The sequence below is a fragment of the Saccoglossus kowalevskii genome, chromosome 11 (assembly GCF_978046115.1).
Source record: "Saccoglossus kowalevskii chromosome 11, keSacKowa6.1, whole genome shotgun sequence".
Taxonomy (NCBI): domain Eukaryota; kingdom Metazoa; phylum Hemichordata; class Enteropneusta; family Harrimaniidae; genus Saccoglossus; species Saccoglossus kowalevskii.
In genome coordinates, this window is record NC_140651.1 from 7763945 (window position 1) to 7836033 (window position 72089).

Below are 72089 nucleotides of genomic sequence, written 5' to 3' on the forward strand. Positions count from 1 at the left end.
TGTTATCAAATGCCCCAGATATAAAAACTTTGATACTTCTATTTCTGTAGTGTCTATGCCGTTTCTAAGCTGCCTTACTTATGACAATTGTTTTGTCTTTTTAGCATTCATTTTCATATTATATGCTTTTCCAGCTTGCAGATAACCTGCAGATAGATGGGGTTGTATTTATTGGTTCCCAACAACTCCAAGATCTCACGTATGGCTCCAAGAAGCTTGTAGTGCACACCAGCGGCCATACACAGATTCGACTGTCGGGCTAAACAAAGTGAGGAGCCCACCTGATTATGCTAGTGTGGTTGGGGACATCACCTGGAACAGTGAATGAGGCAAATGAACCTATTCTATGGCTTTAATGGTGTGTCAGCTAGATAATGTGACTCATCAGGGGCCAGTCACCCTGGAAATGACAGAGAACCTACCAAGTACAGGTTCCATTGTTGATGATGAGAATAATTAGTGATGGTATAGAAGACGTATCTGGTATCTCTGCAGAGATGTCTTCTCATAACAACAGAGAAGGCATCTGTGATCAAGCACTATAACGATGAAATTAACATAAGAACCATTTGATACTTATGTACTACAAGTATATACACCAACCTAAAGTCACAACGATGAAGACCACGAGGATGAAAACATCAAAAAAGTGATGGGTTACACTACATCTGGGGAGATTACAATAATAATGGTGATTTGAATGCAAAAGTAGGAGTCAAATATGAATACCCAATAAAAGGAAAATATGGATTTGGGAAAGAAATGAATACGGTGAAATTCTATATACGAAAGCCTATATACGATTAGAAGAGAATATACCAGATAAAATCAAGTTAGAAGTTAGACAAGGGTGTGTACTTTCACCGTGTTTGTTTCAATTTATACATAGGGATGATATTCAGATAGTGTCCATCATTTCAAAGTATTTATTACACAGTTCAGTATGACAGTATACGCGATTATTAGAAAATTAAACATTATCATAGGGTAAACAACACGACGCTCCAGATGAACTCATGGCGGTCATTTTCATTTAAACTCTACTTTGTTTGTGACTAGTACACATGGCTACTATATGCAAATTGTACACTAAATCTCTTTAATTAGGCTATAAATAGCAAGGGAAATATAACTTAAGCGATTATAACAGTAACAGTCTCGTGTTTATTGTAGTAGTGTGCGTTTGGGGACCTGAATATTGGCTGCGCTTTTTTGGCAGATAAAAAGGACTGTTGATTTTAATTTTAATTACAGTTTCAATGTATTTTTATGACGGCAATGTATATTTTTTTATTGTGATATTTACCACCAAGGGACGTAAAACACCAAAAAGTATTATTCAAGTGAAATGCAAGTGATAACAAATCAATTAATGTTTTTAATAATGTCAATTTTCAAGTAACTATCCATTCCTCACATTCTTCCAATTCCTTACATCCTGTTAGTGTACTAATGCTGAAAAGGACAATGTACTAATGCTGTAAACAACCATTTAGTTAACCTCATTTGTTGAAAAACGACAAAATGTAAAAAAATGTAAAATTAGGATATCTATTTATTGCTATGAGAAAGCAATATATAAAATTATCGGCCACTGTGCATCCTGTTTCGTGTAACATCAGTTGTTACTCATATTTTTGTATTTTTCATGAACGCTGGTCGTAAATCAAACTTTACGAGCTGCCTGTGATATATTCATGTACATTTGTGTACATTCTGTGCTGAAGTATTATATTTATACTGAAGTATTATAATTCCTGTAGTCATACAACGTGTGTAAACGACCTGATAATATACACGTCAATTACAACTTATGTCATGTTTATGATACGATTTTAATATACTGATACTGACGTACTTCCTGGTGAAATTTTCTACAAACCGCCGATGGAAACTGACCTGATAATAATGCCCACTCCGAGTAGTAGCGAATCATGAAACATTTACTATAAATACCAATTTGTATATAAGTTTATAGCCAGGTCACGATATTTGTATAAATAGCTTTCAGTTATTTTAAACAGATAATCCAACATTAGGGCGTTCATTCATGCTACTTAACAATACGTGCAATCGCTCTCTCTTTGACACCCATTGATACACCATATTGTTTAGGCTGATTGTGTTGGTAAATAGAAAAAAAACTAACACAACACGAGCCAGCCTAAAGTAAACAAGTAAACCATTTTACTAACTACATATGTTGAATTTGCATTCCTGTGCACCAAAAAGATCATTTTGCTGACAATAAATTATGATGAACTACATGGCTGAGCACTCGTATTCCCTTTCATTACACTCGTTCAAATTCTTGAACGCGGTTACATTGAACAAACATCTCGTATATCATGATTTGATATAATATGCAGATCTGACATTTCAATGACATGACAGTAAAGTGGATTAAGTTCCCCATACTTTACCATTACGTAATATTTACAAAAACAAAAAGTTACACATTGTGATGCAAAATGTAAAACATTTTAACATATTTTACAGATGTTGCAATATGGTGATTTTTTTTGCATTTATTATGCATAAAAATACACAATCTACTCATACGTAAAATAAAACAAACATTAAAGAAACAAAATAGCAACTATGCCAGCTGACAACGTAAGGTGGTGCAGATAGGTCAAAACAATGGTAAGTTATATACATTATTATAATAAACACCCACCCCTAACTGGAAATTGATGATGGTGTTTGTGAATGCAATGGCACGTATTTCAACGATTCACCAACGTGATTCACATATTTATGGACTGACGGCGACGCAGCTAGCATGGTCGAATCGAATAGGGTTGTACAAAATGGTAGTCCATCAGTACCCCCCACAGGCGCACAGGTAGTTCGCTAATCACAAACATGCACCTCCCCTGCGACTTGGTCCAACACAAAGTCAAACACAAAATGAAACGCCTGCCATGTTTAATATCAATATATAGACATCAGTCCCTGCATCTTGATATGCACACCGGGTGTTGTCCCAATCTACTACTAATCAGTGAGCTCTATACAGAGTTGCAGTTCAATCAAAATAGCCTGTGCATGCACCTGCTCGTAAGTACCATCCTATCACCGACCTCCACCAATGTATATACGCGTGTCAGTTTGATAAGCTCATCTACCGTGCACATCCCGCTTTAAAGCAAACACCTTCCATAGGTTACGTAGGTTCGTACATCTGTTTCCTTATAAGTTAGGGAAGAGGGATCTGCTTATAAGATACCATCATACTTAGAACAAGTCATTGTTAATGACATAGCCCCGTTAGAATTAGGAAGAATAAAGTAATACGCACCAAAAGCATAGTTTGTAATTGAGAGTGAATAATTTGTTGGTCTAATATCAACTGAAATTAGACTGTATTGAAGGACCCTTCCAAAATCGAAATATGTGGTCAGAAATTAAACAGGATATATTATTCATGCATTTTTTTGTATCCAAACTGAATTCTCTTTGTCCATCCTCGTATGAACAGACAAAGTAGATCAAAACGCTTGCAAGATTGTGGGCAGTCAACCATCTTTGACCCGATTGTGAAACTAATTGTCATGAACATGTATAATATGAAGAAAAAATGTCAACAATACATTTAAAAAAACAAGATGGCTGCCAGTTGGCCATTTTGGATTCAAACATGAAACGAATCACAATGAACATGTAGATCAACAAGTATAATATTTGTATCAAATTTGAACAAAAACCAATAATCTTGTTCAAGATACCTCATTTTAAATAAAACAAGGTGGATGCTAGTCGTCCATCTTTGATATTATTATGGAACAAACATGTATGATGTATGTGCCAAATATGAATGAAAATGGTTCATAAGCCTTGGCGATGTAGAAGGATTGTCAAAAAGCAATATGACCGCCAGTAAGCCATCTTTAATCTGATTGTGAAATAAATTGTCGTGGACATCTGATCAAAAATGTACAATGTATGAACAAAAACTGACAAGCATGCACAAGATACCGCATTTTCAAAACAAAATGGCTGCCGGTCGGCCATTTGTGATCCAATCAAAAATTAATCTGAAATATGACTCCAGACAGACGTAGACCGAATTATAATGAAACATTATATATTCCACTATACAAGTTTATGTAAAAGCCACACACATTCAGTCATTTAGTGTTCCAACACGAATAGGTGAGCGGTAAAAGAAAGTGACGAAAGTAGATCTGTCGTAAATTAGGAATTAGGAAATCAGGTGTTATCAAAGAAGTCTACCTTCTTGTGATGTGTTAAATTTCTCAATTTTTGAAAGCCATATCACAGTTCATGCCATCACTGAAAAAACTCCGATTTTTGTGTGAGAATAGTAAGGTGATATTGGTCATATATTGTGGGTGTTGCAGTAAGGGTCAAACCAGTATTATGACGTATATTCTTATCAGGTAGTTGTCCCATGTAGAGCAGGGTGTGGTCTCTCTTTAAAGACACATTGTACCACTAATTGCCCAAAGGTCCACATTTGATAAAACGTATCATATCATAGTATAAGGTGAATGTGCTAATAATACATTTCAAGATGTTTGGTTGTGTAGACGAGGTTAGAAGGTCTACAGGAAAACCTACCAAATTATTATACATTTGGCGCTAAAGGCTTCCCAGATATTATATCTCGCCGGAAGCGAGAGCGAGACAGCCTTGCAAACTATCCATTTCTCCAAATAGTGTCTATTATTTATAGTTCAGTTGAAGTATAGTTTAGAAGTTTTGAGATAACAATGAAAAACAACCCAATGAGAAAGCAATAAACAAATTATCGGCCACTGTGCATCCTATTTCGTGTAACAACATCAGTTGTTATTCATATTTTTGTATTTTTCATGAACGCTGGTCGTAAATTAAACATTACGAACTGCCTGTGATATATTCATGTACATTTGTGTACATTCTGTACTGAAGTATTATATTTATACTGAAGTATTATATTTCACGTAGTCATAGCAACGTGTGTAAACGACCTGATAATATATACGCGTCAATTACAACTTACGTCATGTTTATGATACGATTTTAATATACTGATACTGACGTACTTCCTGGTGAAACTTTCTACAAACCGCCGATGGAAACTGACCTGATAATAATGCCCACTCCGAGTAGTAGTAGTAGCGAATCATGAAACATTTACTATAAATACCAATTATTGTATAGGGTTATAGCCAGGTCACGATATTTGTAAACAGCTTTCATTTATTTTAAACAGATAATCCAACAATAGGGCGTTCATTCATGCTACTTAACAATACGTGCAATCGCTCTCTCTTTGACATCCATTGATACACCATATTGTTTTGGCTGATCGTTTTTTTTTCTATTTACCAACACAAACACAACACGAGCAAGCCTTTATTAAAAATAAAGTAAAACAAGTGAACCATTTTACTAACTACATATGTGAATTTGCATTCCTGTGCACCAAAAAGATCATTTTGCTGACAATAAATTATGATGAACTACATGGCTGAGCACTCGTATTCCCTTTCATTACACTCGTTCACATTCTTGAACGCGGTTACATTGAACAAACATCTCGTATATCACCATTTGATATAATATGCAGATCTGACATTTCAATGATATGACAGTAATGTGAATTAAGTTCCTCATACTTTACCTTTACGTAATATTTACAATAACAAAAAGTTACACATTGTGATGCAAAATGTAAAACATTTTAACATATTTTACAGATGTTGCAATATGGTGATTTTTTTTTGCATTTATTATGCATAAAAATACACAATCTACTCATACGTAAAATAAAACAAACATTAAAGAAACAAAATAGCAACTATGCCAGCTGACAACGTAAGGTGATGCAAATAGGTCAAAACAATGGTAAGTTACATACATAAAAAGTGTTCTAAAACAATATACATTATTATAATAAACACCCACCCCTAACTGGAAATTGATGATGATGATGGTGTTTGTGAGTGCAATGGCACGTCTTTCAACGTTTCACCATCGTGATTCACGTATATTTATGGACTGACGGCGACGCAGCTAGCATGGTCGAATCGAATAGGGTTGTACAAAATGGTAGTCCATCAGTTCCCCCCACAGGCGCACACAGATACACGGGCATAGGCAGTTCGCTAATCACAAACATGCAACTCCCCCGAGACTTGGTCCAACACAAAGTCAAACACAAAATGTTGCATGAAACGCCTGCCATGTTTAATATCAATGTATAGACATCAGTCCGTGTACCATGATATGCACACCGGGTGTTGTCCCAATCTACTAATCAGTGAGCTCTATACAGAGTTGCAGTTCAATCAAAATAGCCTGTGCATGCACCTGCTCGTAAGTACCATCCTATCACCGACCTCCACCAATGTATATACGCGTGTCAGTTTGATAAGCTCATCTACCGTGCACATCCCGCTTTAAAGCAAACACCTTCCATAGGTTACGTAGGTTCGTACGTCTGTTTCCTTATAAGTTAGGGAAGAGGGATCGGCTTATAAGATACCATCATACTTAGAACAAGTCATTGTTAATGACATAGCCCCGTTAGAATTAGGAAGAATAAAGTTGAATTCTCTTTGTCCAGACTCGTATGAACAGACAAAGTAGGTCAAAACGTTTGCAAGATTGTGGGCAGTCAACCATCTTTGACCCGATTGTGAAACTAATTGTCATGAACATGTATAATATGAAGAAAAAATGTCAACAATACATTTAAAAAAACAACAAGATGGCTGCCAGTTGGCCATTTTGGATTCAAACATGAAACGAATCACAATGGACATGTAGATGAACAAGTATAATGTTTGTATCAAATTTGAACAAAAACCAATAATCTTGTTCAAGATACCACATTTTAAATAAAACAAGATGGATGATAGTCGTCCATCTTTGATCTTATTATGGAACAAACTGACATAAACATGTATGATGTATGTGCCAAATATGAATGAAAATGGTTCATAAGCCTTGGCGATATAGTAGGATTGTCAAAAAGCAATATGACCGCCAGGAGCCATCTTTAATCTGATTGTGAAATAAATTGTCATGGACATGTAATAACAAATGTACAATGTATGTACCAAATTTGAACACAAACTGACAAAGCATGCACACGAGACCGCATTTTGAAAACAACAAAATGGCTGCCAGTCGGCCATTTGTGATCCAATCAAAAATGAATCTGAAATATGACTCCAGACGGACGTAGACCGAATTATAATGAAACATTATGCAGCTATTTTGAATGAGTTTAACCGATACCATAGTTCAAACTACTGTGAATATGCATATATTCCACTATACAAGTTTATGTAAAAGCCACACATATTCAGTCAATTAGTGTTCCAACACGAATAGTCTTCCGGTGAGCGGTAAAAGAAAGTGACGAAAGTAGATCTGTCGTAAATTAGGAAATCAGGTGTTATCAAAGAAGTCTACCTTCTTGTGATGTGTTAAATTTCTCAATTATTGAAAGCCATATCACAATTCATGCCATCAATGAAAAACCTGAGAATAGTAAGAATTGTGAGAATAGTAAGGTGATATTGGTCATATATTGTGGGTGTTGCAGTAAGGGTCAAACCAGTATTATGACGTATATTCTTATCAGGTAGTTGTCCCATGTAGAGCAGGGTGTGGTCTCTCTTTAAAGACACATTGTACCACTAATTGCCCAAAGGATCACATCGGATCAAACGTATCTTAGAAAGCACTTAGTATAAGATAAATGTGCTAATAATACATTTCAAGATGTTTGGTCGTGTAGACGTCGTTAGAAGGTCTACAGGAAAACGTACCAATATACATTTGGCGCTAAAGGCTTCCCAGATATTACATCTCGCTGGGAGCGAGAGCGAGACAGCCTAGCAAACTATCCATTTCTCCAAATAGAGTCTATTATTTATATTTCAGTTGAAGTATAGTTCAGAAGGACAATATACGCGATTAATAGAGTGTTGAACAATATCATAGGGACAAGAACAAGACGCTCCAAACGAACTCATGGCCGCCATTTTCATTTAAACTCTATTTCGTTTGTGTCTAGTACTTACATGGCTACTATATGCAAATTGAACACTGAATATTAATGAGTATCAATCTCTTTATATATAGCTATGAATATATGTATAAGCCGAACGACTGTAACGTGGCAACCCCGCATATATACCTGAATATTGGCTGAATATTCGCTGCACTTATTTGACTGGTATAAGGTAATGTGGATGTTAATTTTAATTACATATTCAATGTATCAAAAACAGCTGTATGTGAATATTTAAGTGACTATCGTTTCCTCACAATCTTCTAATTTCTCACACACGGTCAATTAACGAATACTGAATACTGTAAACCACTATTGGGTCAATCTCCATTGCTGAAAACGACGAAATATATAAAAAAAATGTTATAAAACAAATTTCATTTGTTTACATTCTGTACTGTCCAAGAAACGTATGTAAACGACCTAATAATATAAGTGTCGATTTTAACATATACCATGTTTGCGATTTTAATATACTAATATTGACGTATTTTCTGGTGAAATTTTCTTCGAACCAACTGCCGATGCAAACGGAGCCGATAGTACGCACATTTGGTTCACACGCCGTTACAGTTTTGTTTAAAATTAACAACTCGCATGCTTAGGTTATTAACATTATAACTATGAATTACATGAATTTAATAAATATATTGTTTACTAATCGTATTCAGTGGTAGCGTCTTTGCAATGCTTTAACCGTTAGACCCTGGTATTGACATGTTCGTGCCGACGACTGTAGCGATTGACTGATCGCATGTTTACGCTGCCACGCTATAGTGATTTATTTGTAGGACTTTGTAAGGATGAGTGGAGAGAAGTGGACAGCGAGGAGTTACTTCAGCTGACCGTATGTGTGAATAAATCTGGACTATAATGAACTAATGTGTATTCTTTTGGGTCGTTTCTGGTATCTCAACGTATTTGTGTTATCACCCAAGAAAGACGTCAGTTCGACGAACACGAAGCTAGTACCACACATATTATACAATTACTATAAATAGCAATTATAGTTTTCATCCATGTTAAACAGCCCTTACAAAAATAAATATAACAAGTGAACCGAGTAAAACATTTTACTGCCTACATTTTTGAATTTGCATTCTCGTGCACCGAAAATATAATTTTGCTGACAATAATCGTTAAAATACGTATCAAGTGTAACGCTAGGATATATGACACATAGACAAAGGTATAGAGTTATTTCCTAATTCTAAAACCTGCATATAGCAAACACTGTTAAAAATAAATAATATCAGTTGGCCCTAAAATGATGATATGGGATACAAAATACATTTTTATGAATAACTGAATACACTCAAGCAACCCAAACTGCACATAATTATTGTCAAAATATACAAAATCAATACAATGTCATATCAGATAGATAGATTTCTAGCCTCAAAATAGTAATAAAACAGTAGTGTAAGAATCTCAGTGAATTGCAAACTTAAGTGCAGATAAGTATAACTTTTAAACGTAAACGATGCATAAAATGAAATAAGTAAAATACCACTTAACAATTTGCAAAATGTCACGAAAATATCACACACAGAATCACTATGACAGGTTGTCACTTCATGAGCAATCGACTCAATTTTTCGTAAGCAATAAAGCATAAGATCATAAATTCAGTCCGCTGCTCAATACGCGAAATACAAAAATGTGTAACTTCAGATAAACTACATGACTGAGCACTCGTATTACCATCCATTACACACGTTTTAAATTCTTGAACGCGGTTACATAGAACAAACATCTCTTATATCATCAGTTGATATAATTTGCAGATCTGACATTTCAATGTTATGAAAATTATGTGAATTTGGTCCCTCATAATTTACCGTTACGTCATCGACATATTTGCCAATGTGACACAAACACAAAGTAACACATTTTGCTGGTGTTGAAAAATGTAAAACATTTTAAGATATTTTACAGATGTTGCACTACGACGATGTTTTGCGAAATATACTGGGAGAGTTCGGCACTTACCAGAAGGCGTGTTTCATTCTTGTTGGTATAGCAGCGCCCTTGCCGTTAGCGCTTGTGACATTATCGCCAGTATTTCTATTTGCAACCACCGACTCATTGTGCAAAGTACCAGAAGCTTCTGAAATCAGTAAACAGATTTGTTTTAACAACACTATCGGTAACTGTGACCTACTGGTGAAGAATCTCACCATTCCAAGAATCAATAAAGATATTGGATGCGGTTCGGTATCGGTATTTGATCAATGTCGTCGATATAACATATCTTATGATGACATTGCTGCCTACCCTGAAACAAATATCGAAAGTTTTATTAACAACAATGAAACAATAAAATGTGATCATGGATGGGAGTATGACAGATCACAATATAAATTAACAGTGTCGCATCAGGTGGGTACAGTTTTACTTCATTATGTCAAATATGCATTTCCATACAGTAGCCCTAATTGGAACTCATTGAATATGTCTTTAAGACTCCTTCATGTAAACTATTCACAATGATTGTTGTGTTTTTAATATTAAAGATGCATATTTTAGTCGTTTTTTTACTATGATTGCAGAATTAACCTACTTGAACTACACAGTGACTGGAACTTTACTAATATACCATTGTCTTTCCTTCCAAGTTTGACTTGGTTTGTGACAGGTTCTATATGAATGCTCTGCCAACGTCTGTTTATATGTTTGGGATGCTCGCCGGCTCCATTATTTGGGGATATGTTCTTGACATGTGAGTTATAAAATGTAATCTTGAATGAGAATCGCGATATCATTTCAATCATTACGTTTGTTTTATTGCTACGGTGGAAGAGGAATGTTGCTGACTAGATAAACGTGGACTATACAGGTCATATTGCATATTTAAATATCTACGTTCGTGTATTAATATATGTATTGCTGTATTTAGCATTACATATTTGCATACATTGTGTTTATGTAGATGTATGTGAAAATCAGTCTCTACAAATATCCAATAATATGAGGTTATTACGAGAATACCTCAAAGTATGCACGAAGACAGTACAGATGGAGCATGCGCGGCGTACTGGCTCAGTGCATACTTTGAGGAATTCTCGTAATAACCTTATTATTATACATCTTTTCCTTCCAAGCATACATCATGGGAATGCCGAAATCCAAAAAGTTTACAACAGAATCAGCGAATAATAAGGTTATTACGAGAATACCTCAAAGTATGCACGAAGACAGTACAGATGGAGCATGCGCGGCGTACTGTCTGAGGAATTCTCGTAATAACCTTATTATTATACATCTTTTCCTTCCAAGGATACATCATGGGAATGCCGAAATCTAAAAAGTTTACAACAGAATCAGCGAACTTCTTTGTGTGGAGTCCGGTCAAACACCGATGGCAGCCATGTTTGTTTTTATTATTAGAGGACGCTTACGCGCGTAGTCATTCCATATTTGGTATGCGCTTTTCCTTATATGGTAAAATACCCCGTAAAATACCGCAAAATTACGGCACGCTGTAACTTATGGCGTTACGGTGACAGATGTATAATAATAATACATATTATTATTCATTTTTTTTATAGGTTTGGTAGAATGACTGGTTTCATGGTTGGAAATGTCCTATTAATAATCACTGGTATCATTGGAGCATTCCCTTTTAATTACGTGATGTTCGTTGTGATGAGATTTTTTATCCCTGTATCTCAATACGGTGTATACCTTGCTGGTTTTGTTTTAGGTGACGTTGATGTATTTTATTATTCTCCGTATAATTGTCTGGTCGCATTATGTTCACATTGACATGTCATGTTCGACATGTCTTTATTTTATAGATTATTTCTATTTGTCTTCACAGTTTGCGAGTATGTTGGACCAACAAAGCGTACATTTACTGGAATGATGTATTCTTCATTTTTTAGTGCCGGTTACATGGTTTTAGCAGTCTATGCCTATTTTATACGAGAATGGTGGATTTTACAATTGGTGACAATTGTTCCAAATGTGATATTTTTGATTTACTATTGGTAAATTGCTTTCTAACTCCATCTCCATATTGTAGTTTATTGTATTGATACTCGCGTGTATAGTTGAAAACCAGGACCAAAATACAGTGACCGCACAAATTTTACAGTTACACTCTTAACAGCTAAAATATGATCTCAATTGCAACACCGTGCGTGAAATAAATTGTCCGATTCATTACTATTTATCAATTTACTAATATGTGATCAACTTAGTAACTATGTCAAAATCACACTCAAATCCAAATGTCCAAGACATTAAAAATAACAATATTTTAATTTTCATCATAAATGTAGGGTTGTTCCCGAATCGCCAAGATGGTTAATATCAGTCGGGAGAACCAAGGAAGCTGAGAATATTATCTCTCGCTGTGCAAGAATTAACAAAGTCGATATTCCTAAAGATCTCTTCAAGCAGGAATGGCAAAACGAAACAAAACGTGTAAGTGGAAAATTCGATCATAGCAATACAGTAGTATCACCAATCTTTGGATGATATTTATAGACCCATTATTTGTAAAACGATATTTATCCCAAGCAATCTGTTTATCATTCCATTTTATCGAAATGTTTAAGTTTGTTGTTATTTTTGAAACATGGTTAAATGATATTTTCTCTTTCTGTCTAACTTTAGGACAATACAGGTGACTTAAACCAGACGAAGTATGGTTGCATTACTCTAATAAGATACCCAAACTTGAGAAAGAAAACCATTATCCTATGTTACACTTGGTGAGGTTTTTTGTATTATATTACGGCAACAATTATTGTAGAATTGTTTGTTTGTTTGTTTGCGCATGTAAGGTAAAAACAAACACTATACCAAAATGTTATAAAGATTCAATGGGTTGCATAACTTGTTTTATTTATTCTTTTCATGATATACTATATAAGGAAATACTCCTATTTCTGTATTAATGTTTTAATAGGATCACTATTACTCTTATATATTATGGGATATCATTCGACACGTCAAATCTGGGTGGAAATGTTTACCTTAACATGTTCATATCTGGAGTTGTAGAAATTGCTGCCTACATATTTGGTATCATCCTGATGGAAAATTCTAGAATAGGACGTCGCTGGGCACATTGTTCAACATTGGTGTTTGCTGGTATTGCATGCATTGCCTTAGCATTCGTTCCTCCTTGTAAGTATATATAAATATATTGGCTTATTTATTTGTTTAAATATCCTCTAAACGGAGATATGATATTCACAACTGCATACAACATACTCGCATCTTAGATTCGACAATTTCTCGACAACCTTAAAACATGGAATGCCAATTGCTTGTATATGTTCCCCGACGTGAACGTGTTACTTAGTTCTAGCTTGCTTATTGCGAGCTAATGTTATCTATATTGTATTTGGGAGTCGTAATCACGAATTGTTAGAATTAATGTTAGAAATGTACGTTTTTACTTTATAGGCGGTGGTTACGTTTGGTTAGGAATAACATTGGCGATGTTGGGCAAATTTGGCATCACGTCTGCTTTTGGAATGATATACGTCTATTCTGCTGAATTATTCCCTACTCCTTTGAGGTAAGGCACTGCTTTTGATGCACTTCGTAACAATAATTTGGTTTTGTATCTTTGTTAAAATTACAGCTGTGACCGGAATTATGGCAAATAAATTTGAGATAAGCGACAAATTAAAACATTAACTTCAATGTGACCCCCCTCCTACCAATGTTATTTGTTTTAATTTTAGAAATGATATTAATAGCAATTATGACATACACACATATTTCGAAGTGACTGCATTTGCAGATGATATGACAGTCATTTAATCAACAAGGTTATCTTCTTTATTCGGCAAAGTACAAATAATAAAGACGTTTGAAATGTCTCAATTTACATATATTCACAATTCGGTTATGATTATAAAGCAGACAATTCAAGAAGTGTATAAAATAATATACAAGTTTGAATGAGATGAGATACACAAATTGCGGGAAATTTAATTAGCAAGGGGACAGGTGAGTCAGAGTTATCTAAACTTGTATATCATGAAAAAGATAAATAGGATTAAATGGATGAAAAGCTATTCAAACCCAGATATTGAACTTTCGTAAACAGTGTTTCTTAATAAACAACTCACACCTGTTCATAATCTCCTCTTCAACTGTAATTACAAAACAAGTATGTTTCAGGTGGGGTTGAGTGACTTTGTCAATTAATGTTTACTATAATAGATATTTGGGAAAGAAAACAAAATCTCACGAGAGAATAGAATTGAACTTAAATTACATGCAGGGTCCATAGCGTTGGGAAAATCCTTTGAAAGTCTTTGGATTTTTTGAGGTCTGGAATGTCTTTGAGTTGTCTTTAAATTACAGGAAAAATAAAAAAATCTTCGAAAAGTCTTTAAATTTCTTCATAGTTATTAATTCATTTTAGAAAGGCCCGTTTTCTCTAGGGAACTACCATATCCTCAGAACGTTGATGAGCTTTGGTGATGATGTTGGCCTGAATTAAGGGTCAAAACGTCTTGGAAAATGCAAGAAAGTTTGGACAAAGGTCTGGAAAAGTCTTGGAAATCATTTGGCTCTTGGTGCTATGAACCCTGGCATGTATTGGAAACAACTGTACACCAACAAAAAACTACATAAAAGTGAACTAGACAGCTATGAGCATCCTAATCTTTCGTTAGTGTTGGTATACGGTAATTATGCAGAGAAGTGTTCTTTTCTTGGGGCTAATCCTTAACGTTAAAATTGGGATTACACTTTAAAAAATTGGCTCTTATAACTCCTATCTCATATGTCAATTAAATCTAACATGATAACTACAGAATTATACTTGGTTTTGTAAGATTTTTATACTTGAACTAAACAGAACTTGTAATCTCTCATAAAATTTACAATGTACTTATCAAGAACTATGGGAATGAACAGAATAAAAATTCTTTAAAAACCTAAAAATCTTCTCCAACAGGAAACTGAGAGGGCTCAATTAACTGTTCGGACAACTCAAAATAACCTATGGAAATAAAAAGATGATATTCCAAATATATGAATTAATTTCTGAAGAAAAAAATATATGCATTCTAGAACACAAAACAGAGAATCACAATATTCAATTTGAAAGAAAGCAACATAAGTGATCTTTTCGTCGTAAAGTTTGATATATTCGAAAATAATGTTAACAAATAAAAAAAAATACCAAGACACATTCATAACTAGTACCATACAGTCTTTGAGACAACCAATGATTTGCATAGTTTTAAAAGACTCATTATTCCTCGTATCTCGTGTGTATGTCAAATATTCATATTTTTTCCAGAGTTGGATTCGGCACTTTTGGAATTAGGGCAAACTAGATGTACACTTGCAATTATTTGAAACTAAATACAAGCCAACACTTTGTGATTTTCGTATTTCAGCGTCACACTTTTTATGTTGACAAGTCTCAAGTTGTGTATCTGCAGATGACAATTGATTGTAATAATAGCAATATAAAAACAATTGATATTTATAATAACGTGTCTCATATTGACGTTCCCAGATCAGTCGGCGTAGGAACGTGTTCCATGTGCGCACGTATTGGTGGTATTTTGGCACCTCAATTGCTTTTAATGGGTGAAGTGTGGAAACAACTTCCTCCCTTGGTATTCGGCATCACCTCAATTGTAGCAGGTATATTAATTGTATTCTTACCAGAAACACGGGGAGTAGAATTACCGGAAAGTATAGAAGAAGCCGAACAGTTTGGAAAGTAAGTACATATTTGTTTAAAACTTCTTTTCCTCCCACTATCATTTCCGCTCTTTATAACACCTACCTTTTATTCGTTTTCAATTACATAATTTTGATCTTATGCATGTATGGGCCTTTGTGCACAATAAAGAAATATATTATGGCAAATAATCTGCTGCGATGACGTCATACTTATGGCGTTATGGTGACAGATGTATAATACTACCGGATAATGCTGTATATTATTAATATTAATATATTATTCTCACACCAACACTAACAGAATTTACCATATCGGTATTTTATGTATAACCTTTTATTACTGACTAGTCAATAGTGAAAATCCAGTGACCTGTGCACGAGTAGTTATTTATAAAACATGTCGTCTGCAAGAGACTCCAACATTCGATTCATGTTTTGTATATTTACTCTGATTTACTCAATATAATAATTGTATCCTCGGGGGCGGAGCTACGTCACAGACGTTCTACGTTGCTAAGACGCGCGCCACTGTACCACGTATTTCTATGGGCTTTGTGCGCGCTGCTGTGGAACGCCGGTGGAGCCGGTGAAAACTCGAGAAAACAACACAAACTCAACTTTGAAGTAATCCTGAACAACCAAATTTATATATGTTACACACGTAGGACTAATCTTGTTACACTGTTCAGGGGAGTCTCAACAAACATCCCAAAGTACCGTTTTCTGCGAGTTTTTGGTCTTTGTTTTCACCGCGAGGGTTGCCAGGCGGTAGAAATTGCCCGGATGTCCGCCCCCGAGGATAGAGTTTTCTTAGTATTGATCAATATTGTAATGAAATTTATTCGGGGCTCCGCTACAAAAAGAACGTTACCCGGCCTAGTAATTTAGGAGCGATAAACGACAGCACTTTCTACTGTGTCACACGGTGATTTAGCAGACACACAGAACGACAGTTTTCTCAGGGGGATCCTATTACAGTCTCGGTTCAACCACTTCACGATGTTATCGAAATAAAACGATTCACACACGGATTTTGGATAAAAACAGAGTAGTTATATTCTCCATGAACCATCACATCAACGCCATGCTTATCGAACAGAATTACAGAAAGTGTGCATGTCAATCACAAATAGTCATGTGATATTATATACTCAATATATAGGCTAAAGGTCTACCTAGGTTAACAAATATCCTAGTTCAATAATGCAATAAAGCACAGGTTTCCATTACAATATCTTGTTTTAATGATCCTCAGATGAAATGTATCGATGTAAAAATCATTGGACAATGTGATAATGACAGTAACATGATAAGATACATCGGTTCTTGCACGAATAATATTGAAATGTCTGATTATATCTTATTTGATTTGATTACAGCAAGTATGGAATTATTCAGAATAATGATCCACGCAAGCAAAATAAGGGGGTGAATATTGTTGCGAACGAGGACAATTCCGTGGAATTAAATGTTTTGTAACACACCGTATTGCATCAACAATATTTAAATGAGTTTTTAATGAGCTGTTGATCGTATAACATTGCATATCACTATTATCGATTATTTTCTTAATTTAACTAGGGTATATTTTATAAGAATTTTGTTTTATCACAATAGTCTACAGAATGCTTCTGTGCCGATCGCTATTTTGGGTGATTTGGGTTTCTGGTGTTTTTTATCAACGCAGATGAATGATGATTTACATAGTAGTTATGTTTAACGGGTAAATAAATTAGATGCATGCATTGTTTTAATACATAATTGCGGACATTTTGACATATTACGTAATAAGCATTTGTTTAGAAATAACAATTGAGTTGCATCATGCATAATGTACAGCTACTTGAACAATTCGCAATTTTGGGGATATACAGAATTTGTAATTTGAAATTATATATAAGTAAATATCCAAAATTACATGTCACCTAGATTCGAACCAATGATCTTACGTACACAAGACTATTATGCTAACCACCAACCAGTCGACTCGACCGGACTCGACAGCAGATAACTAGGGTTATGAATAAGGCTTCCGCAATTACCAAAGTGTGAAATCGTTCAGGTATTCGCGATTTCTCCCATGCTCGCCACCAACGACCAGCCAATATCAAGCGTGATTGCGACAACCACTGATTTGTATATTAGTCTAATGGAGGGGATTTACAGGACGTAGAATGCACTCGTAATTGGAAATTATATAGATATATAAATCTTAACATAAATCATGAAAATTACGCATTAAAGAACATTATCATCAAGCGTGTTTAATTAATGAAAATGGTTTAGTGTCTACAAATACTTAATTTTACTTACTTTTTTAAGAAGAAGACTGGTGTTGAAGATGACTGGATTTATTCATTGACAATAGTTTATTCCTTGTTACGTAAGGAGCAACATTTCCACATAAATTAGTTAAAACAAATGGTAGATATAGTGATTATATTCCAATGCTATATCCAGTTGAACTTGAGATTAAGAAGACTACAGAATGTGCTTTTATTAATAATACTAAGATCTTTGTCTTGAACTTGGCTTCAACGGCCAGCCCAATCTGATTAAAATCTGATGTATTGCATGGCGTGGATTTGATTTTATATATTTTATTTTATTTTTACTATATATTTTTATTATTTTGTGATTGCTTTTATTATTATTACGTATTCTTATTTTGTATTACTTTAACTATCGCCACATGCTTTCGCGATTACCAAAACTCTTAAAAAATGTCTAACAAATAAATAATAAATTAAGATAAAAGAAAATGTACAATACAAATAATTAAATCATATTTTAATACGATTGGCGCTAACCTTTTACCATGCCATGCATAAGAAGAGATGATTTTAATTTTACTGCAGGTTTCAAACCGAAATAATTTGATTGTGAATACATATTGCATGAGTGTCTCTTTTTTAAAACAGTATACATCACAAATTCTTGTGAATCGCTAAATCCATCTGTCATATTGTTGTCATGGTACTTAATGATTGTTGGGACGTGACATTGAGATTTAATAGTGAAATCATAGTCAGCTCCAGGGTGGCTGATTAGTGATTTTCTTGTGAAGGATACCAACACGGGATTTACAGACGCGGGATTTACACACAAACGTTCTGCGCTGAAGAACCGGCGAGTCACATGTTAACCTATTTTTAGTTTCGCTATGCGAACCGGTTTGTGCCAGTGTCAGTGACCATAGAAGATAAATGACCTAATTTCTTTAAACATTGTTATCACGATTTGTGGGCGGTATTTTTTCCCTTAGGAGACCACCTTCTATTTTCCTTATAGTGTACCTGCATGTTGTCCTGGTTGGTAGAGTGCAATGAAAATCGCCCAGTTTTAAACGCAGTCAGCTTCGAGTAATGCATCCCACGATCTTCTCCATAGTTACGCATACTCTCTGTCATCACTTTATTCAGTCCAGAGGTCAGACGCTGTCCGCGTAGGCTAAAATTTTCAACATAGTTCGTCAAATCTAATTTAAATGTGTATCAAAGTTGATGTTGATGATTGGCCGAGTTTAATTTACCAAATAGAATAGGAAGTGCACCACTATTTAAATTGATTTGTTTCGGTCAATCACACAACACGCGTAATTTTGACTTCAGAATTATCATTTTCTTCACATTCAAACATATATAATATGAGTCTCTGCTAATCCCTGAAACTAATGTATTTTCAAAGACATCATATTAAAAAAGTAATAGTTGATTTCTTTCAATGGCAGACAAGTTTAAACTTTAAATCGAGTGAAAACAATTTCCCGCGTTCGAAGAATACATGATTATGAGAACTGTTATGTTAATGCAAACACCTCGGACAAATATATTGTATTTACATTGAGCTATACAACACGTTCTGCAATTAATCCCAATGAATTCAGATATAATGTTTGTATAACATATGTGTCCATGCTACAAATAAATGTAGCAATTGCAGGTGTGTATACCAATATTTGATATAGAATGGCCAGTAAATATGGCCGTTGGGTATGTCCATCCAACAAATCGTAAGAATTATGACACTAACGTTCTTTGACTTACAGATGAATTATCAATCTGGATATGTATTTAGTATATATATGACTGAACAATGTTAAAAATAAGAAAAAGACATCAATTAACGAATATTAAAATATGAATATTAAAGAATACTATAAGGTAAAATGAAGTAATTTACTAGTAAATCACTATGTGACAATTTACGACGAACCATATACTGCTCGCTCATGTGTTGCTTAAACGAATCAAATTACATCATGAATAATTAACAGCATTACGTAATGCGTCATTCGAAAACCCGGATTCAACATACTCATCTAAACACCACTCATGCAAATGACCTTGAGTGATTACATAATGGGAAATATATTTCATTCGACACTACGACCTTGTTTCTGTCAAGTTAGTTTCAGTGATAAAATATTTCTAGATTTATTGCCAACAGATTTTATCACTTCTTATGGTGATGACAATAATTATAATAACTCTAAATTATAGGAGAAAGCATTCTAGTCTTCGGTGGAACATGCGACTTAATTGTATAAACCGATTGACCCGAATACTGACCCCTGAACATTATGTTTTTAGGTTAAAGGATGCAGGTCTCAAATAACAGTACACATTCTATATGACGTAGTGTTATCCGGTATATGACATAGCTAATTATAAAATTTAAAAGTTACGCTTGATTGTATTACAAAATTTGCTTTCTTTCCCATGATTCTAAATTCAGAAATGTATTATTAATTTCAAGTTTTCTTTTTTTTATTGTAATATTGTGTGTATTTGAAATTTATAAATGTCGAGTATATTATTGTCGATGCGTCATGAGGTCACAACACTGTAACAAGTCTATTTTGAGAACGCGGAAACAAGTTGGGGTATTCATTTTACAGCGGATACGTTGAAGAGGCGTCCATTAAGCCATTATGCCTCGTCTGATTGGGATACAGTTGATCGGATTCACAGTACTTCTGCAGTCATTACGCAGTACGACGGGTGATTGTGTTGAAGCCACCAATGTAACCTGCCTCGCCGCGTGCCGTTGTGAGTTCTGCATTATTTCCAGAGAGTCGTGGGGAAACTTGAAACTAACATGTAAAGCAGAGTCTGGCATTGAATTAGAGAATGTGATAAAACAGGTGCCTTCGGAGACGGTTTTGTTACACCTAGAAAGGAACAAACTCTCTAAGATTGACGGAGGCACGTTCAGACATTTGAAAAAACTGGAAAGACTGTACATTGCTAACAACAAACTGGACGGTATGCATATCGACGACTTGGCATTTGACGGACTAGAAAATCTGCAGCATTTGGATTTGTCGTCTAACTCACGGCCCGGTATAACAGTCGGTAACAGCGAGTGGTTTAAACCTTTAAAACAACTGCGGCATTTATCAATGCGAGAGTTGAATCTGCACGTGATACCCGCTGACATGTTCACCAACAATGTTGAACTGGAGAACTTGTTACTATACGCGAATTTCTTGAGAGATATACCAGCAAATCTATTCTCAACAAATACGAAATTACGAAGAGTTTTAATCCAGTCAAATAATTTGAAAACTCTGCCAAATAATATGCTGAACAAGTCACCGAATATCGAAGTATTGAGTATAGCGAATAACAAATTTGAGGTGATTTTGCCGAGTTTTGGAATTCAACACCTTGAAAACCTCAACACGTTGCTTGTCTCTGATAATCCGTTCCAGTGTGGGTGTGATCTAGTTTGGTTCAGAAATTGGCTGAATTCAACAGATGTCTCGGTCGACACTGCAGCGACATTTTGCTCATCTGGCAATCCTGTTATGCTGTTCAATCCCAAGGAGCTGAGATGCAAATTTCCGATAGTCATGGTTGTATCACTCACTGTATGTGGTGTTGTAGCCGTCGTTGCGTTAATCACGGCGGCAGTCACAAACCGTTGGAGAATAAGGTAAGAACAGTTGCAATTAACCCCGCTTTGTGTATGGCATTCGCGCTATTTTAAGCGGCCTTGTCAAGCGGCTGTGTTTATTTCAAGTCTTTCAAACTTAATGTAAACACAAAGCAAGTATTTCCAGTACAAGCATGTAAGGATTTCTGGTATTTAGGTATTTCTGGTGTATTGATAAACACAATAAATAATACTTTTATTATATTATTTTATATAATGTATTGTTCCATGCTAATTGTATTGATGAACTGACTTAAATTTCTTCGTCGTTGGTAATTAAATTCAACATGTTTGTGACGTCAGAGATTCATTGTAATTGTGCATTTGTCTTTTTCGAGACAGTGTATTGGTTGGGGGCGTGTCTGCTTACAGTGTCGGGCGCATTTGCCCAGTTGCGAGTTCGAAGCTCGTGTTTCATGTGAATATGCACAGTCAGCTGGCGCACACGTGATAATAAAATAAATACGATATTTACTATATACGAGGGCGCTCACAAGCTGAGAACACAGCTTGTATATCGGCTCCATGTCTAACTGCTGAATTTAGCATTCTAATGCTGATTCTAGGTCTTTAAACATCATCAACCATTTTATGAAACATATAAGATGTTGTAATAACAAGTCAAGTATTTCAAAATTGGATTTATACGAAGAAAATCGCAAGACAAAATTCCACTGTTCAAGTTCAGGATTCACAAAGCATCCAAGATGGCGTCAATGGACAAAGACAAAGAAAACTTTGCAGATCAAACCAAACAACGCCGTGTAGTTCGTTCTACAAAGGACGCTAACTTCATCTACGAATCTGAAATTACGAAGAAAAATCAGAACACCGACGTAGAAGATGTCACCCCTGTAACCTATTCTCAACGCCGAGGAAAAGACCTTATCCCCGACGAACAGGACACCGTAACCAATTGGTGTAATAAACACAGCGATGCAAAGACCAGATATAGTAACTTCTTTCAGGACAAAAACAATATTAACATGCAATGGTGTAACATTTTCGGAGGTACTCAAATGAAGTGGGTAGATCGACGCCGTGACGAAGACAACAGCAAACAGGTCACTGTCAGTTTTTATTATTCATCTGGCGTCATTTATATCCAAGGTAAATATATCTTACAGTGGTCTAAACGTGAATATCCTGCCCTTAAAGCAAAAGTACATGAATTTCTTTCTGAATCGGTGACGAAAGCGGGCGAAAGCAACAACAGACAACCAAAATATAAACAAGCAAACCAAGATGGCGACGCACAGTCGACACGTGAACCTATCGTCCAAAATGGCGGCGACGGCGTTCATAACTGCAACGCAACAACTATCCCTGATGATATGCTATATATATGCTCTCCACAACCTCAATCTGATGTGATCACCAATACGGAATCACAGAAACCAGTATCAGAAAACACTAGCCAATCCATATCAGAATCAGAATCAGCCAACCAAGCCAGTGATCTTCAGAATACAACAAAACAGACACCTATTCGCTCAAAATCACATCTACTAGACAAAGCTAGAAATGTTATTCTAAACAAGGAATCCAACTTCCGGGAAATTATAGAAGATATATAGACATCAACAATAAACTTGATGATCTACAACTGGAAAAACTGGACAGCAAGGCAAAGTTTTCCTCACATGACAAATTAACGGCAAGCTGTCAGAGTGAGATCAAGAATTTACAAACATCACTAGACAACATCAACGTCTATGTACTCAAAAACAATAACGACATAACTAAACTGAACAAAAGCTTCAATAGGATGCATGACACACAATCACAGATATTAACCATGTTGAAAACCATACAACGCAATTATGCTCTTACGGAAAACAAGAGTGTTGCCTATGTTAACAAAGCAACACAGACACGATTTGATACAACCAATTCCGAAAAGTCGCTAACAACTGCCAATCCCACAACACAGACAAATCCACCTCTCCAAACAACACCTCCGGTCGAAGTAACCTCAAATCTAAATATTGACGCTACACCATTTATCATCAACATCCCGGTGAAAAACTCCTGACTTTCTGAGAGATCCACTACAATCTACCTCAGCAGATGATAGTGATAACTCTACTGGTGATTCCAAATATGCCATGACCCATACCTCCAAGACTAAAAACTCACGGAACACTGAAAAAAACCCAACAAAACTACATCAAACAAAAGTGCATACAATACTGTTATTATTGGCGAGTCTATTATCAAGCACATTGATCTACGTAAATTCTCAACAGTCAAGAAAACCCATGTCAAAGCGTTAAATGGAAAAGGTATTAGCGAGGTGACAACTTATCTGGAAAACTCAAGTTTCAAGAACCCACGTAACATAGTAATACATGTTGGATCTAATGACCTGAACAGAACTACAGAGTCAAAGAAAGAAGCATTACTCGACAACTACCATCAGAAATTCGTAAACCTGATTGACGTCACCCGTAAAACATATCCACAGAGTAGAATATTCGTCTCTAGTATTCTACCCAGAATTGAAAAAGCCCAGTTTAACACAACAGCAACTAGTTTCAACTCATCCTTGCAGTCCTTATGTGAAGACACAGCGGATGTGCACTTTATACAAAACAATCTACTTGACGCAACAAACAATATTAAATTGTACTTGTACGAAGACAAAGTGCACCTAAATGATAGAGGAACTAAATTCCTAGTCACCAACTTCAAACGTAATATATATCAGACCATCATAAAACGTACAGATGCTGCAGAGCAAAAAATGGATCAAGACGAATCACAAGATTCCGATTTTAACACCAACCCTTTGGACCAGCAAAACACTAAACACAAAATGGAGCGAAACAATGGTCACAGAAACAAAGAGCAAGATACACTCAACAGAAGAAAACACAGTAGACAATATTCATTACTTACCAGCCTGGCGAGCTATATAAAAAAACAATAGGTTCAATGAACTCACTCCAAAACATTCTCATTTTAGAAAATATTTTCTGACCTAGAATTCAGGTATTGTTTGCTTTCAATGTATTTTTTTTATATGATGAATGTTGCTAATAAGCCCTTCCTGGAACATCCATGGTAGCTTAGATCTCAAAATTAGAGATAATAACTTTCTAGATCTTATTAGTGACTTTGATATTATTAGCCTGGTGGAAACCAAAACGGGTGCAGATTCCTGTATCCAATTGCCAAATTTCTGCCATTTTCATTCATTTCGAGCTGATAAACACAAAAAAGCCCGCTCGAACTCGGGAGGAATCGTTGTTTATTTCAGAAACACTTTAAAAAAAGGCATTAAACAAGTGAAGAGTGGAAGTGATGATTTTCTCTGGCTGCTCCTAGACAAAGAATTTTTTAATCTTGACGAAGATATTTATTACGACACCATTTATCTTAGCCCGCAGTATTCAAGTATTTTTAAATGGAAAGACGCAAATTTACTTCAAGTATTGGAGGATGATATTAATAGATATTCAAAACGTGGTTCAGTTATTATATCAGGCGATTTCAATGCCAGAACCAAAAACATTATGGAATTGACCTCTTACAGTCATCCGCTCCAAATATTAACACTAGAAAAAGGGCATCACAAGACTTGGCAGTAAAAATCATTATGGTGATTCATTGTTGGATTTATGTTTATCCACAGAACTAACCATCCTCAATGGTAGATGTATAGGAGATAAAACTGGCAAGTACACTTGTCATCAAACTAAAGGCAGCAGTGTAGTTGACTACACTATTGTTAGAATAGATTAATTTTGTTAAATAGACTATTGCTATGTTCACCCTCTTAATTTATTACTCTCAGATCACTGCCAAATAACTTTACATCTTCAAACAAATGCAATTTACACAAATAATATTTCGAAAATAACACACTCCCACAATGATAAATTAGTACATGAAACTGACAATTACATTTGGAATAGCGAGTCAAATTTGATATTCAACCTAACGCTACAAAGTAGAGTTATTACAAATTTAATTAATAACTTTAACATTAAACATTTTGACAATACACAACAATCAATTGATGAGGCAAATACTATGCTCTCAAATATTTACATTGAAGCCACTGGCAGATGTCTGAAAAAATATATCAGGAGAAAACCAAAAAAAACTAAATGTAAACCAAAATGGTTCAACAAGGACCTATATATAGTCTAAAGAAAGAAATTTTGGGTATCTTTAGTAAATTTAGTGCAAACCCATACAACATTAAACTGAGAGAAAAATGCTACAGTCTGAAGAGGGAATACAAGCGGCTAATAAAAAAGAAAAAGAGAGATTTTAAAAATGATATATTGAACAAGTTTTAGCAAATCAAACCCCAGTGAGTACTGGAATTTATTAAAAGAGCTAAAAGACACCAAAGTAAACAATGACTCTGATAATGTTGACAGTTAAACCTGGTTTGAACATTTTAGGAACCTGAGTAAAGAAACAAGTAATACAATGAGCGAAAACTCATTGCAGCTACAACTAAAAAATCAAAGAAAGCTTAGAAAGAACTCCCATGTGCTGAGAGTATTGGAGACACATTAAATATAATTCGAAATTACTTAGCTGAAAACTAATTATGCAAATCAGAAAATTAATATGACCAGATTTGAGTGTAAAACTAATGAGGTCTGCGCAATGTAACAGAAAATCTATGTCTCCAAGTTTAATTAAAATGTGATTAGAACCAAAAAATTATGAATTATTATGCTTATTAGGGAATTAATATGAACAGATTTTTACCCCAAACTAATTAGGTTTGTACATTGTCCTAGAGCATCTTTGTACTAAGTTTCATTGAAATGGAATAATTAGTACCGTGAAAACTCCAAAATTTCGACCCCTCTAAAAATTCGATCGCCTATTTATTTGCCGGGTTTCGGTGTTTTATTTACCTCCAAATTTTCGACTCCACTAAAAATTGCCGACTCATTCTTATTCGAAAATTGCGACCAGTTTTAGTTTTCCCCCAAACGAAAAAAAAACCGATGTGAGCGTTCAAACGGGACCTTCTCGAAGGCATGAATCCGGGTTTCTGATTGAATGAGAGATTTTTATTTTATTGGTAACGAAAATATATTCTAAATAAACGAAGTTTCAAATAAAAACGAACACAAAAATCTCGGCATGCTGCGTTTCTGAATTGTTGATTATTACTGTACTCAGTAGTGATTATAATAATGTATACAAAATAAATTTGTTGAATGGTTATGAAATACAAATAAAAGTCAACTTAGTTTCATCGTAAGCAAATGATTCCGGTCTCGTATAAACGTTTGATGCTGTAGGATATCCGCCATGTTCTCTTAGGTCAAATAGGTCAAATCGCTAATTAACCAATCAAAAAGCTGGATGATGCCAACGTGTTCAAATTACCATAGCTTATTTAAATATGTTAATGTTATTGAACGCAATGGGGAAGAGATTGATGTTGTAGTACGATATTTTGGCTTGGATTTTGATGCGAAAACGGCATGATTTTTTTTAAATAAAAAAATTAGTTGTTTTTAAAAAATAAACTGGTCATCTGAAGAATAATTTAACATTGTTCACAGTGATAACAGCTCATTCTCGAATGGAAGCTTACCCGCTCACGCTAGTCACGATAAAAATCATTCACGTGTACTCTTGAATAGACAGACGTCAATGACTACGGTAAAACTTAGACTCTATTTTAGCCGGCAGGATTGATTGAAATGTCCGAAAAATTACGCCAAAATACACCTTAAAAGTCCCATTTTATTTTCTTAAATCCCATTTTATTTTTTAATCCAAGGGCGAATTTACGGCAGAATTTGGTCCCTCAAATAAGGGACACGTGAGTTTTGATTCTAACCGGATACATTGCACTGGGTCGGGGAGATAGTTTGCTTAACTTCCATGTATCTTTTGTCCAATGGGTACCTGTACTTCGAACATTCGCAAGTTTTCCTAGGTAGTGCGAGACAGCTTTGTCTTTTGACCTATTAGTTTTGTGCTGACCTCTTCTCTGCGTCTTGATGTTTTGTTTTGCTTGTCATAATACTCACTGATTGATGACTTTGTTTAGATTTTGAGTTACAACTCGGCCACGACCTTTGCTTTTACCGTGAAACATGAGGAAGTTTACGTCAATTGACGGGCATTGCATTTTTTAAAAACTAATGAAGCACACTGTCTATCATCCCCATTTTTTCATTTGCTGATTTCTATTCTGAAAAATTCGACCGTCCGAAAATGCACCTTAATTTTGACTCTAAAAACACATCACATTTCTAACACCAATTATTTAAAACCGGTCGAAATTTTGGAGTTTTTACGGTACTTTAGATATCAGTGTAAAAGCTTAAAATTGGTTAATTATGCAAATTAGGTAATTAATATGTACAGATTTTAACCCACAATTATTCAGGTCTGTCTATTGTCCTACAGCATCCATGTACATTCATTGATATGTGATGTATAGTACCTGAGATATCAGTGTGAAAGCTGGATAATTATGCAAATTAGGTGATTAATATGCACAAATATTTACCGGAAACTAATTGGGTCTGCATAATTCTAGATTCATTGAAATGTGATGATTAGTACTTTAGATAGTAGAAAAGCTGAAAATTAATTATGCAAATTAGGTAATTAATATGCACAATTATTTACCCTAAAACTAATCAGGTCTCTGCATAGTCCTAAAGGATCTATGTACCAAGTTTCATTGAAATGCGATGATTAGTACATGAGATACCCGTGGAAAAGCTGAAAATTAACTAATTATGCAAATTAGGTGATTAATATGCACAAATATTTATCGAAAACAATCAATCTCTGCATAGTCCTTGAGTATGTAAGTACCAAGTTTCATTGAAATGTAATGCTAACTACTTATATCAAATGCTGAAAATTAATTAATTATGCAAATTAGGTAATTAATATGTACTGATATTACCATAAAAACTATCAGGTCTGTGCAGTGTCGTATGACATCTATGTACCAAGTTTCATTGAAATGTGATGATTAGTACTTGAGATATCAGTGGAAAAACCGAAAATTGACTAATCATTATGCAAATTAGGTAATTAGTATCCACGGATTATTACCAAAAACTAATCAAAACCTAGCATTAGTTCAGAGCATCTATGTACCAAGTTTCATCAAAATCCAATGAGTGGTTGTTTAGATATCAGTGGAACAGTCATGGAACCACTAAAAAATAGCTAATTATCATGCAAATTAGGTAATTAATATGCACGGATTTTTACCAAAAATTAATCAAATCTGCGCATATGTTCAGAGCATCTATGTACCAAGTTTCATCAAAATCCAATGAGTGGTTCTTTAGATATCAGTGGAACAGTCATAGAACAGCTAAAAATTAGCTAATTATCATGCAAATTAGGTAATTAACGAGCATGGATTTTTACCAAAACCTAATCAAATCTGCGCATTGGCCCAGAGCATCTATGCACCAAGTTTCATCAAAAACCGATGTATGGTTCTTGAGATAGCAGTGGAACAGTCGGACACACACACACACACACACACACACACACATACAGACACACTAACTGCAAAGACTCCCATTTTGTGCTTCGCACATGGGAGTCAATCATGAATTGCTCTCTCTACCTAAAGCCAACTTAGACAAGTATATATCACAATTAAAAATCCAAAATGCTATAACTAAACTCAAAAATAAAAAAGCTCCAGGCGCAGATAAAATTACCAATGAAATGATCAAGGCCAGCAGGGACCCACTAGTAAAACCACTACAAAAACTATTCAATTTAATCCTGCAGAGTGGATACATCCCTAGTTGCTGGAATTTAGGTATGATCACTCCTATTTTCAAAAAAGGAGACAAAACAAATCCAAACAATTACAGAGGCATCACACTTCTTAAGCAACGGCTTTTGAAACATCTAAAGGAAAACAACACAATTATCAGAGAACAAATAGGATTTATGCCAAAATGTAGCACCAAAGACCATCTATTTGTCCTCAAACAACTAACCACAAAATACCTAAGCAACAAAAAGACTTTGTTTGCTTGTTTCATTGACTTCCAGAAAGCCTTTGATTCCATCTGGCATCTATGTCTCTTCTGGAAACTTATCCAAAGTGGTATTACAGGTAAATTCTACAACATCATAAAATCCAGGATGTGTTAAACTTAAACAGGGTGTAACAGATTGCTTCGCAATTAATAGAGGAATTAGACAAGGGGATGGACTCAGCCCTCCCCTTTTCAATATCTATGTAAATGACATTAAAACATCATTAAACTTGGCTCGTAATGACCCACCAAGTCTGTTAAACACAAGTCTCCCTTGTCTGCTATATGCAGACGACCTTGTAGTATTATCCCAATCACATACTGGCTTACAAAATGCCATAAATTCTCTTGAAACTTACTGTCAGAAATGGAAACTCAATATTAATATCTCTAAGTCAAAAATCATCATGTTTAGTAGGTCAAAATAATCACAGGACAAATTAAAATTCTATGTTGATGAAAAGGAACTTGAAAATACAAAAACCTACACATACCTCGGCATTAAACTACACAAATCAGGTAAATTCATCGGAGCACAAGAAGACCTCAGAGCTAGAGCAATGAAGGCATGTTTCAAAATGAAACAAATGCTATTCTCAGAAAAACTAATTCCAATCAAAACATACTTTAAAATGTTCGATGCAATTGTAAAACCAATTATGTTTTACTGCAGTGAAATTTGGACGAGCGAGAACATCAACAAATCGCATCTAATGGCAAATCTGTCTACACCAATGGAAAAAGTACAAATGCAGTTCTGCAAATACCTTCTAAAAGGAAATAGCAAAGCGAGTAATTTGGCAAGCCTACTAAAGTTGGGAAGATATCCTCTCCTAGCAACAAACTTAAAATATATGATCAAATATTGGATCAAAATAAATAATTCTAACCCAAATTCGCTAGTACATGAAGCTTACAATCTTGGAATACATCTTGATAAAAAAGGAAAAGACAACTGGGTAACAGACATAAAACAAATTTTAGAAAATTTAAATATGGGAAATATTTGGGAAAACCATAAATCTTTTGATGACAAAAACTGAAACAGTAACACGCAAACTAGAACAATCTTTTGAAATACATAGCACAGAAACATTACACGATGACAATAAAGGTAAAAACCACAAAAACAAGTTACGAACCTATAGGAAAATTAAAACAGAATTTGCATATGAAAAATATCTCACCACAATCAAAAATCCAAATCATAGAGCAGCTATGACAAGACTCAGAATAAGTGCTCATACCCTTCAAATCGAAAGGGGCAGATATAATAACATTTTATCATTGAACTAGGAAAATTCATCCACACTTGTTTCAAATTACGACAAGAAAAAAATCTTAAAATGCAAGATGCATCAACCAACCACCAAATAATTAATTTTTTTGCTATCTTTTTGTTTTACTTTATTGTATTTTCAACTAAGATCCCACTCCGGGATACAATTTCAATAAAGATTATTATTATTACTATATGGGGGCCGCCATCTTGAACGACGCATAAAACTAAATAAGAGACAAGTTGTGAAACGCGTTTTTCAGATTCCAACAAATCAGGACAAAAATACCAATCTTTCACAACGTCACACGCAACGTAATATTACCGTAATTGGTATAGTACAGGTGTGGTTCAAATACCAAAATGGCAACAGTAACAGAAAGACTTCCATGGCGGCGATGATAAAATACGAACACAGAGCCAACAGATGAGGTTTCAACTGGTACTGGTATTATTATACTCTGCAAACATCAAATACAATAACGCGGTAAAACTCCACTACTCCAATAACTAGATACTTAAACTCCAATACAATTCAACGAGATCTCCGATCTGAACTCAGTGCTGAACAACTCCCCTATATATACCCACACTGTCTATAAATAGACCGTTGCATCAGCATACATAATGAGTCTGGAATTTACTACAAATTTCTAGAATGTTCCATTACCTTCTATTGCCTTCTACAGTGTTCTATTACCTATTCAACCAGTTTCTAAAAAAAATCTAGAATATTCCACCCATACACAGTACGGTTCTAGAACATTCTCAGTAACACGGAAGTGGTAAACAAGTCGTATGCGACATACCTCCCCTCTCAAGAATATTATAACATATAATATTACATGACTAGCAACGACGTCAATAATACGAATACGATTACAATTTCAAACAAGTCATTGTCAATGACACGTCCCCGTTCCGTTCATATTTGAGTGACATATACATTCAAAGCAGATCATAACCGAAATGCACCTGCATATGTACAACACATTGTGCAAAATCTGAACAAAATCCATCCATGAATGACTGAGATCCGGTTCTGGAATTGTGAAAATACGTGATTTTGATGCATTTTCGGCCTTAAAATGGCCATCATTCCGCTATTGTTAAGCAGATCATGAAACAAATGCACATATCTATTTGTGACATGATGTACCATGTGTGTGTGAAGTTTGAACTTGATCAATCCAGACATGTCTTGGATACGGATCCAGAACTGAATTCTTTAACAAAATGGCCGCCAGTCGGCCATTTCGAACTTGATCCGAAAAAAAAAGACGTGCATCAAGGTCCTATTATGTTTAATGTATGTACTAAATTTGAACAAAATCCATCCATGCATAACTGAGATACGGGTCCGGAATGGTGAAAATGTGCGATTTCAATGCATTTTCGGCCTTAAAGCGGCCCCCATTTGGCTATCGTTATCGAGATCATGAAACAAATGCACATAAATATTTGTGACATGATGTACCTTGTGTGTGTGAAGTTTGAACTTGATCAATCCAGACATGTCTCAGATACGGATCCAGAACTGAATTCTTTAAAACAAAATGGCCGCCAGTCGGCTATTTCGAACTTGATCCGAAAAAAAATGACGTGCATCAAGGTCCTATTATGTTTAATGTATGTACCAAATTTGAATGAAATCCGTCCATGCATAACTGAGATCCGGGTCCGGAATGGTGAAAATGTGCGATTTCAATGCATTTTCGGCCTTAAAGCGGCCGCCATTTGGCTATCGTTAATGAGATCATGAAACAAATGCACATACATATTTGTGACATGATGTACCTTGTGTGTGTGAAGTTTGAACTCGATCAATCCAAGCATGTCTCAGATACGGATCCAGAACTGAATTCTTTAAAACAAAATGGCCGCCAGTCGGCCATTTCGAACCCGATCCAAAAAAAAAATGACGTGCATCAAGGTCCTATTATGTTTAATGTATGTACCAAATTTGAACAAAATCCGTCCATGCATAACTGAGATCTGGGTCCGGAATGGTGAAAATGTGCGATTTTGATGCATTTTCGGCCTTAAAATGGCCGCTATTCGGCTATCGTTAATCGGATCATGAAAAAAATGCATGTGCATATGTCCCATATAATGTGTGATGTATGAGTGAAGTTTGAACTTAATCGGTTCATGTATGTTCGAGATACAGGTGATCACGGACGCACGGACGGACGGACGGACGCACACAGGGCAAAACATAAGTCCCCGTTTTCGGACTGCGTCCGAACGGGGACTAATAAAACAACAATACAATATATCAAATCAAACTGAATAAAGCTCTGAACACATTAATTCGAAATTCACATACAGTAGAATATAATAAAATATGAAATATAGTCATAAACGAATAACATTCTACTATACTGTTCAAAAGTTCCTCAGTCCATCAATCTACTCAGGTAGTCCGCTACCACATTGTCCCGTCCTCAACTATATCCTTGCAGAGTCATCGCCCATCTCATCACTCGGTCATTTGCAAACTTGGCTTTATCCAGGTAAGACAATGGTTTATGATCCGTCTGCAAAATGAACTCCATACCGGCTAAATATAGGCGAAATTTATTCACGCCCCATACAATGGCCAAACATTCCCTTTCTACAGTTGAATATTTCTTTTCTGCATTGGATAACTTCTTACTTGCATAAGCAACTGGATGAAGCTTCTCATCGTGATTCTGCATAAGTACTGCTCCAATTCCTACCTGAGACGCGGCCGTTCGCAACACAAATGGTTTCTGTGGGTCTGGCAACTTCAGAATTGGTTTGCCCAATAAGTATTCCCGCAAAGTGTTATATGCTTTCTCCTGGGCCTCCCCCCATACAACCTTGTTGGGTTGTTCTTTCCTTAGTAGGTCACTCAGGGGTGCTGCAATATTTGCGAATAAGGGGATGTGGTCTCTGTAGTAATTGACCAGCCCAATAAATGATGGAACACCTTTCTTGGTTGCTGTTCTTTGCGCTTCTCAAATTTTCTCCATGTTGTCGTGACTTGGACTCACCCAGTTGTGTCCAATTTCATGACCCAGGAATTCTACTGATGTTGCACCCACAACACACTTGGATGGTCTAGCTGTTATGTTCGCTGCCCTCAGTCTTCGTAACAACTCAGATAATACTTGAACATGCTCATCCCAGCAGCTTGAATAAACTATCAGGTCATCTATATAGCTTCCACCCCCCTCCATACCTGACAATAATTTCCTGATTCCCCGCACCAAAGTAGCTCCCGAATTCTTCATTCCAAATGGCATCCTTAAAAATTCATAAGTTCCATTGGGAGTAACAAATGCCGTCTTTGGTATATCTTCTTCTGCTACCGGTATCTGCCATTGTGTAGCCTCTGAAATATGTCCCCTGTTGTTACCATTGGCTCAGGGTCTGTTACAGTGACCATATTTAACTTCTTATAGTCTACACATATGCGATTCGATTCATCCTTCTTCTTTACAATCACCACCGGTGACGCATAGGGTGATGTAGACTTCCTAATTACTCCCATTTTTAACATATCATCAATATCTTGCCTAAGGTTCTCCCTTATTGCATACGGTAGTGAGTATGGCTTAGATCGTATTGGTGTATCATTTGTCAGGCCAATCTTATGACTGATTATCTTGGTCTTTCCTGGCAAGTCAGTAAACACCTTATCATAGGTATTGACTAAACCCACCAGTTCTTTCCTCTGGTGTTCTGTCAGGTCTGTACCAATTTGAACATCTTTACCTGACTCCTTGGGTTTACAAGTTCCTAACTCTAGAAGATCATCTTCGTCTACAGCATTCTCTTCATCTGACTTGTTGCACCTCGCTGTAGCTGCGCACACAGCATTCATCGACTCTATTGCCGTATTTGGTGAGTAACTTGTCTCACTTACATCTGGTTGAGGTGACATCTCCCGCTCAACATACAACTTTAACATATTTACATGATACGTCACTTTGTCACCTACCCTCACTTGATAATCGTTTTCGCCTATTACCTGCTTCACCACATATGGACCTTTCCACTGCATCAACAGCTTGTTGTTGTCAGTTTGCAGCAAAGTTAACACCTTATCTCCTTCCTTAAGCACTCGCTTCTTTGTTTTACGATCATAGTAACACTTGTATCGGTTCTGTGCCTTCTGTAATTCCTCTGAAGCAATCTCTAAAGTCTGTTCTAACAGATTTCTCAACTCAAACACATACTGGTAACTATTAACTATCTCAGGAGTATCGCTTTCTTTGGTCCATAACTCTTTAAGGATCTTCATTGGGCCTCTAACCGTTCGACCATATAACAGCTCAAATGGGGAAAAACCAGTTGACTCCTGTGGTACCTCCCTATATGCGAAGAGTAAAGCACTAATAAACTGATGCCATTGCCTTGGTTGTTCATGGCACAACTGCTTTAACATCTTCTTCAAAGTACCATTAAAACTTTTCCACCAGTCCATTGCAGATGGGGTGATAGGGCATAGACATCAGTCTCTTAATGCTGAGCAATCTTGATACTTCTTGCATACATTCTGACACAAACTGAGTCCCCATGTCACTTAGTACTTCTTCTGGAACCCCCAATCGGCTATAAAAGTCAATCAACGCCTCGGCTACAGTCTCCGTATCTATATTTTTAAGTGGAACCGCCTCTGGATACCATGTAGCATAGTCCACCATAGTTAAAATGTATCGATGACCCCCGTCACTGGCTGGTGTAATTGGTCCAACCAAATCTATAGCCACAGGCTTGAATGGCATATCAATTAAAGGCATCTTACCTAATGGGGCCTTCATAACTGATCCCTTTGAAACAGTCTTCTGGCACACATCACACGACCTGCAAAAACTGGTAACATCTTGATGTAGCCCAGGCCAATAAAAGCTAGTCACAATCCGGCCTTCTGTCTTCTTTATCCCCATATGTCCACCAAATATTAAATCATGGGCAATCTCCATAACACGAGTCCTCAACAGTTTCGGCACAACCACTTGACATACCGTCTTACTTCCTGAAACTGAACGATCCTGATACACACGATATAGCAAGCCCCCATATACCTGGAACTCGGTTGTATGGTGCCCTCTCACTTCTGGTTCTCTCTTATTATAATACTTCTTCAATGATGTGTCTGCTTGCTGCATCTCGATTAATTTGTCTTTTGTTACATGTGCTCCGGTCTTTACATCACACACTTTGAGTGGCTTCACCTTACCAGATTTCTTCGCTTGCGCTCTGGTTGTTACCGCTCCACTCACATTCCACACTGAATCCGGGTCATCTGGTGGTCTTGCTCCAGGCACATTCCCAACAATTAACTCATAGATTGGGTTCTGCACACATAATGCTTCAACCGTGCCTCTCAAATATGGCGTATCAATTTCCATCATGGCGACTGGAACCCTTCTTACAGTACGATCAACCATCAATATGTGACCCATCTTTTTTGTGTACTGGTCATCTGGTACCAAGCTCTTCTTGACTATAATGCCATTACACCCAGTGTCTCTCAACATGGTCACAGCAGTGTCACCAACCTTCCCTTGACCCACAGGCAAAGTCCTGTCCTCCACAGCACCACTCCATTCCATACATGCACCATTCACAACTTTTAACTGCTCCCCAATGCTAACAACAAATGGTCCTTCTCAATCATTTTAGGCACATCACTATTAATTTGAACAGCACAGCTAGCACTGATATTAGACTCTTCTTTAACCACTGCAGCTGCACCAGTAGTAGTGCTGGGTTTGACACTCTTTCTTTCTTGACTCTTGTGTTGTCCACTACGGCAGAACTTAGCCACATGTCCTATGGCACCACACTGAAGGCACTGTTTACCTTTGTCATGGTTGACATCAGTAACGCGGGATGGACATTGTGCTGCTCGATGACCAACTCCCTGACATACAAAACACTGGATACTACTGCCCTGTCCCACATCAGTATCTCTAATGGCAGTCATATTATCGTTACGCCTCACCTGATCCTTCGTAGATAACTGTCGACCATGTGCCACTAGGTACTGCTTTGCTATTACTGCCAACTCATCTAAATCTTTGGGTGCTCTTTTTCTAAGATAAACTGCAAGATCTCTTGTACAGGCACCAATAAACTGCTCCTTCACCATCAAGTCGGTAACACCATCATATGTTGCTGCAGTGCCTGATAACTCAACCCATTTAGAAAAATAATTCTTAAGCCGCACAATTAACTGGTCAGGTCTCTCGGAACTTTCGGGTTTAATTTCACGAAATCACTTCCTGTACCCATCCTCTGTGAAATCGTATCTTGTCAACAGCGCCACCTTCACACGATCATAGTCAACTGCATCAGTGTCGGACATTCTAGAATATACTTCCAATGCTCTACCAGTCAATAGCGCACTCAATTTTGTGGCCCATCCATCTCTATGCCAACCCGCATTCGTTGCAAACCTCTCAAACCGCAATAAATAACTATCAAGTTCATCCTTATCATCAACAAATGCAGCAACTTTGGCGACTTTGCATCACTGACCACATTTCGTTGACCGCCAAAATCAGCCTGTTGGAGCCCCGGCATTGCTGCTTGCAGCTCTAATTTCCTCAACTCAATTTCTCTTCTCTTTTCTCGCTGTTCTGCTTCCATTCGCAATTTCTCTCTTTCGCCTGCTTCCGCTTCCAGCCGTAACTTTTCCTTTCTTTCCTCAATCTCCATTTTCCTCACCTCTGCTTCTATTTCCATTTTTGCCTTTCTCTCTTCCCTCGCGGCTTGTCTGTCAGCCTGCTGAGAACTCAGTTGCTCCAAAATAAATTTCCTTTTGTCTTCTTCAGTTATTCCCAGTTCATCTGCCCATTCCATCAACACTTGTTTCGACATATCTTTCATCTCGCTGGCCATGTTGTCTTCTATATGTCTTCACTGTTCCCGGACGAGCCCCCAGATGTCACACGCAACGTAATATTACCGTAATTGGTATAGTACAGGTGTAATGGTTCAAATACCAAAATGGCAACAGTAACAGAAAGACTTCCCTGGCGGCGATGATAAAATACGAACACGGAGCCAACAGATGAGGTTTCAACTGGTACTGGTATTATTATACTCTGCAAACATCAAGTACAATAACGCGGTAAAACTCCACTACTCCAATAACTAGATACTTAAACTCCAATACAATTCAACGAGATCTCCGATCTGAACTCAGTGCTGAAAAACTCCCCTATATAAATACCCACACTGTCTATAAATAGACCATTACATCAGCATACATAATGAGTCTGGAATTTACTACAAATTTCTAGAATGTTCCATTACCTTCTATTGCTTTCTACAGTGTTCTATTACCTATTCAACCAGTTTCTAAAAAAAATCGAGAATATTCCACCCAGACACAGTACGGTTCTAGAACATTCTCAGTAACACGGAAGTGGTAAACAAATCGTATGCGACACACAAAAATACGGTCCGTTGGGGTCATATTAAAAATTCATATTAAAAATTCATATTAAAAATTCGGCCCTATTCGTCATTTTTGTGTGGAAAAATCCCTTGCATACGAACACCTAATTACGCGAATTACCTAGAACACTTTCCTGGGGGTATTTAAAACTAAAAATTGGCAATCCAGCTCAGCAGCCAATCAGCGACGGCCTAACGCTTAGATGACAATTTTGGTTTCAAATATCCCGGCTTAGTGTTCTAGGTTCTTCGCGTAATTAGGTGAAGAACCTAGAACACTTTCATGGGGGTATTAAAAACTAAAAAATTGCATTCCAGCTCTGCAGAAAATCAACGACGGCCTAACGTTTAGATGACAATTTTAATTTCAAATACCCCGGCTTAGTGTTCTAGGTTCTTCGCGTAATTAGGTGTTCGTATGCAAGGGATTTTTCCACACAAAAACGACGAATTAGGCCGAGTTTTGTTATCAGTTGGCTTAATATAACCCCAACGGACCGTATTTTTGTGAAAGATTGGTATTTTTGTCCTGATTTGTAGGAATCTGAAAAACGAGTTTCACAACTTGTCTCTTGTTTAGTTTTATGCGCCATTCAAGATGGCGGCCCCCATATAGTAAATATCGTATTTATTTTATTATCACGTGTGCGCCAGCTGACTGTGTGAATATGCTAGTAGTAGTGCTTGTAAATTTGACTAAAAATGACGTGATGGTAAATAACACTTCATCATTTTGTTTTCTCTGTATATTATAATGTAACAAATCACTAAAAGAAACAAATTGTTTAGTTTACTTCTGTCATTTTTCTAGTACCTCGTTTTCAGTGAGTATTACGATATCACTAGTTGATTTCTGTATTTGTGTGTGTGTGTGTGTTTGTTTTACTATAATTAATTCTAATCATACCAGCTTCGTAGAAATTTATGGATTTGACACGATTTGAAATCATTTCCTCTGTTGAGGTTTAAGGGTTTTTAAATTGAATAAATGTATAGTACAATTAAAACTAGTCGATAAGCAATATCTTGTGATTTATTTGAACAGATACGGTATATACATGATGAAATGTCGACTGAAAAACAAGAAATATGAAGAAATCAGAGGTGATGATGATGAGTTCAAATACGATGCTTTCCTCTCACATTCCAGTAAAGATGAAGATTGGATTTTAACAGTTCTACATTCAACTCTGGAAAATCCACCTTATAATTATAAACTGTGTTTAGATTATCGCGACTTTATTATCGGGGAGACAATCGCTGATAACATTGTTGATGCCGTGCAGAAAAGTCGCAAAACAGTGTTTATCTTAACCAAATCATTTATAGAGAGTGAGTGGTGTTACTTTGAGCTTGAGATGGTACGACAACAGATGTTTGATGAACACCGAGATTTAGCCATTTTAATCATGAAAGAGAATTTACCAACCGGTGATATGCCAGGATTGTTGAAGTATTTAATGAGAAAGGGCAACTATATTGAGTGGAGTGACAATAAGCATGGACAGAAACTATTCTGGTCTAAATTGGACGCTGCGTTGAGGTCCACAAAAAAGAACATGGTATGAAGAGTATTGGACATTAACGGCACCAGAGAACCATATTTGATCAGGTTCACCGAGGTGATAGGGCATTACTTTATCTTTGACCCAATTGGGAAAATATATTACTTTCCGATACCTAGACACCAGAATGTTAAAGATTATTCAAAGGGTCTTCAATGACAGGCAGCTCGCATTGTGCCCGTTAGAACCAGTCTAAAATTGTTTGTGGACTGAAGGGCTTAGTCTTTTCCACGAAACGAGACGAAACGAAACGAAACCCAAACCCAAACCCAAACCTTAACCCTAACTCGCATTTTTTTTTCATTGGCCCAATAATATCTGAGAAAATTTCACACTGTGAAATACGGACGTGACGATGTTTGAGGTCGTTCAAAATCTAAGGTTAGGGTTAGGGTTTCGTTTCGTTTCGTTTCGTTTTATTTTGTTTCATTTTGTTTCGCGGAAAAGACTAAGCCGGACTGAAGCTGCAGAAAGATTAAGGAACAGGAGGGGACGGGATAAGGTAAACATGTCTTCACTGTGTAAAGTGACAGATTTTCACCTCAGTGAGTCTGATCAATTTTACTAGTTGAGACATACATATACCTTTCACTAAATCGATAAACTTGTGGGCAAAGTACAAAAGCACAAAGCAAGAAGGTGGGTAATCTGTCCGGGCTCCTAACCTACCAAACATCTGTTCCTAAAACCCCAGTAGGAAGGAAGCCCACCACTAAAAATCCTACATAATTATTAGATATACAATATTAGACAATATTCACTGGTCCTGATTTCTGCCCAGGTTTCTAACACACAGCTAAGAGAACTCGTGTAAGTGGTAAAAATGCGTATTTAATGGAAGTATGTCCACAAGACATGTCCCATTCGGAGTTGTCAACACAAAATTAAATTGTGAGGATTTCTGAATGGTCGTAGGGAATAGGTTATGTTTGCCGTTAAACATCTGTTTGGTGTCACCCTGATTACTTTTCTTCTATAGTTACAAAAGCATAGGGCTCTGAGTGGGCGAAAAACAGTAATTCTTCTAAGACTTTTGTCAATTGCTGAAAAGCTTCCAAGCATGTAATTGGGGAGCTCCCCATCATCTTGTGTCAGTATTTACAAGTTGTCCGGTAGGCTGCCAGTTTTGCTATCAGAAGTGAAAGGAGTAGGGAAAACCATAGTCTCTCTGACCAATTCGGGATCACCATTGTCATTACGACATTGAGTGTTGGGAATTCCTGGTACTGAAAAATTTATTGATTCATAATTTCAACTGATTTAAATTGTAGCAGTCAGTCATCTAGATACTGGTTTACATTTCAACCTGAAGAGTAAATTAGTACTTTGTACTCTGAATTAGGTAGTGTAGATATCGGCAGCTAATGATGTGAATCAGTACATGAGATACTGAAGCAAAGCAATCGCCAGAGGGTACCCAGCATCACACAAAGGCTGTGTTCATGTTTTCCAAGAAAATTGTATGCATGTATCATATTATAGTTTCCTAGATCATACGTGTCATATTGTAGTTTCTGAGAAATAATCTGCAGGGACGTACTGATAAGTCGGCTCAGGTCTATGATAGGGTGCACCCTCCCTGCTGTTTTTATTGACCACCAAAATGTGCAAATATAAAGCGTTTTGTCAAGCAGCTGTGTTTATTGCAAGTCCTTAAAACTTATTGTAAACACAAAGCATATATTATCAGTACAAGCATGTAAGGATTATTGTTTTGGTATTTAGGTCACTGTGTAAATAATACTTTTATTATATTATTTTATAATGTATTGTCTGACTAGTGAAATTGCCCTCTCAGTCAGTCACTCATCGAGTCATGCCAGCTGCTTTGATGGTTATCATATCGCTTATATGGAGTAGTGTTGATACAGAAGCTGTGCAGGCACTCGATCCATCAGGATGGGATCCACTTACCACTCTTAAACACTTTATCAGTGCTATCAAAATAATCCTTGATCATCGGAGTAAGTGGGTCTGCTGGGTGTACAGTTTGGGCAACAGGCAACGGGGAGAACATAACAAAATTGTTGAGTTCTCGTCTAGCTTGAGAAAGGATTTTCCTCACAATTGAGGCTTTGGATATTTGACTATCCCAATTTTTTAAACAATGTTAGCCTGAGTGTCAGTAGAAATGGCATGGAAATGGTAACCACAGACAACCATCATTGGTGAAATTAGCTTGCGAGACCCAAATACTATTTCTCATGGTATCCTACGACTCAACTGACCTAGTGTCATATTTGCCCGAGCAGTGATGCCCAGCAATGGGTTTTAATGAATACTGTGAATCCATAGATTCCTCCTATTTGTCATTAAAATCATCATGATTTTGGTTCTTTGAATGGCCTTTAACTTGTCATGCCCAGGAGTTGTAATTGATCAGGGCAAGGTAAGCATTGCTCCACGTAGTGAAATTGAAAGCTATTAACATTCATGTGAATGATAAAAGTGACTCGGGGTAATGTGAGTTGCCCTAGTTACAAGACAACTGAAAAAAATGATGCAGGGTAACTGGGTGTTCAAACTTGATTAAAAATGCCCTTGGCCAACTTAAATATGTTAATTTTGACTATAACTTTGATAATAATGATCCAATATTGCCTGAGGTACAATGTATGTTGAGGTCTTTGTCACCTAGGCCAACAAAAAATGATTGAAGCTTGCCAGAATTGTGTAAAGCTGAACCAAAGTAGATTAAAAAGACCCAAGAAAACATAAGGCATGTTTACATAGTAGCTGTACATCTACTTCAACAAAGGTGATTCACTGTCTGTCATCTGTTTTGTGATATCCTAGGGTAACTTTGGTAAAAGCAACCAGTTGTCAGAGGTGTTTGATCCTGAACTAAATATGATTAAAATGACCCAGGGTAACTTAAAGTATTTTGACATAGTTGTGATAGTGGTGAACAAAGGTAACCCAATGCATGTCACCTGTGGTATATGGTAACTTCAACAAAAGTGCCAAGTGTTTTCAGACATTTGTAAATACGTGCCAAATTAGCCTAGATTGAAATGACCCAGGGTAACTTAAGTTATGTTGACATAGTTACATGGCCACTACATGATAGTGTCCACCATCTTTCACCTTTATTGTAGCAATCTAGGCTAAAGTTTTTTTTTTCTGGTATGCATACACATCAGCATATCAATATTCACCCATTTTCTGATTCAACCACATAATGTATATTGTGTATGTCTAACTAGATTTGGCTTCTTGTGTTTTTAAAAATACATTGTGATGATAGATACTGTTTGATTTTGATATGTTAATGATACTTTATTCAAGACAGCTTTTAAAGTTATGTAAAATACATCTCAATGCAATATTTTCATATAATTTTCTGTGCATATTGTACATGAAAAGTTAATTTCAATAATTACTGCATAAAATAATAAATACACAAAATAGCTTCATATATTTATCATAATGCAATACCTAGGTTATTTCTCTTGAATGATATTTCCCAAAAATAGTATTCATTAATTTATATATTTTTCATTGGATATGTGCTCGTTTCACATGACAATTGTTCAGAATACATTTTTTGTAACCGTACACTTAATTGCAAATAATGTTGCTTGTACATGTACACATATTGTAAATCACATGTTTTGATATATGAAAGAATCAATCTCTACATGAGTGTGTTATCTGGACATTTGAGTTTGTCACAATCAACTGATTGTCTTGGTATAAATATTTACACGTTTTGGACATTCCTCTGAAATTTGCATTTATTATAAGTTGATGAAATTACACTGTATAATCAACTCATGAATATATATGACTACACTTTCATTATGAAATTGAATGAATGCTTACAACTGACATAGTATGTTTGGTAGATGTAAACACAAAGTCCCCTGAGATTGGAGTTGTGAGTTTTAACCTAACCAGGGGTGTTGTGTCGTACCCTCACTTCAAGGTTTGGTATTGCCTATACCCAATGCACGAGGATGCAATCGTAAATATAAAATTCTTGAGAATGAAATTAAATTAACCAGAGAAAATTAACTTGAAAATATTAATGATAAAGCTTTCAATGAACTACTTATATTATGTAAATCAACTACAGTTCCAGCCTATAGTTTTCTTCAGTTAGCATATTTCACAAACCTAAGTGTACATTTACAAAATAACATGTAAATATCAGTATTATCCCAAATTGTATAGAGTAGTTTCAGTAGTACGTTCAAAAATATATAGCTTCTAAGAAGATCTTTGAAGACTACAGTATATATATTCACAACAAGCATCTGTGTGTGAATATTCGAAACATCCAAGGTATGGTTTCAGAGAAGCAAAACACGGTATCAGAATTCCATCCAGTACTGTCATGTTACTGTATATCTTGATCCGGAAAATTTCCTACATGTCATATGACATGACAATCCTATGCATATACATCATACATTAAGGTAGAGATGCAGTTTATTTGTGAATTTCAATCAAAAATAGTTTTTTTCGTTTTTTATATAGATTTTTATCTAAAGAACATTCTGTGAAAATTTGACCAATGAATTCTTATTGGAACACCGTTAAAATTGCTGTTTATTTTCTGGTTAAAAATAAAAAAACACTCGCACGTGGCAATGTTTATGTCCAATTGCCTAATTTGCATGAGTAACCAAATAACAGGACCTTTGATTGACAATATGCAAATCGAGATTGTACGGGTCATAGTTCATTCAATTCACGCATCATTCAGGAATGATTGAAATGTCCGAAAATGACGCCAAAATACACCCTAAAAGTCCCATTTTATTTTTTTCTAAATCCCATCCCGAATTTACGGCAGAATCTGGTCCCTCAAATAAGGGACACGTGAGCTTTGATTCTAACCGGGTATATTGCACTGGGTCGGGGAGATACAAACTTTCGTGTATCTTTTGTCTAATGGGTACCTGTACTTCGATCATTCGCAAGTTTTGCTAGGTAGTGCGAGACAGCTTTGTTTGCAACCGGACGAACTCCGTTTAATTCAATGAAGCAAACAACTGACAATGCTAAAATAAATTGCAGAGGTACGCTAAAATTAATTGAAAACAAGCAAATAATTTCAATGAAAAATAAATCACAGAGAGAGGTAACTTGATACATTAACAACTCTTTTGACGCACTGACCGCTTCTCCGCGTCTGATGTTTTGTTTTCCTTGTCATAATACTTACTGATTGATGATTTTGTTTTGATTTTTGATTTTTTTAGCCTGCAACTCGGCCACGACCTTTGCTTTTTCCGTGAAAAATGGGGAAGTTTACGTCAATTTGACGGAGATTCCATTTTTTTAAAACTAACACACTGTTTAGCACTCCGATTTTTTTCATTTGCTGATTTCTATTCGGAAAAATTCGACCGCTCGAAAATGCACCTTAATTTTGCACTCTTAAAACATGTCAGATTTCCAACACTAATTATTTAATCCAACACAAATTATTTAAAACCGGTCGAAATTTTTGAACTTTTACGTTGCAGGCGACCGTCGCCGGTAGTACAACAGCATGTTTTGTACGTACATCCGTGCGCTGATTGTCTGCGACTGTCTTAGAAAATCCCTGAATAAGGTTACCAAAATCGTAAAAAAATAAAAAAATGCCTCCTTAAAAAACGAACAGAATTCAAATATTTCTTTTAACAAATATGTTGCAGTGGGAAAAATGGGATTGGAAACGTTGAACAAAACTTCTGTGCCTCGCGTTTCGATTCTAGGATTACGCGATTTGTCATTATTGTGCGTTCGCTTCCTGGAGTTGGTTCTCAATACTACATAACAATTATCGAGGATAAATAATTTAATATCCCACTTTGTACTCTTCACGGTAAACCATAGGCTCTGAAATACTCGTAGATTTTTTATTGAAAATACATCGAAGAGAAGCCATGATGTTTTGATCGTGATAAAAGGTCACCTTCCTAGGACCGCCTCCTGTTTAATAATTCATGAGATGACGTCATATTTACTGGGCATTGACACGTGTTTTTACCGACCCCATCAAAACACTGGTATGAATGACGTGTTTCTGATTTATATATTCAAGAGCAGTTGTTCTGGTCCAACGATTTTACATAAAATGTCTATGTCTATACGTTAACTTTCAATTTCAATAGTCTAGAAAGTATGACAAAGTATGACAAAGCAGTAATTCCCGGTTTAACGCGCAAATATGCAAATTAGCCTTTTTCTCGTCTTCTATTTTTGGTGAATTCTTGGGTTTTAAATTAAAATAGCTGATAGACGCTTTGGCCATTTGCCTCGAAAATTTCACACATTATTGACAAGGTGTTCCCCCTACAAAATGCGTCCGGACAGTTTATTACGGCGAGTGGAACAAAAATAACAAGTCCGCAATTAACATGGATATATAAATTATGCAAAAATAGAAAAGAGTGAACTTTGAGGTCATGCTGTGCGACTTTGAAAGCCGTTAGAGAGATGAGTGGACGCATTTGAATTAGTAGTATACCAAGGTATCCAGTGATGTAATTTTACCCACAAACGGACTTGAAGTTTTTAAGCTAATTTTTTTTAAACCACTTTTGTCCAAAAAAGCATATTTTTGACCCAAAATCAAAAACGCATTCTGGATATTTAAAATAAAGACAAGTTTTACAAAGTTTGTATAATAAGCTTTCAGAAAATATATAACATGTTGGATATATAATACCATCTTCATTGTCTAATTACTCAATTAAAAAGCAAGCCGAATAAACTGCATCTCTACCTTAAAGCAGGAAAGTTGTCACTTGCGCATGTGGATGGCCATAGAGTGCCATTGTTTACTAACAAGCGTCTACCCATGAGTCTTTATGTTTTTAGCGTGCTTGTTATCATCACTTAGGACTCGCGTGCCTAGGTGACGACCCCTCCGCTTTAACTTCATATAAGATCCGGTGTCATACTGTAGTTTCAAAAAAAATCTTTTGTGTCATATATCTTCTTAGAAGATACTATATATCATACTGTAGTTTCCAAGATCTTTTGTGTCATATTGTTGTTTCCAAGAAGATCTTGTGTGTCATATTGTAGTTTCCAAGAAGATCTTGTGTGTCATATTGTAGTTTCCAAGAAGATCTTGTGTGTCATATTGTAGTTTCCAAGAAGATCTTTTGTGTCATATTGTTGTTTCCAAGAAGATCTTGTGTGTCATATTGTAGTTTCCAAGAAGATCTTGTGTGTCATATTGTAGTTTCCAAGAAGATCGTTTGTGTCATATTGCAGTTCCAAGATCTTTTGTGTCATATTGTTGTTTCCAAGAAGATCTTTTGTGTCATATTTTAGTTCCAAGAAGATCTTTTGTGTCATATTCCAAGAAGATCTTTTGTGTCATATTGTAGTTCCAAGAGAATCTTTTGTGTCATATTGTAGTTCCAAGTAGATCTTTTGGGTCATATTGTAGTTCCAAGTAGATCTTTTGTGTCATATTGTAGTTCTAAGAGAATATTTTGTGTCATATTTTAGTTCCAAGAAGATCTTTTGTGTCATATTCCAAGAAGATCTTTTGTGTCATATTGTAGTTCCAAGAAGATCTTTTGTGTCATATTGTAGTTCTAAGAGGATCTTTTGTGTCATATTGTTGTTCCAAGTAGATCTTTTGGGTCATATTGTAGTTTCCTAGATCACATATCATATTGTAGTTTCCGAGAAGATCCTACATGTCATATTGTAGTTTCTAGGAATATCATACGTACCATATTGTAGTTTTCAAGAAAATGTTATGAATGTGTTGACATCCACAGTATTATGATCAATCAACATACTATATGATCTTCAATATGCACATATCGACGAGGCAATTCCCAAAATGAACATCACCAACAATAATATCAACATTTAAATATAAATCTAGTTTATAAAGTATTGCCTTTCACAAGTGCCATTCGCAGGAAATGTACTTCACCATTGGCACACCCTACCACAGCAAACTTCCGATCTATTGACATGCTAAACGCAGTTACTCTTGTATTCGTAAGCACAAACCGGGTTGCGGTTTGACCCGTCGCAATCTCTATTATCCGTAGTACGCCATTGATAATCCCACCAAGAAGCCAACCGTTCAGTTTGTGAAAGTGGTTCAGTCGTGTCATATGGCCATTGAGTGCGGCAAACTGTGTCGCTTGAAACAAGTGTGAGTATTCGCCAGTTTCAGAGTACGTGTCAACTATTTCACCTATTTGACCATCAAAAACTCGTATGATTGCCTCAGGAATTTTTTCACTGACTGCAACATCATTCGTATCTATCTTATGGCGTCTCATTCTTGCTGATGGTTTACGAGTTTCTGAGACTTTTTGTTGCATCAGTATAACTGGACTTGATTCGTCAAATATGATGCCATGATGTTTAGTGAGGTTGCTAGGCAACTGACAACGCCATATTGTTTGTTGTGTTGTTATATCCCATAATATAACTTCTGGTGCTGCCATGATGTAGTATTGCTGTTCTTTGTTTGTTTGGAAATAGGCACGTAATGGTACTTGAATGGATGCTAAGACTTCCCCAGAGCTGCACATTGCAGCAGCAGTAATCTGTGAAATAAATAGTATCATTATAGAGAAACATCTCTGAAGGTGATTGACTTTGCCCTACAAGAGGTTTAACCTTTTAAACCCCAGACTTTCTCGTCCAAATTTGTCTCCACTTCTTCCTTATATTCTTTAATATTTCTGGAAATGAACCTTAATTTTGGAGTCAACAGACAAAATTTCAGTCAATTTTTAGTTTTTACTCAAAACAAGCAGCATGTCGGCTGAGATAGCTCCGCTGTTAGCAATACACATTTCAATTAAAGAACAATACATGTTTGTATATTATCAAAGCAATCGAACGGATGCCAACGGACAATCACTCATATGGTAAGCTCCGCTCGACAAAGTCGACAGCGGAGCTAAAAATTGGATACTTTTGGTCCAATCTTCTAAATAAAAGTGCAGACTATGAACGGGTTATTTTGTGAATTTGTGATGATAAAGGTGGATCTGGTGGTGGAAGGGTTAATACAGATGTATTGATGTGCAAAGGGCTGAATTTTCATGCATGAACATCAAAAATATGACAAACCTGAAATCCTTGTCCGTGATCAAATTCCAAAGGATATGGATTATATCCATAGAAATTTGGATTATCCTTGTGATTTTTCCATTGTTCCAGGATCTCCGCCGTCAGAATGGGATAAAGGATTAGTATTCCAGGTCTGTTACTAGGAGTGAAACAGGAATATAATCCATCTTGGTTGAAGATCGTAAATAAGTGACTTGGATTGATGTAAGGAAGTAATCTAAAAAAAAAAGTTGTTATTAATGCTTTGAATATCTTATTCAATTTGTCTCAACTTTCAAAAAAAGTACCCCTACATAATAGTTTCAATTTTATTTTCAACATTTTTATCAATAACAGTTAATCTGAATTCGCGAAAAATACATAGAAATGTGCAAAATGCAACACGAAAATAATAGCAGGAAAATTTATGCTATTAAAAAGGTGAAAAACAATACAGTGCTATATTTCATGAGGATACTTTTCTATGCAATTAAAGTAGGCTTTATTAGTTATAGGCTTGGTTGACAGTAATGACATCAAGACAGATGTCACTTTAATGCAAATTTATGTGACAATGACACTGATTCCTGGGGTAAGATGAAATGTATGCAAAAATAAACTGTTTTGCATCAGCATCATCCTAGGATGTAGCATCTTATATAAACAGCCCTTTTATGCAGCACAGTTTTGGTGTTTTTGTTCACTCATGATTATTATTATTATTTTTTTTTTAAATGTTTTTCTGCCAGACAGTTCTGGACATTGAATGTCACTGTTGTCTCTCCTGATTTTTTTTTGTATGTGCAAATTACAAGTGCTAGTGCTGACACATAGTGCATTTTACCACAGCAGTCGTATTCATGTTTGGGACTACATGACAGGGCTGTGTGGCCATCTCTCTATCAAATGGCAATTTTAATGCGCTATCCTGGCGCCAACCAGGCTCGGTCGAACACAAGCACCTGCGGACCTTAACCAAGGTTCCCCCAAAGTCGCATTCGTTAGTGAATGAATCTCGGCCAGTGGATTGGCCTTCCCATTTAGTCTGTGGAACACAGTCACCCAGGGTAAGGGTTGACACTTTGATGTACAGCTTTGATGTCCAGAACTTGGTTCTACCGATCATGAGTCTGATTATTTTTTAATGAGACCATGTAATGATATTGAGATGATATTTTGATACACTCATGCTTTCCCAAAGTTAGTATGATCTATGATTATCAACAAACTTACATTATGTTTTATGTTATTTACGTTATATAATTATATAACTTTTGCCGTTGATGGTTTTTGACAGAGTTATAAGGATTCTTATCATTATTAGAACATTGTGAATTATTGTTATAATTGCATCACGTGAGTAATTTGAATCATTCCGTCTAAACTTATCACATTGATGTGATTAAAAAACATACACTTGCACATTCAAGCATTTTTCTCCAACCATGAATTACCATAACATACAGTAATAATATTTCACACTGAATCATTCACCACTCTCACCTGTGTTCTCCACTTATAGTTGTACTATCATAGTGATCAGTTGAACTATTCAGATTCCATACATCAATCCCCAGTGAGCAATACGACGCCACAAAATGACCATCTTCAGAAAAACATGCTACTTTACCAATGGCTGCAAAGAGACACATATGTGATCTGTGACATATTTAATGGTATGAATATGCTGGGCAAACAATGAATCAGAGATGAATTACTGAAAGCAGAAACTGCAAATCTTTATGAATATATATACATGTGTGTCGCACATGCTGAATTCCACAATATCTAAAATGACAATTTAAACAACCAGTAGTAGAAGAGTAGTAAGGAACTATGTAAATAAAATGTGATACTGTGGAATACTTTATTTTCGCTGGAATTAATTTTCGCTGAAAAGGCTTTTTGGGCGTTTTGTATAGAACGTATTTTCACTGATTTTTGATGAATTTAATGTGAAATATAGGAAAAAAAGTACATTCGCTGGATTTTATTTTCACGGAATCATCCATTCAGCGAAAATAGCGAAAATAAATTCCAAGTGAAAATAAAGTATTCTACAGTAGTACAGTGCATGCCAGATGCCTGTACCAAAGCATTTTTAATTGTTTGTAAATACTTGCTTTCAGTTTTCAAGTATGTATATAATTGTGATAGCTCAAAGCTCAACATTTTCTACAGCCATACAAAAATATGCATACATTTTTAAATATCTGATTGTGACAAATATTCAAATTAAGCATTTGCTGATTGGATGAAATTGAACTAACTGATTAACAATAATTTATCCTCACTATGATGTCACAACCCGTTGTTAGATTATTTGGAAACAGCCATTTTTAATCCATAAAATATTATATTTATAAAATGTTTATAACACCCCCGCCTTTTTGTCACACACTGTACAACAGCCTAACAGTGTCTGGGATGAGATTCAGCTAGAGGTCAAAGGTCATCTGACTAATCTTTTTTTTATTTCCTATACTTACTACAAGAATGTGGTGGTTTCAGAATCTTGTACAACTTAGGAGGAGTTGATGTAGTTGACCACACCCAGCAACTATTACCAGTGCTTGACGATGCAACTTTAGCGCCATCGTTGGAATACACGCAGGAATTCACAGCACCACCATGACTCTGTAGACAAAACATGAACTAGTAAATATCATGTAGTTTCCATGGCAATATTTGCTTACATGTGCAGAGTGTAAAAATTAGAAATGATTCACATTTTGTTGGGATTTTGTGTAATTTATTTGTTGACTTTGACCAAAAAATGAATCATTTTCTGAAGTGGCATATTTGACAACATTCAATATAGACACCATCATGTAGTCACCAAAATGGTGGTGCAATATTTTGAAAATTTTATGTAGCAAAATATTAATTTAATAAAAGTCTTTTAATGAGATATTTGCAGTCAGTTGCTTTTGAAGTCCATTATGGAATAAATGGTTAAAATTTTCCATTTCCTACAAGTCATTTTAATAAAAACACATGTGAAATGTGACATAAGTTGACTTCAGCATTCCAAAGGTCTAAAAGTGAATTTTGCACTGGTAATATTCCTCGTCTAGTACTCCCCGAATTACCAAATAAAGACATTTTACAATCTTACCAACATTTCTTTAAAAATATGGACAAATTATGCAGGTATATTATTTGAAGCATGATAGAAGTTGCCTTTAGTATTAAAAGGTGAAAGTTTTACCGGCATTTCTTTGTCAGCTCCTGTATCAGGCCTGATATAGGCAGTATCCCATATCCTAACAGTACCATCTTCACTAGAGGATGCTGCCAATGTACTCTGTTTATGTACTCCTTGTTGAAAATGACATGATTTCACGACTGCTGTGTGTTCCTCTATCGTAGCCCAGCCAACAGAGGGCGATAGACAACAAATCTGAAAATGCAAGTTAAAGATCAGACAAGAAGTGACAGAAAAAACAAGCCACGCATGGTACAGTCCCCGTTAGTTATCATATTTAAGATATATAGTTTTGTTTATAGTAATATAGCTAGAATATAAACATGTCAGGAATATGATTATGATGATTGTTTAATAATAAAATGATTGACATCTGATCGTCAAACGAGTATTGAGAGATATTGCTCTGGAACAGCATTAATTAAAACAAAATCAGCCATTTTGAATACATGTATAATGAATATATAAAATTTGAACATAATCAGTCAAAGCATGTCAGAGATATGGCACTAAAACTGCATTCATTAATACATAATGGCCACCAGTCGGCCATTTAAAATCCGATCTGAAAAATAACATGAAGTGCATCAGGAACCCGTAATGTTATGTACCAACAAAACCCATCCATAAATGCCAGAAATGCTTGATATTTGATGATATTTTAGCACAAAAATGGCCACCATTCGGCCATTTTTAAATGATCGTCGAACCAATATATCTGCATATCTATGACATGATTTATAATGAGTATTTAAAATTTGAACATAATCAGTCAAAGCGATCAGAGATATGGCATTAGAACCACATTGGATACAAAATGGCTGCCAGTTGGCCATTTAGAATCTTACATGTATCTGAAAAACAAAATGATGTGCATTAATGTCCTATAATGTCCAACGTATATACAAGGTTTGAACAAAATCCGTCTGTAAACAGTCGGGAAATGCTTAATGTTGATGATTTTTTAGCACAAAAATGGCCACCATTCGACCATTTTTAATAGGATTGTCAAAAGAATATATCTGTATATCTGACATGATGTATAATGAATATTTAAAATTTGAACATAATCAGTGAAAGCAAGTCAGAGTTATGGCACTAGAACCACATTCATTTATACAAAACAACTGCCAGTCGGTCATTTTGAATCTAATCTAAAAAACAAAATGATATGCATCAAGGTCCTATAATGTCTAACGTATATAACAAGTTTGAACAAAAGCCATCTGTAAACAGCTGAGAAATGCTTGATTTTGATGATTTTTTTAGCACAAAAATGGCCGCCATTCAGCCATCTTGAATCAGATCGTGAAACAAATTGATGATGTATGTGTGAAGTTTGATTGTGATTGGTCCAGGCATTTCTAAGATACAGATCCGGATGGACGCACGGACACACAGAGGTCAAAACATAAATAATGATTGCTGAATATTATTGTCCGCACAAAAAATGTTTACGATGATGTCAACACTGCCAATGTGGATGACATTAGATGACACACATTTTGTCACAACTATGACTTTCCCTTCACTTCATCATTAGAGGAAAGCCAAAAATAAATAAAAAAAATTCATGTGCTATTAATCTGAGAAAAGAGAAAGAGGTGTGATTTTTCATATAACCATATATGCACTATACTGTAAAGTCATTCAGTTTATATTTTCACAAGGCATTCTATTGTAATTCAACATGTTAATTTAGTGGATTTTATCTATCAGCGAAAATAACAAAATTAAAACCCAGTAAATAATCGGCATGGTCAAGAAAAGGCGAAAGTCATGGTGAAAATTAAGCACCGTGCAAATTTCACTCCATGTAGTATGAAGTCATGCAATGTTTTATAAAACTACTAACTCACACTTACCGATAACTTATTGTACTCGGGTGTCACTATGAAATCTAGATTTGGTGCAAACGAGATCCAAGGATAAAGGCAATTAATTGAGAGTCTTTTGATTGGATTTGGAGAACTACTATAATTATTCCATATGAATGTACCATTTGGCAAAACGGCTATCAAGCGTTTACCATCCGCAGAATATGCAATCTTAGAATTTGTCAAATCAGTCGGTAGTTTATCTGCTGCAAATACCTTTATCTCCTGAAAAAAAAGAAAATAAACTAAATAATATACATGTATATAGTTTACAGTGATATATATATATTTTATGTTAAATATATTTTATTTTATATTTTTTTTTGTTGCAGAGAAAAATATTTTTACTTCTTTCATCTTAACATTTACAAACTAATGTGTGATGACCATAAACAAAAATCTAATGTAGGTGTTCAAAAGGTGTTCAAAAGTAATGCATAAACAAGTTTGATAAGTGACAGCGCCCTCTATACAACCAGCACCTGATAAAAACAAAAGTAAAGCAGAATAAATCAAGGATTGTTGAATGAGCACTTTGCACAAATAAAGGAATATAATATAAATAAGGATTAAATTTCTTTTTTGGCCTTTAGTTGATTATTTTTTTCAATAAAGTTCCAAGTTCCCTGGTTGCTTAGATACCATGTATATGAATGCTGCTTCCCTCTTAGTCAGCAGGAATATACAATATTAAGCCTATACAGCATGATTTTTGTTTCAAACATGTTGGTATTGTAAGAATCTATGTTACATGTACCTGGTTATAAAATTAACAACCACCCCACTATTTCATCACAAGCACACTCAGTAGTAAAACTTGACATTCAGCTCTATATGCATATCAAAATCCCAGGAAACTTTGCATAGTTAAATAAATAATATTTACCTAATCATACCAATAGAGGGCGACATACATTCAGTTTATTTGATTTTTAAACTATTATTTGAGATTACTTACAGCGTCTGTAGTACAACTCCTTGTGTAAATCTGTGAGCTGACGACGGCGAGGCATTTACCATCTGGTGAAAAACACACAGCTTTTGGACGAGTCTGAACAAACAAATTTAAATATAACAATAAATATAAATAATATAAATTGGAAGAAAGTATTCTTGCGAGTGGAGCTATGTCACGGAATATTCTATGTTGGATGTGCACCACTGTATTATGTGTTTCTATGGGCTATGCAAAAGCTGCTGTAGAATATGAGCTGAGAATTCAGTGACAACAGCTAGGTCAAGAATATTTTGAGGTAATCCTGAGGAACCAAATTTATATACATGTATATCAATTAAACATTTTGTTCAAGCAAATAATACAGAAAAACTTGTTTACATTTTAAATGCAGAGAACAGATCATTGATGAAAGAATTAATTAAATACATAAAAATTAATTATGACAAGAAAACAATATTATCAATGTTAAAGAAAAACTCATGGAAATGTAATATTTTAATTTTTATCTTCAAATACCAGTAATATTCCTTTAGTTTTATTACTTTTTTAGAATAGTTTGTTATACCTTTATTACACTTGTATTCACCTAAATTGAAATCCTTTCAATATGGATGCAATAAAGAATTATCTTATTTTATCTTATCTTAGGGGTAATCTAGTTACACTGTTCAGGAGAATCTCAACAACTAGCACAAAGTACCATTTCCTGGGAGTTTGCACTTGAAAAAGTTGTCCAGTGAGCATTGAGGTCATTTACAGTAACTTTCACATAATTTTGTCCTTAAGAGAAATGTACTGAGCATGTTTTATGCAATGAACAATTCAGATCACAGTGTATATTAAAATCGTACCTTCAATTCTTTCTTCTGTAACATTTTACCAGATAAACTACTGAATTTATAGAATTTCCCAAACGACACCATATGAATCTCTTTGTTATTCTTTGGTATAAACATAGCTGGAATGTGATCCACGTCCACATGTATCACCTTCATCAGTTTCCCTATAAGATGATAATAGTGCATCAAACCAATAAATGAAACATACTGGTGTTTATTTCTGGGAGTGAGGTGAAGATGAGGTTGACAGGATTGGGATGAGAGGTATCCATGTTCATGTTGATTTTTTTTTCGGTAACTATATTTGTCTCTAATTTTTATTTCTAGTGTAGTATGATATATGATTACTTGCAATTACGAAATAACAAAGCATCATTTATAATATTTTGAATACAAAACTTCTATCACTAATTATTAACCCACATGATATTATATGATCAGACTGTAGTTTGAGTTTAAGCAATCACATTGCCAAATTTGCAAATTTTGATTCTGTAAATCAAACTCACTTTTTGCAACAGAGTGTTTTAGCGCTGACTAAATGAGTATGGGTATGAGCGATGTTGTCGCAACATGGAACAGTTTGTGTTTGGTGGTGTAGCTTTTCTAACAGACCAATATGTTTTATTAGCAGGTAACCACAGATTAAATATAGTGACCAGGAACATGTCTTGTCACTAGAGGGCGCCACTTATGTGTATATAGATCTAGACTGACCTTTGGAAGTGCCACCTTGACCCATCCCAAATATCTTAAGATTGTTGTGTTCGGCAACGACCAACCAGTTATGATGTGATGGGAATATGGCGGCTACTGCATCGCATTCCACTGTCATTAAATGCTCACCGTTGGCTACCTGTTAACAAAGATCAATAATGTTTGATTCGATTGGATCATTTTAACAAATACATCTACTATCAAGTATTTTCAAGTTCATTTTCAATTTCGTTTTGCTGCATTGTAGCAAAAAATTCAAAAATTACTTTTAAAAATTTGTTACATTCATTACGAAAGATATAATTAAGAGATTTTAATCAAAATCTGACCTGCCATACTCTCAATGTTTTATCGCTGCAAGCCGCTGCCAAGTACTGACATTGTCGAGATAAGACACACAGTGTGACAGCCGATGGATGGTGCAATGTTAACACCAAAGGACTGGCAGTCTGTTTTTTTGACATATCAATCCAACACTGCACTGTGGAGATACAAAATAATATCAGCAAATTATACCTAGAAGTATATTATTCACAGCATGATATCTGCATAGTCACCAATGACAGTTACAGTGCACGAGTAAAGTAGTAAAAACTGTATGATGTTTACAATAGTAGAAGAATGTTTACATTTTCATTTTAAAACTGTTGCCATTCAACAGCCAGGCACGGGCTCGGGGGGAATTTGGCTGGTCAAGGGATATGGCATATACATCCTGATTTTCAGAGAAAGGGCATATATTTTTGGAAGTTTGTATGTCCATAAAAACCATAAAAAGATACTTTTGTGAAACAAGAATTTTGGTATTGGAAGACATTGTTGTTTTGGAAGTTGCACCTGATCCCAACACATAAATACATAGAGGCATTGAAACAGAATGACGATACAGCATATGCTTGAATTTTTTGACTAAAGTTATAGTTTTCCCCAAAATAAGATTCTTTTTTTTAATTATCCATATTGTATCAAAAAAGGGGAGTTAAATTTTATTTAAAAATCAGTGGAAAGGTATACCATCCAACGAACAACCCCCCCCCCCTCCACCCTGTCATGCACATGAGTTATGTAACTATAAAATATGTATTCACTACATGACTTAGAGAAATTTATTGCAGGGGCTGGGTTTTTGAGGAACTCGGTGTCATAGACTGTGATTTTCATATATAATGATTATCAGTGACAAGGCTTGCCATCCAAACGCTGATTCACCTGCATTTCTAGATGGGGTTTTGAGTTTGGACACTAGTTTGTATAGAAACTGAAACATTGTTAAACTATTGTAAACATGCACAATACATCAACACCAGCTCATATATACATGTATATAATAGCATATAATAATGGCGCTCTTTTACTTTGGCATCCCAATAAGTTGTCTTCAAATACGAAAACTCAAAAAGTGTCCTACATGTATAAGGTGGAAAAAAGTACAAGAAAAATGACAATTAACTTACTTCTATAATGGTGTTCTCGGAGATACTCCTTTGCTATCTGACAGCAGGCGGAGGTGTCTGGTTGATTCAAGGCTTGTTGGCAGATCAGATCAGGCTGCTGTTGTAACACATGGCTGTTAGCTCTCATAAATTTATAGAAATGGTCCAACTTATTACCACTTGTATCACATTTCATTGATGCCTAACAGTGAAAAAAATACAGTCAAAGCATGCTTAGAAAGAACTCGTGTGCTGAGAGTATTGAAGACACATTAAAAATTAATTCAAAATTACTTGTACATGAGATATTGATGGGAAAAGCTGAAAACTAATTATGTAAATCCGGTAACTAATATGAACAGAACAAACAAATTATGAATTATTATGCTAATTAGGGAATTAATATGAACAAATTTTAACCCAAAATTAATCAGGCCTGTCTATTGTCCTAGAGCATTTATGTACCAAATTTTATTCAAATGTGATAATTGAGATATCAGTATTAATTAATTATGTTAATTAGGTGATTAATAAGCATAAATATTTGCCAAAATCTAATTGGGTCTCTGCATAGTTCTCTTTAAAAGTTTCATTAAAATCCAATTCGTGGTTCTTTATATACAACAAGCCATGCATGGCACAGTCCCTGTTAGTTATCAAATTTAAGATATATAGTTTGGTTTATAGTAATATAGCTGGAATATAACCATGTCAGGAATATGATTTTTTAACATTAAAATGATTGATATTTGTATCTGATCGTCAAAAAAGTACTTGTCCATATTGAGAGATATTGCTCTGGAACAGCATTCAAAATCAGCTATTTTGAATACATGTATATATATATAACATGATGTATAACGAATATATAAAATTTGAATATAATCAGTCAAAGCATTTAAGAGATATGGCTCTAGAAGCCTAATCATTAAGACAAAATGGCCGCCAGTCAGCCATTTTGAATCCAATCTGAAAAATAAAATGACGTGCATCAGGAACCTGTAATGTCTAATGTATGTACCAAGTTTGAACGAAATCCATCCATAAATGCCAGAAATGCTTGATATTTGATGATTTTTTAGCAAAAAATGACCACCATTCGGCCATTTCAAATAGGATCATCAAACAAATATATCTGTTTATATATGACATGATGTATAATGAATATTTAAAATTTGAATATAATCAGTCAAAACAAGTCGAAGATATGGCACGAGAACCCCATTCATGAAAACAAAATGGCCGCCACACAGCCATTTTGAATCCGATCTGAAAAATATATAATGTGCATCAGGAACCTGTAATGTCTAACATATGTATCAAGTTTGAACGAAATCCATCCATAAATGCTTGATATTTGATGATTTTTTAGCACAAAAATGGCGACTATTTGGCCATTTTGAATAGGGTCATCAAACCAATATATCTGTCTATCTATGACATGATGTATACTGAATATTTAAAATTTGAACATAATCAGTGAAAGCAAGTCAGAGATATGGCACGAGAACCACATTCATTTAAACAAAATGGCTGCCAGTCGGCCATTTTGAATCTTATCTGAAAAACAAAATTATTTGAATCAAGGTCCCATGTCTAATGTACTGTATATATCAAGTTTGAACAAAATCCATCTGTAAACAGCCGCAAAATGCTTGATTTTGATGATTTTTTAGCACAAAAATGGCCGCCATTTGGCCATCTTGAATCAGATCGTAAAACAAAATGATGTGCATCAAGGTTCTATAATGTCTAATGTATATACCAAGTTTGAACAAAATCCATCTGTAAACAGCTGAGAAATGCTTGTTTTTAATGATTATATGTACTGATATTACCCTAAAAACTATCAGGTCTGTGCAGTGTCCTATGACATCTATGTACCAAGTTTCATTGAAATGTGATGATTACTACTTGAAATATCAAAAGCTGAAATTAAATGAATTATGCAAATTAGGTAATTAATATGTACTCATATTACCCTAAAACTATCAGGTCTGTGCAGTGTCCTATGATATCTATGTACCAAGTTTCATTGAAATGTGTTGATTACTACTTGAAATATCAAAAGCTGAAAATTAATTAATTATGCAAATTGGGTGATTAATATGTACTGATATTACCCTAAAAACTATCAGGTTTGTGCAGTGTTCTATGACATATGTACCAAGTTTTATTGAAATGTGATGATTAGTACTTGAGATATCAGTGGAAAAGCCGAAAATTGATTAATCATTATGCAAATTAGGTAATTAATATTGCACAGATTTTTACCCAAAACTGATCAAATCCACACATTAGTTTGGAGCATCTATGTGCCAAGTTTCATCAAAATCCAATGAGTGGTTCTTTAGATATCAGTGGAACAGTCATGGAACAGCTAAAAATCAGCTAATTATCATGCAAATTAGGTAATTATTATGCATGTTTTTACCAAAACCTGATCAAATCTGCGCATTGGCCTAGAGCATCTATGAACCAAGTTCCATCAAAAAGCAATGTATGGTTCTTGAGATATCAGTGGAACAGACACACACACACAGACACACACACACAGACAGACACACTAACTGCAAAGACTTCCTTTTTGTGCTTCGCACACGGGAGTCAAAAATTAAGTAATTAAATGAATGAATGAATAAATAAATAAATAAATGAATAAATGAATAAACCAGTGCAGCATAATGTGACTAACCTGTGCAAGTTCTAGGCAGGTTTCATAAGTCCTCCCAATCATACACTTTGCCTCTAACCATGGAATATTGCACATAATCTGAAACGGACAATCAAATAATAATTTTCTTACATTGGTTTCTAGGTGGCCAAGCCATTAGAAAACCCAATGGATACACATAACAGCCTTAAAATAAAGTTGACAGTTGAGGATGCCACAATGAATCAGAAAGTTTGATTTTCATGTACTCCTAGATTAGAAATACTCTAGTTGCTAAGGATATTGTAAATCACTGAAATACATTTTATTTAGACCATAGACTTGTGTCTGCCATTTACATATTTTATAAAACTCATATAGCTGATATAGCTCTGCTGTATAGTTCAAACATTGGAAATGGCAATTTTTACCAAAAATTACAAAAATATATTTTAAAATTAGAAAATTTTCACAAAATGGACAAATCTGAGAGGGGACCTCCCAGTTGTAGTGAGTATGATAGTTTTTAAGAAGTCAAAAATGCAATGGTAAGGCCAATGGACGACTCCGGACAATAAATATGAATACATGTAGTTCTGCTCAACTTTGATCTTGGCCATAGGACTTGTTAATCATAGCACTTGTCAAATGCCTTCAATATATCTTCCATATAGATCAGATCACATGACCTTATTTATGCAAATTAAGTAATCAATATGCATGGTTTCAACCCTGAATAATTAGGTCTGTGGTGTAGCCATAAAGCACCTACATGTATGTGCAGCGTTGTGTGCTTCACACACAAGAGTAAAAAAAAAAACATTGGCTTCTTGGCTGAGAGTTGGTGTTCAGTCCTATCCTCGATATTAGTGGATATCAAGCCGCACTGAAACATACATATGACGTCTTATCATTATTATTATTATCATGAGTGCCAGAATTTTGACTCTTCAACATCCCGTAATACTACTGACATTTCTGTAAAGAACATCTTCAGCACTTTTCAAATCAGTGATCCCATGACAGTAAAACTTATGAGAGGAACACATAGAACCAACCTCTTCAGCTTCTGCCCACATATTTCCTTCTATGAGGTGGTGTGGCAACTCTGTCAGTGTTCGCAAGTTGTAGCGTTTATTATGTATTGCACTGCCATCTTTATTTATTGTCATGTTGGTTTCTTTGTTCATATCCAGAATCAGAGGTTGTTCAGGCACTCCTCGTAAAGCTGACATTGTTTTACCGGTTTGTTTGCTACGGTATGGTTTAGGAGAGTGTGCCCACCTGTGCAAAAAAACACAAAAAAACACAATTATACTACTAATATAACCCAGTACAGCGAATCATTAAATACCACTTAAAACCAGATTTTTTCTAATGAATTAAATGGTAAAGTAATTGTTTTTATGCTGAACTAAAATTTAAGTGCAAGTTTAAAACCCAGTGAATACATGCAATATTAACCAAGTATAGAATTTATTTTTTTAGCTAATTTAAAACCAAATGAATGTCTCTGCAACATCAAATCTGCTAAACCCAGTGAATAGTTTTTTTGATGATGATTTATACGTTTATCTGCGTTTCGATTCACACTGTACGTGTGCATTTACACAAGATTATGCTCTTCTTCTACAAACCTTTGTAATATCACTCCAGAGGGAGGTACAAAGTACATGAACCAATCTACAATTTCAATTCTAGACAGTCACCTTCATCTCTTCGAGTTAATTGCTTCTGAATAAATTCCAGACCTAGATCTATTAGCTAGTTGTTAATAATGTGAATCCCAAGTGAGCCACTATAAATATCCCTCTATGTGGTACACTTTGTCTTTGTGTTAGTCTAAAGTGCCTGTACATTATATGATGTTACATGTAGTCCAACATCCAACACATAATAGTTGAGACAAGATGAATGCATATTTTTGATTTGACTTTATAACTGGTTGAATGTGGAAAATTATTGTGTTAAAATTCAGTGACTACAAAATTTATAGACTAGATTGGATACATATCCAACAACCAAAGCTCAGGTGAAAAAAATTACATGGATTTACGTATAGTTTATGCAGCTATTAACTTTGGATTGTCTTACCTTCCCATGAAATAGTTAGCCAAGGATTGGTGTAACTGAGTTCCTAGTTCTCTCAAGTACCTTTGTTTTGCTACCTCAATAAACAAATAATGGTACCATCTGTAGACAATTGTGTCATCTGTACTGCCTTCAACAAGATAATTTCCTGTGAAATTTAGTAATTTGAATAATCATAACTGACAACCAAACTGTCTTGGTCACCACTTACATTGCCATATTATAAATGGTTATGTATGGTATTACCCCCAAAACGATGAATTTGCGACAATATAAATTTTCATTATTTGTAATTTGAGGGCATGCATGAAAAAAAAAAATCACAAAAGTCACTGTGACTCCCTATGTCCTCAATAAAAGTCACTGTGACTCCCTATGATCTCAATAAAAGTTACTGTGACTTTCTATGAATCTAATAAAAGTCACTGTGACTCCATAGCACCTCAATAAAAGTCACCGAGACTCCCTAGAACCGTTTTGAAAGCCCCCTCTGACTCCCTATGACCCTAATAAAAGTCACTGTGACTCCCTAGGATACAAGGTAAAAGTCACTGTTTTAACATATCCCATGGATAGTTGATGTGAATGCTCTATAATGATTCATTAATGGTAATTCATTATGGTATAGAGATAAAAAGTGATAAAGCTATATATCAAAAATATGTACCTATATTTGTAAATTGGTTGACTCACCTAAATCACTTTTCAATCTCAGCCATAACAAAGGAGGTAGTCTCCTCACAGGTGGTGATTGGTATTGGAAGACATCATCAAGAACCACATCATCACATGACAGAATATCTAAAAGTTCATTGGCTGAGAGACCATTTCGAGCAGCAGTGATGTAACCTAAGGCACGACTGACAAAAACTTCACCATGTTCACCTTCCAATCTGAAACATATTTCAGGCCCATTAAATAACAGACAAATAACACTGTTTTGCATTGTTGGATTTAAATCTAATCCTGTGAAATGATAAGTAAAGTTGCAGTGTTGCATTGTGTGATTAAATCTCAGTGAATAAATATGTCAAAAAGCATTGTTTGGCAATGTGGAATTTAAATCCAGTCTAATAATCGTAAAAATGAAGAGTTGCAATATGTGTAGATTTCAAGCACTCTCAAAGTAAATGTCCCAAAATAATTAGAAAACACTGTACCTAAGGGATATACATATTAAATTTTTATTTAATTTTTTAATTATATTATATGAACAAAAATATAGAAGATACAAAACTCACAAAAAATATACTGTTATTAACAAATATGAAATACATTCTTTTATTAGTTCTTTCATTCAATTAATATAGTTCTGTAAGTGTGACTCACTCTTTGAAAAGTTGTGTAATTAACCCCACTGTTGTTGGTGCAAGATGACAGTCTGCAATATCCGTATATGACTTCCATTTCAAGGCGATATCCGTTGCTAACTTTAAATATAAAGCAGTGGGTTTGTTGTCCTCATATGCTGTCAATACCCGCTGCTTCTGAGCTGGAGTCAGAGACCTATTATGTGCAACAACAAAATGATTTAACTTTCAGTTTCTTTGATCATTAAGCAACAAGATGCGATTCTTTGGTGAGGATACTACATTGTATTAAATAATTTGATGAATATAAATAACATACAGTCTCTGACTAAGGGTTATATTTCTTATTACGTAGGACTCCCTCGAATGACAGCATTAAACGATACAAGAATAATATGTCCAATTGAAGTTAACATGTTGAATCAATCAAGTACACCTACTGCTATGGAATGCGCAAGTACTATGATATATGTGACTGGACTGTGTTATAGAATTTATTGATCCCAATTTCAAACAACTTCTTACTTAAGTTACAGTCGTATATACATGTATACTGTGGAATAATTGATTTTCGCTTGGAATTAATTTTCACTTTTTTTGCTGAAGGAATAATTCAGTGAAAATAAAATCCAGCGAATATACCGGTACCTTTTTTCCCTTTACATTCAACTGATTAAAAATCAGTGAAAATAAATTCCATACAAAACACCCCAAAAGTCTATTCAGCAAAAATTAATTCCAGTTAAAATAAAGTATTCTACAGTATATATATCTACTTGTGACTGCATGAGAGGGTGGCAGTTTAAAAGAAGCAGACTTTGATAACATAGTATGAATAATTGGAGTATATGTATTAGTAAAATACTGTGGAATACATTATTTTCGCTGGAATTTATTTTTGCTGAAAAGGCTTTTTGGGCATTTTGTATGGAATTTATTTTCACTGATTTTTGATGAGTTTAATGTGAAATATAGGAAAAAAAGTATATTCGCTGGATTTTATTTTCACGAAATCATCCCTTCAGCGAAAATAGCAAAAATAAATTCCAAGCGAAAATAAAGTATTCTACAGTAGTTATATTCACCTGTTTGAATTTTTTAGAAGAGAACCCAGCATGCTTGACTGGTCTCTTTCTGCTAATGGCTGCACCTAATTACAAAGGTACGATAATGGTTAATCATGAATGTACACAAGCACTGAGTGCATCATAGACACATCAACAAAGTCCCTGAATATATCATATACAAAGATATAAGCTAACACCTGAATTTATGACTTAATTAGAATGTACTGCCCAAGACATATAACATTGAAGACAATACATGAAATATGATACATGAAAATATAAATCCTGGTATTTTTTTAAATAACCTTCATTATTCAAATATTTTAACATAAATTAAGCAGAAAAGTTCAGCTAAACCATGGACCCTGAAAAAAGTGACTCCCTAGGACCTCTGTGAAAGTCAATGTGACTCCCTAGAATCCAAATAAAAGTCAGTGACTACCAAGGATATCATAAAATACTTTAGTCAAGCACCCCACTTGAAAACAAAATGATTGAAGCCAAGAGATTCATCATTAGCTTCGTTGAAAGTTTTTGGTTGTATGCAAACTCGATGCAAAGTCATTACCGCCATAATGGTTTCTCACATGATTGTACCTGCAACACCATCCTTTAATCTGACAGGTCAAGTATATTATTAACCAATCAGAATGCAATGTAATTCCCCAAGAATACCTAAAGGCATTCTGGTAATGCAATGTGGAAATGATTTATCAATGTCGAAATATAATCTGTTGGAATTGATTTCGGCAAAACACTGAATGATTTTTTTCTTAAAAACTGGTAATTATCAATTTTTGAAAGGTGAACTGAAAATAGAATGAAGTATTTTAATACTGTCGCTCACAGCTGTAACAGGTCAATGTCAAAGCATAGTTTACGAATTGTAACTGTGGTCTATGCATTTGCGCATTATATAAACTTGCTTACCCGTATTCAGAAAAGTCAAACAGTGCTCAAAGATTAGGTTTTATGATCGTTAAATGTTACTTACCTCTAGGTACTGCTCTCTTGATGTTATTGCAATCTGTAATGCAGCCAGACAACCACCTGCATATGGTCTAGTGCTGACAACAATGTGTACGTATTCTGGTAATGTGACAGGTAGCCATCTTAGATCTCGACCATCATCTTCATCTGATAGCTGGTCCAATGAATCCAGGAACAACACTGTATCATGAGAAATATTCACATTTATTTATGAAAAAGTGTGGTGTGGGTATGATGTAGAACAGAACAGAAGATAATAAAAACAAAGTAAAAAAGCATGTCTGACCCTAAGGGCACTATTATCATAAGAACAAAAAAAAGAAATTTTTTGTTGCCCTCAGCGACCTACAGGTCGAGGTTTTTTTGTTTTTTTTTTTTTAAATAGGCTTAAATATAAAAAAGTGTTATCTCTAAAAATTAAGGATCCCGGACCGTTGTTTGATCCCCAGAATTCCTGTAAGTGGCGACTTTGAACCTCGGGTTGGTCTGTATTTTTACTGACATGTTCCGAAGTCATGATGAAGTCCATATAACTTGGCTGTTTACGATACTCCGACTGACCCAATTTCGAAGTTTTCCGACTTAAGGGCAACATAAGTTGTTGTTATTTTTGGCCTAACTATGGACGCCAGAATAGATACAGAAAAATGTTATCTTCTTGATTTCATAGGTGATAATATTCTTTTGTAATTATGTTATTCATGTATCCCTGTAAACTGAGGTAGTTATATGAATAAATTAGAAATTCTTGATTAAGCGTAATAATACACTACACAAAGCCTGAAACTGTTGTTCACATATGTTATCAAAGGAAGGCTAAATCTAAAGTGTTTACCTGTGTTATACAGTTAGTAGGCAAACACAAGGCGCTAGAAATAGAACGTGTAACTGACGTGTTGTGAGGGGAATTCAACCAATTACAGTAATCATAGTTAGTAAGGGCAATGTCAAAATTATACGGGAGGGGGGGGGGGTATTGGTATGGTACGATATTTTCCTACAAGTCCATCTTGCATAACATATTTGTCTTAAAAAATAAATTAACCCGTTCCAGGTCATAATTTTACTCAGCCAAAATCTTGGTACAATATTTTGCAATTTTCTTTATGAGTACAATGTATCTTCATTAACTTTTGGACTGAATAAACATTTTTGAAAAAAATATGGAACATATGATGTGCTTTATTTTATGAAAAGCAACAAGAGTGTTAAATAAATTAATTAATTACAGAACAACCAATTAACATTGAAAGAGATATTGTACAATGCTTTATTTTCACTGAAGGAGTACAAAGCAAAAAATAAAATCAGTGAAAATATTTTTTGGTTTTTTGGCGGTATTTCATTACATGAGGGAAGTGGCTCAAAGTAAGCTTACATATGTGACCAGCCTACATTTTGTTAACAGTACGGTACAATATTTGTCAAAAGTCACAAGAGACAATCAATATGGTCTACTCACTGAGTGGAATGTCTGATGACGCCATCATTATCAGCTCCATAAATTTATTACACAATTTATCATAATCATAAGGCACAGAAGAAACATCAAGTCCATGAATATAGCATAACTGTATAATTAAAAAAGACGGGGAAAATAATATAATGGAACATGGTTAAAATATAAATACAAGCCAAAAGACATGAAAAGAGATTTCATACAGACTTCAATCTTGAGGAGATTGACAACATTAATTGTAAAAAATGCTTAAATACAATCCAGCTACATTCAACAAGTGTTCAGAAATTAACGCTGCTGGTTTAAAAATGTTTTGTGACAATTTTAGTTTCGTGCCCTGTTCCAAAGCTGGGTTAGGTTATATTAACCGGCATGATTTCCCAAAAGTGGTTTCCAACAAAAAGGGAGGAATTGATTATGATAGCCCCCCCCCCACCCAATATTTCTAATTCTGTTCACCATGTTCACAAACTAATTTTATTTGCATTTTAAGAATTGCAATTTTTTTGTTGAATTCAATAAATAAAAACAGTTCATTCCCACCAAAATAAGTTAATAAATAGAAACAAAACAAAAAATTGAAAACAAAACCATTTTGATGTTGTTAAGCTTTGAAGAGAATTATTATGTTGATTTGTGAATAAACATATATAGTCACCTGTTTACATATACTGTGTAACAGATCACGTACATTACTAGAGGCTGGACTTGTCCCAAGGAATCGTACAATGTGAACTGGTCTGAAAATAAGTAAATGGTGCAGAATAAGTCACAGTCCCTGTTTGAATCAGGGTGAATTGACAATTGAGGACACATAAGGAGAAGAATATCGAAGAAATTTCATTAAAAAAAATTGTCAAACATCTGAAAGTTCCATTAGATCCAAGTATGTCTAGCTTGATGTACCAAATTTTAATAGATTATTAGTATGTCCGAGAAATGGAGGAGTGGGGGAAGGTGAGTAAAAATATAATCAAACTAATAAATGGCTGGAAGTTTGTTAAATTTCATCAAATCCAGAACCAGGTAAAAGGGTACCTGAAAAAAACAGTTTTGACACATAAGAACAAAACAAATTTATGTACATTTAAATATAAAATTATAAGCCACCAAATGAGTGATATGAATACCAGTTGAAATTTATAAAATTAGCCAGGCAAGGAAGAAACAATTCAATAATGGTATGTTGAAACAAGAGACAAAATGACTGGCATGCACTTGATCAAAGGTCTTTGAAATGAAAAGAAAAAAATCAAAATGCATTATGCATACCATCATGTCTTGCTTTTATACTAAGTTTGAACAAAATCAGTCCCTGGTAACCATGAATTAATGTCTAACACACAGAACCCAAAACAGGCTTGTCCTTGTTTAAAGAAAATGTGTGATAGTGTTAAGTTTTAAATCATAGCATGTTGTTTTCAAATTTGGAGCTGCGTTATCTAGGTTATATTGTTCATCTCTCAATTTGCATTTTGAAAAAAAAAGACATAAAAATGTCTCCCTGGATAATAGATTTTGTGAATACTGTATTGAACGCAATAAATTTTATATTGAGAACGAATATCACCATATTAGAAAAGAATTTTTGCTTGTGTGGTTTTGCACTAACACCACTTTTACAACCAATATATCCCATTTATGAGTTTAAAACTTTAAACCAGTCAGCTAGTTTTGTTTATTTCCCCATGAAAAGCAGATTTTGAATATATTTCACCATTATCATTTTATAAACTTAATATAATTAAATGAAATTATATTTGCTCTTTGGACCAATGGCCTTTTGCTTTGCAATAAACAAACAAAATATCATTTTGTGACTATCAAGAGACTCAAGTAAGACTGAAATATACTCCTATTTTTCAAAGAAATATTGAAATGAGTTGTTGACAAATGTTAACAAAAAAAATTTCAGATATTTCCAATTTAAGTTTTTTATTTTCAGTGCCATTTTGCGATAATTAAAATATGTGTATGACAAAAGAAATATCTTCATTTAGAGAGGGGTTAATTTTAAATAATTTGAAAAAAATCAGACTTTGTCATACTTTCACTCTGTATGAGGAGAAAAATATTTTGAGAAAATGACTATGATAGTACCGATACATGATATAGGTGGTGTATGCCTTTAACTGTTTTGACAAATCACAGTTTAACCATGATTTATACAGATAAAAGTAACAACAATATATCTTAATATTTTGAAACCTAACAGGAAGCTGGTTGAAATTAACTCTTATATTGACTCATAAAATGCTATATACTGAAACCTAGTAGGCATGTGTCCGTCTTTCGTACAATAGAAGGGCTGAGTGAGTGGACAGTAGTCATTGTGCAGTACATGCCCCAGTTATGAATCCTTTTCTCACAATACAATGCGTACAATCCTCTGATACAAGTTGGTGTTTCACAGAATGTACAAGAAAAGATATGACACCAAGGTTTCAGAGGTACATGTACATTACAATCCGCTGAATGTTTCCTAAACGACATGAGCATGATGTTCAATTTGCCTTAATCAAAACTAACACACATAGTTGCCTGTACTATTGAATTGTCAGTAGAGAATGGTGGCTTATCAACAAAAATCTGACACATGGTTGGCGTGACGATCACTGTCCTTTAAAAGAAGAGGTTTAATAAGTTTTCCATATACATATTTCTGACACCCTTAATACTAGATAAATATTCAAAATTTGCATGTTCATATAATCAGGCAAACAAGAAAAAACACAATTTTATTCCATGCATTTACCTTGATCATTTTCATGATTTACTGTAAAACCATTTATTTTCATTGACATTTAATTTCACTATTTTGATGGTTTGAGCATATTCACTGTGTTTTTATTTCACGATTTTGTCAAGGAAACAATGAGTTTTATTATTATTCTACATGATCACATCGATTTGATTTTTGTTCAACGGATTTTACTTATCAGCGAAAAAAGTGAAATTAACCCAGTGAATAATTAACACATTTACAGTATATGAGTATTGTTGGAACACTGCATATAAAATATGTAATTAATAACAGATCATACGTCAATCAATAAGAATTCAGCAACTACCTGCCAGTGTCGTTTGATTCCCAATTCTGCAGAGATGACGTGAAAGTTTTCGCAATAATAGATGTTTTTCCGCTTCCACTGATACCATGTATGACAAATGGCTAAAAGTGAACAATGGGACAGAAATAAATGGATTATTGAATTAATTTTCCTACTCTGATACAAGGAATGGCAGCAAACGGCTAAAGTGTATTTCAGGAGTCAGGTAAAATCACAAAATGTTGTAAATTGGACATTTCACTGTGGTCCTAGGAAGTTCCAATGAACATTTCACTGGGGTCCTAGAGAGTCACAATGAACATTTCACTGGGATCCTAGGGAGTCACAATGAACATTTCACTGGGATCCTAGGGAGTCACAATGAACATTTCACTGGTGTCCTAGGGAGTCACATTGATCATTTCACTGGGACCACTAAATACACTAAATACCTTCACCACACAAACGCTATTATATAATCAAATTGTGAAATTCCATGCAGCAAATCATTTACAATACATTTTTTATACATATAAAGTAATAAAAATAGTTCTTATAATAGACTAAAAGAAACAATTATAAAAATAAAAGTAACAAAGAAAGGAAAGGGATGGAAAATGGAGAAAAGATGTAAATGAGCTAATAATTGCATCATCAAGTTCTAAAAAAAGCAAAAATAAAATCAGAGCACATTACATCAACGGAATAATGAGTTACGAGTTCCATTAATAAATAACTACGGGAGATGAGAAGTGGGAGTAAGAAGGAAACCGTAATGCAGTAAAAAACAAAAAAGATGGATTAACTAGTTGATAATCATAAATATCAGCTACAAATCCCACCTGGGGCAGCACAGACTGGGAAATTTGCTTTTATCTTCATATATAATGAATGATGAAACTATATGCTCAGTAAACCGCCCTGCTGAATTTGTCACGTGACCAACAGTACTTCATGAAATTGCATAGAACAATTACTTCGCACAGAACAGTTGTATTGACTTAAAAACTAGACTGGACAAATATAGGAGGGAATAAAACAATCCTGTTAACGTATCCGTCCCATATTGCCATATTAATATCATCATGGCAATCAACAAATTAGAAGCCAAAAAAATTCAACTTACTAAATTCCCATGTAATTGTGAAAGATATTGCATAACAGTTTCCACTAGATTCTTTCTACCAATAAAATAATCACTTCTATCAGCACAGAAACTATTGTGTTGATATACTTCATCATACACTGGATCATCAGGTCCACCCAGGGAAGCAGCAGCTACCAATCAAAAGAAGATTAGTGTATCATGTGACCTTCGATGATGTTTTTTGATTGGATATGACATTAGCTGATCATACTGATGCACACAATTTGTTTTTATTCAAATCCAGAAAAAAAAAAAACATTTCTAAACTTTATATGAATCAGTTGAAAAAGCACA

General features: G+C 35.1%; 2 protein-coding genes across 2 annotated transcripts; both read left to right on the forward strand.

Moving 5' to 3' along the window:
- The first annotated feature begins 8145 nt into the window (after positions 1-8145).
- On the forward strand, positions 8146-17970 carry LOC100367337 (organic cation transporter protein-like). The gene is made up of 11 exons (XM_002741761.4): positions 8146-8210; positions 9977-10420; positions 10657-10760; positions 11590-11744; positions 11862-12030; positions 12325-12469; positions 12662-12759; positions 12957-13177; positions 13460-13574; positions 15540-15749; positions 17092-17970. The coding sequence occupies exons 2-11, from the start codon at positions 9977-9979 to the stop codon at positions 17189-17191; spliced, it is 1761 nt and encodes a 586-aa protein (XP_002741807.2). The 5' UTR covers positions 8146-8210; the 3' UTR covers positions 17192-17970.
- A 2621-nt stretch (positions 17971-20591) lies between these two features.
- On the forward strand, positions 20592-44553 carry LOC100367490 (toll-like receptor 2 type-2). Its single transcript, XM_002741762.3, has 2 exons — positions 20592-21652; positions 39438-44553. The coding sequence occupies exons 1-2, from the start codon at positions 20646-20648 to the stop codon at positions 39958-39960; spliced, it is 1530 nt and encodes a 509-aa protein (XP_002741808.3). The 5' UTR covers positions 20592-20645; the 3' UTR covers positions 39961-44553.
- Positions 44554-72089: the final 27536 nt, after the last annotated feature.

Excerpts from the sequence above, each read along its gene's own strand:
- LOC100367337 (XM_002741761.4), top strand. The coding sequence starts at position 9,977 with ATGTTGCACTACGACGATGTTTTGCGAAATATACTGGGAGAGTTCGGC. Across the intron at positions 12,470-12,661 it reads GGCAAAACGAAACAAAACGT|GACAATACAGGTGACTTAAA; the intron begins GTAAGTGGAAAA and ends GTCTAACTTTAG. Across the intron at positions 13,178-13,459 it reads CTTAGCATTCGTTCCTCCTT|GCGGTGGTTACGTTTGGTTA; the intron begins GTAAGTATATAT and ends TTTACTTTATAG.
- LOC100367490 (XM_002741762.3), top strand. The coding sequence starts at position 20,646 with ATGCCTCGTCTGATTGGGATACAGTTGATCGGATTCACAGTACTTCTG. Across the intron at positions 21,653-39,437 it reads ACAAACCGTTGGAGAATAAG|ATACGGTATATACATGATGA; the intron begins GTAAGAACAGTT and ends TTATTTGAACAG.